The sequence below is a fragment of the Chiloscyllium punctatum genome, chromosome 44, assembly GCF_047496795.1.
Source record: "Chiloscyllium punctatum isolate Juve2018m chromosome 44, sChiPun1.3, whole genome shotgun sequence".
NCBI lineage: Eukaryota > Metazoa > Chordata > Chondrichthyes > Orectolobiformes > Hemiscylliidae > Chiloscyllium > Chiloscyllium punctatum.
Genome location: NC_092782.1, coordinates 22,052,747 through 22,119,975, shown reverse-complemented (window position 1 = coordinate 22,119,975; position 67,229 = coordinate 22,052,747).

Below are 67,229 nucleotides of genomic sequence, written 5' to 3'. Positions count from 1 at the left end.
GGTTCTCTTTTCTCTTCTTTTCTCTTTTCTCTACTTTTCTCTTTTCACTTCTTTTCTCTTTTCTCTTCTTGTTTTCTTTTCTCTTTTCTCTTCTTTACTCTTTTCTCTACGTTTCTCTTTTCTCTTCTCTTTTCTCTTCTCTTTGTTCTTTTCTCGTGTTTTCTCTTTTCTCTTGTTTTCTCTAGTCTCATTCCTCTTCTTTTCTCTTTTTACTTTTGTCATATCTCTTTTTTCTTCAGTCGTCTTTTCACATTTCTCTTTTCACGTCTTTTATCTTTTCACTTTTCTCTTCTTTTGTCAATTCTCTTTCCTCTTCGTTTCTCTTTTCACTTCTTTTCTCTGTCCTCTTTTCGCTTCTTTTCTCTTTTCTCTTTTTGCTTCTTTTCTCTTTTCTCTTTTCACTTTTCTCTTCTTTTTTCTTTTCTCTCCTTTTCTCTTTCCTCTTCTCTTCTATTCTCTTTTCTCTTCTTTTTCCTTTTTTCTTTTCTCTTGTTTTCTCTTTTCTCTTGTTTTCTCTATTCTCTTTCCTCTTCTTTTCTCTTTTCAATTTGTCATTTCTCTTTTCTCATTTCTCTTCATTTATCTTTTCTCTTTTCTCTTCTTTTCTCTTTTCTCTTTCCTCTTCTTTTCTCTTTTCAATTTGTCATTGCTCTTTTCTCATTTCTCTTCATTTATCTTTTCTCTTTTCTCTTCTTTTCTCAATTCTCTTTTCTCTTCAATTATCTTTTCTCTTTTCTCTTATTTTCCCCCTTCTCTTCCTTTCTCCACTGTATTTTCTCTCCTTTGCTCTTTTCGCTTCTTTTCTCATTCTCTTATTTGCTCTTTTCTCTTCTTATCTCTTTTCCCTTCTTTTCTCTTTTCACTTCTTTTCTCCTCTTTTTTCTTTTCTCTTTTCTCTTCTTTACTCTTTTCGCTTCTTTTCTCTTTTTTCTTTCCTCTTCTTTTCTCTTTTCATTTTGTCATTTCTCTTTTCTCTTCATTTATCGGTTCTCTTTTCTCTTCTTTTCTCTTTTCTCTTCTTGTTTTCTTTTCTCTTTTCTCTTCTTTACTCTTTTCTCTACGTTTCTCTTTTCTCTTCTCTTTTCTCTTCTTTTCTCTTTGTTCTTTTCTCGTGTTTTCTCTTTTCTCTTGTTTTCTCTAGTCTCATTCCTCTTCTTTTCTCTTTTTACTTTTGTCATATCTCTTTTTTCTTCTGTCTTCTTTTCACATTTCTCTTTTCACGTCTTTTATCTTTTCACTTTTCTCTTCTTTTCTCAATTCTCTTTCCTCTTCTTTTCTCTTTTCTCTTCTTTTCTCTTTTCTCTTTTCACTTTTCTCTTCTTTTTTCTTTTCTCTCCTTTTCTCTTTCCTCTTCTCTTCTATTCTCTTTTCTCTTCTTTTTCCTTTTTTCTTTTCTCTTGTTTTCTCTTTTCTCTTGTTTTCTCTATTCTCTGTCCACTTCTTTTCTCTTTACACTTTTGTCATTTCTCATTTCTCTTCATTTATCGGTTCTCTTTTCTCTTCTTTTCTCTTTTCTCTTCTTTTCTCTTTTTTCTTTCCTCTTCTTTTCTCTTTTCACTTTTGTCATTTCTCTTTTCTCTTCATTTATCGGTTCTCTTTTCTCTTCTTTTCTCTTTTCTCTTCTTTTCTCTTTTCACTTCTTTTCTCTTTTCTCTTCTTGTTTTCTTTTCTCTTTTCTCTTCTTTACTCTTTTCTCTACGTTTCTCTTTTCTCTTCTCTTTTCTCTTCTCTTAGTTCTTTTCTCGTGTTTTCTCTTTTCTCTTGTTTTCTCTAGTCTCATTCCTCCTCTTTTCTCTTTTTACTTTTGTCATATCTCTTTTTTCTTCATTTATCGGTTCTCTTTTCTCTTCTTTTCTCTTTCCTCTTCTTTTCTCTTTTCAATTTTGTCATTTCTCTTTTCTCCTCTTTTTTCTTTTCTCTTTTCTCTTCTTTACTCTTTTCTCTTCTTTTCTCTTTTTTCTTTCCTCTTCTTTTCTCTTTTCACTTTTGTCATTTCTCTTTTCTCTTCATTTATAGGTTCTCTTTTCTCTTCTTTTCTCTTTTCTCTACTTTTCTCTTTTCACTTCTTTTCTCTTTTCTCTTCTTGTTTTCTTTTCTCTTTTCTCTTCTTTACTCTTTTCTCTACGTTTCTCTTTTCTCTTCTCTTTTCTCTTCTTTTCTCTTTGTTCTTTTCTCGTGTTTTCTCTTTTCTCTTGTTTTCTCTAGTCTCATTCCTCTTCTTTTCTCTTTTTACTTTTGTCATATCTCTTTTTTCTTCTGTCTTCTTTTCACATTTCTCTTTTCACGTCTTTTATCTTTTCACTTTTCTCTTCTTTTCTCAATTCTCTTTCCTCTTCTTTTCTCTTTTCTCTTCTTTTCACTTTTCTCTTTTCACTTTTCTCTTCTTTTTTCTTTTCTCTCCTTTTCTCTTTCCTCTTCTCTTCTATTCTCTTTTCTCTTCTTTTTCCTTTTTTCTTTTCTCTTGTTTTCTCTTTTCTCTTGTTTTCTCTATTCTCTGTCCACTTCTTTTCTCTTTACACTTTTGTCATTTCTCATTTCTCTTCATTTATCGGTTCTCTTTTCTCTTCTTTTCTCTTTTCTCTTCTTTTCTCTTTTTTCTTTCCTCTTCTTTTTTCTTTTCACTTTTGTCATTTCTCTTTTCTCTTCATTTATCGGTTCTCTTTTCTCTTCTTTTCTCTTTTCTCTTCTTTTCTCTTTTCACTTCTTTTCTCTTTTCTCTTCTTGTTTTCTTTGCTCTTTTCTCTTCTTTACTCATTTCTCTACGTTTCTCTTTTCTCTTCTCTTAGTTCTTTTCTCGTGTTTTCTCTTTTCTCTTGTTTTCTCTAGTCTCATTCCTCCTCTTTTCTCTTTTTACTTTTGTCATATCTCTTTTTTCTTCATTTATCGGTTCTCTTTTCTCTTCTTTTCTCTTTCCTCTTCTTTTCTCTTTTCAATTTTGTCATTTCTCTTTTCTCCTCTTTTTTCTTTTCTCTTTTCTCTTCTTTACTCTTTTCTCTTCTTTTCTCTTTTTTCTTTCCTCTTCTTTTCTCTTTTCACTTTTGTCATTTCTCTTTTCTCTTCATTTATAGGTTCTCTTTTCTCTTCTTTTCTCTTTTCTCTACTTTTCTCTTTTCACTTCTTTTCTCTTTTCTCTTCTTGTTTTCTTTTCTCTTTTCTCTTCTTTACTCTTTTCTCTACGTTTCTCTTTTCTCTTCTCTTTTCTCTTCTCTTTGTTCTTTTCTCGTGTTTTCTCTTTTCTCTTGTTTTCTCTAGTCTCATTCCTCTTCTTTTCTCTTTTTACTTTTGTCATATCTCTTTTTTCTTCAGTCTTCTTTTCACATTTCTCTTTTCATGTCTTTTATCTTTTCACTTTTCTCTTCTTTTGTCAATTCTCTTTCCTCTTCGTTTCTCTTTTCACTTCTTTTCTCTGTCCTCTTTTCGCTTCTTTTCTCTTTTCTCTTTTTGCTTCTTTTCTCTTTTCTCTTTTCACTTTTCTCTTCTTTTTTCTTTTCTCTCCTTTTCTCTTTCCTCTTCTCTTCTATTCTCTTTTCTCTTCTTTTTCCTTTTTTCTTTTCTCTTGTTTTCTCTTTTCTCTTGTTTTCTCTATTCTCTTTCCTCTTCTTTTCTCTTTTCAATTTGTCATTTCTCTTTTCTCATTTCTCTTCATTTATCTTTTCTCTTTTCTCTTCTTTTCTCTTTTCTCTTTCCTCTTCTTTTCTCTTTTCAATTTGTCATTTCTCTCTTCTCATTTCTCTTCATTTATCTTTTCTCTTTTCCCTTCTTTTCTCTTTTCACTTCCTTTCTCCTCTTTTTTCTTTTCTCTTTTCTCTTCTTTACTCTTTTCGCTTCTTTTCTCTTTTTTCTTTCCTCTTCTTTTCTCTTTTCATTTTGTCATTTCTCTTTTCTCTTCATTTATCGGTTCTCTTTTCTCTTCTTTTCTCTTTTCTCTTCTTGTTTTCTTTTCTCTTTTCTCTTCTTTACTCTTTTCTCTACGTTTCTCTTTTCTCTTCTCTTTTCTCTTCTTTTCTCTTTGTTCTTTTCTCGTGTTTTCTCTTTTCTCTTGTTTTCTCTAGTCTCATTCCTCTTCTTTTCTCTTTTTACTTTTGTCATATCTCTTTTTTCTTCTGTCTTCTTTTCACATTTCTCTTTTCACGTCTTTTATCTTTTCACTTTTCTCTTCTTTTCTCAATTCTCTTTCCTCTTCTTTTCTCTTTTCTCTTCTTTTCTCTTTTCTGTTTTCACTTTTCTCTTCTTTTTTCTTTTCTCTCCTTTTCTCTTTCCTCTTCTCTTCTATTCTCTTTTCTCTTCTTTTTCCTTTTTTCTTTTCTCTTGTTTTCTCTTTTCTCTTGTTTTCCCTATTCTCTGTCCACTTCTTTTCTCTTTACACTTTTGTCATTTCTCATTTCTCTTCATTTATCGGTTCTCTTTTCTCTTCTTTTCTCTTTTCTCTTCTTTTCTCTTTTTTCTTTCCTCTTCTTTTCTCTTTTCACTTTTGTCATTTCTCTTTTCTCTTCATTTATCGGTTCTCTTTTCTCTTCTTTTCTCTTTTCTCTTCTTTTCTCTTTTCACTTCTTTTCTCTTTTCTCTTCTTGTTTTCTTTGCTCTTTTCTCTTCTTTACTCTTTTCTCTACGTTTCTCTTTTCTCTTCTCTTTTCTCTTCTCTTAGTTCTTTTCTCGTGTTTTCTCTTTTCTCTTGTTTTCTCTAGTCTCATTCCTCCTCTTTTCTCTTTTTACTTTTGTCATATCTCTTTTTTCTTCATTTATCGGTTCTCTTTTCTCTTCTTTTCTCTTTCCTCTTCTTTTCTCTTTTCAATTTTGTCATTTCTCTTTTCTCCTCTTTTTTCTATTCTCTTTTCTCTTCTTTACTCTTTTCTCTTCTTTTCTCTTTTTTCTTTCCTCTTCTTTTCTCTTTTCACTTTTGTCATTTCTCTTTTCTCTTCATTTATAGGTTCTCTTTTCTCTTCTTTTCTCTTTTCTCTACTTTTCTCTTTTCACTTATTTTCTCTTTTCTCTTCTTGTTTTCTTTTCTCTTTTCTCTTCTTTACTCTTTTCTCTACGTTTCTCTTTTCTCTTCTCTTTTCTCTTCTCTTAGTTCTTTTCTCGTGTTTTCTCTTTTCTCTTGTTTTCTCTAGTCTCATTCCTCTTCTTTTCTCTTTTCACTTTTGTCATTTCTCTTTTCTCTTCATTTATCGGTTCTCTTTTCTCTTCTTTTCTCTTTTCTCTTCTTTTCTCTTTTCACTTCTTTTCTCTTTTCTCTTCTTGTTTTCTTTGCTCTTTTCTCTTCTTTACTCTTTTCTCTACGTTTCTCTTTTCTCTTCTCTTTTCTCTTCTCTTAGTTCTTTTCTCGTGTTTTCTCTTTTCTCTTGTTTTCTCTAGTCTCATTCCTCCTCTTTTCTCTTTTTACTTTTGTCATATCTCTTTTTTCTTCATTTATCGGTTCTCTTTTCTCTTCTTTTCTCTTTCCTCTTCTTTTCTCTTTTCAATTTTGTCATTTCTCTTTTCTCCTCTTTTTTCTTTTCTCTTTTCTCTTCTTTACTCTTTTCTCTACTTTTCTCTTTTTTCTTTCCTCTTCTTTTCTCTTTTCACTTTTGTCATTTCTCTTTTCTCTTCATTTATAGGTTCTCTTTTCTCTTCTTTTCTCTTTTCTCTACTTTTCTCTTTTCTCTTATTTTCTCTTTTCTCTTCTTGTTTTCTTTTCTCTTTTCTCTTCTTTACTCTTTTCTCTACGTTTCTCTTTTCTCTTCTCTTTTCTCTTCTCTTTGTTCTTTTCTCGTGTTTTCTCTTTTCTCTTGTTTTCTCTAGTCTCATTCCTCTTCTTTTCTCTTTTTACTTTTGTCATATCTCTTTTTTCTTCAGTCTTCTTTTCACATTTCTCTTTTCACGTCTTTTATCTTTTCACTTTTCTCTTCTTTTGTCAATTCTCTTTCCTCTTCGTTTCTCTTTTCACTTATTTTCTCTGTTCTCTTTTCGCTTCTTTTCTCTTTTCTCTTTTTGCTTCTTTTCTCTTTTCTCTTTTCACTTTTCTCTTCTTTTTTCTTTTCTCTCCTTTTCTCTTTCCTCTTCTCTTCTATTCTCTTTTCTCTTCTTTTTCCTTTTTTCTTTTCTCTTGTTTTCTCTTTTCTCTTGTTTTCTCTATTCTCTTTCCTCTTCTTTTCTCTTTTCAATTTGTCATTTCTCTTTTCTAATTTCTCTTCATTTATCTTTTCTCTTTTCTCTTCTTTTCTCTTTTCTCTTTCCTCTTCTTTTCTCTTTTCAATTTGTCATTTCTCTTTTCTCATTTCTCTTCATTTATCTTTTCTCTTTTCTCTTCTTTTCTCAATTCTCTTTTCTCTTCAATTATCTTTTCTCTTTTCTCTTATTTTCCCCCTTCTCTTCCTTTCTCCACTGTATTTTCTCTCCTTTGCTCTTTTCGCTTCTTTTCTCATTCTCTTATTTGCTCTTTTCTCTTCTGATCTCTTTTCCCTTCTTTTCTCTTTTCACTTCTTTTCTCCTCTTTTTTCTTTTCTCTTTTCTCTTCTTTACTCTTTTCGCTTCTTTTCTCTTTTTTCTTTCCTCTTCTTTTCTCTTTTCATTTTGTCATTTCTCTTTTCTCTTCATTTATCGGTTCTCTTTTCTCTTCTTTTCTCTTTTCTCTTCTTGTTTTCTTTTCTCTTTTCTCTTCTTTACTCTTTTCTCTACGTTTCTCTTTTCTCTTCTCTTTTCTCTTCTCTTTGTTCTTTTCTCGTGTTTTCTCTTTTCTCTTGTTTTCTCTAGTCTCATTCCTCTTCTTTTCTCTTTTTACTTTTGTCATATCTCTTTTTTCTTCAGTCTTCTTTTCACATTTCTCTTTTCATGTCTTTTATCTTTTCACTTTTCTCTTCTTTTCTCAATTCTCTTTCCTCTTCTTTTCTCTTTTCTCTTCTTTTCTCTTTTCTCTTTTCACTTTTCTCTTCTTTTTTCTTTTCTCTCCTTTTCTCTTTCCTCTTCTCTTCTATTCTCTTTTCTCTTCTTTTTCCTTTTTTCTTTTCTCTTGTTTTCTCTTTTCTCTTGTTTTCCCTATTCTCTGTCCACTTCTTTTCTCTTTACACTTTTGTCATTTCTCATTTCTCTTCATTTATCGGTTCTCTTTTCTCTTCTTTTCTCTTTTCTCTTCTTTTCTCTTTTTTCTTTCCTCTTCTTTTCTCTTTTCACTTTTGTCATTTCTCTTTTCTCTTCATTTATCGGTTCTCTTTTCTCTTCTTTTTTCTTTTCTCTTCTATTCTCTTTTCACTTCTTTTCTCTTTTCTCTTCTTGTTTTCTTTGCTCTTTTCTCTTCTTTACTGTTTTCTCTACGTTTCTCTTTTCTCTTCTCTTTTCTCTTCTCTTAGTTCTTTTCTCGTGTTTTCTCTTTTCTCTTGTTTTCTCTAGTCTCATTCCTCCTCTTTTCTCTTTTTACTTTTGTCATATCTCTTTTTTCTTCATTTATCGGTTCTCTTTTCTCTTCTTTTCTCTTTCCTCTTCTTTTCTCTTTTCAATTTTGTCATTTCTCTTTTCTCCTCTTTTTTCTATTCTCTTTTCTCTTCTTTACTCTTTTCTCTTCTTTTCTCTTTTTTCTTTCCTCTTCTTTTCTCTTTTCACTTTTGTCATTTCTCTTTTCTCTTCATTTATAGGTTCTCTTTTCTCTTCTTTTCTCTTTTCTCTACTTTTCTCTTTTCACTTATTTTCTCTTTTCTCTTCTTGTTTTCTTTTCTCTTTTCTCTTCTTTACTCTTTTCTCTACGTTTCTCTTTTCTCTTCTCTTTTCTCTTCTCTTAGTTCTTTTCTCGTGTTTTCTCTTTTCTCTTGTTTTCTCTAGTCTCATTCCTCTTCTTTTCTCTTTTCACTTTTGTCATTTCTCTTTTCTCTTCATTTATCGGTTCTCTTTTCTCTTCTTTTCTCTTTTCTCTTCTTTTCTCTTTTCACTTCTTTTCTCTTTTCTCTTCTTGTTTTCTTTGCTCTTTTCTCTTCTTTACTCTTTTCTCTACGTTTCTCTTTTCTCTTCTCTTTTCTCTTCTCTTAGTTCTTTTCTCGTGTTTTCTCTTTTCTCTTGTTTTCTCTAGTCTCATTCCTCCTCTTTTCTCTTTTTACTTTTGTCATATCTCTTTTTTCTTCATTTATCGGTTCTCTTTTCTCTTCTTTTCTCTTTCCTCTTCTTTTCTCTTTTCAATTTTGTCATTTCTCTTTTCTCCTCTTTTTTCTTTTCTCTTTTCTCTTCTTTACTCTTTTCTCTTCTTTTCTCTTTTTTCTTTCCTCTTCTTTTCTCTTTTCACTTTTGTCATTTCTCTTTTCTCTTCATTTATAGGTTCTCTTTTCTCTTCTTTTCTCTTTTCTCTACTTTTCTCTTTTCACTTCTTTTCTCTTTTCTCTTCTTGTTTTCTTTTCTCTTTTCTCTTCTTTACTCTTTTCTCTACGTTTCTCTTTTCTCTTCTCTTTTCTCTTCTCTTTGTTCTTTTCTCGTGTTTTCTCTTTTCTCTTGTTTTCTCTAGTCTCATTCCTCTTCTTTTCTCTTTTTACTTTTGTCATATCTCTTTTTTCTTCTGTCTTCTTTTCACATTTCTCTTTTCACGTCTTTTATCTTTTCACTTTTCTCTTCTTTTGTCAATTCTCTTTCCTCTTCGTTTCTCTTTTCACTTCTTTTCTCTGTCCTCTTTTCGCTTCTTTTCTCTTTTCTCTTTTTGCTTCTTTTCTCTTTTCTCTTTTCACTTTTCTCTTCTTTTTTCTTTTCTCTCCTTTTCTCTTTCCTCTTCTCTTCTATTCTCTTTTCTCTTCTTTTTCCTTTTTTCTTTTCTCTTGTTTTCTCTTTTCTCTTGTTTTCTCTATTCTCTTTCCTCTTCTTTTCTCTTTTCAATTTGTCATTTCTCTTTTCTCATTTCTCTTCATTTATCTTTTCTCTTTTCTCTTCTTTTCTCTTTTCTCTTTCCTCTTCTTTTCTCTTTTCAATTTGTCATTTCTCTTTTCTCATTTCTCTTCATTTATCTTTTCTCTTTTCTCTTCTTTTCTCAATTCTCTTTTCTCTTCAATTATCTTTTCTCTTTTCTCTTATTTTCCCCCTTCTCTTCCTTTCTCCACTTCATTTTCTCTTCTTTTCTCTTTTCTCATCTTTCCCTTTCTCTTATATTCTACTTTCTCTTTTCTCTTCATTTCTTTTTTCTCTTATTTTCTCTCTTGTAATCTTTTTCTCTTGTCTCATTTCTCCTTTTCTCTCTTCTCTTCACTTTTCTCTTTTCGCTTTCCTCCTTTCTCTTGTTTTCTCTTTTCTCTTCTTTGCTCTTTTCTCTTCTTTTCTCAATGCTCGTTCCTCTTCTTTTCTCTTTTCACTTTTGTCATTCCTCTTTTCTCTCTTGTTTGTTTTCTCATTTCACTTTTCTCTTCTTTTCTCTATTCTCTTCTTTTCTCTTTTGATTTTTTTCTTCTGTTCTCTTTTCTCTCCTTTTCTCTTTCCTCTTTTCTCTTCTATTCTGTTTTCTCTTTTCTCTTTCTCTTATATTCTACTTTCTCTTTTCTCTTCTTTTCTCAATTCTCTTTTCTCTTCTTTCTCTTTTCTCTTCTTTTCTCAATTCTCTTTTCTCCTCATTTCTCTTTTCTCTTTTCTCTTCTTTTCCCCCTTCTCTTCCTTTCTCCACTGCATTTTCTCTTCTTTGCTCTTTTCGCTTCTTTTCTCTGTTCTCTTATTTGCTCTTTTCTCTTTTCTCTTCTTATCTCTTTTCTCTTCTTTTCTCAATTCTCTTTTCTCTTCAATTATCTTTTCTCTTTTCTCTTCTTTTCCCCCTTCTCTTCCTTTCTCCACTGTATTTTCTCTCCTTTGCTCTTTTCGCTTCTTTTCTCTGTTCTCTTATTTGCTCTTTTCTCTTCTTATCTCTTTTCCCTTCTTTTCTCTTTTCACTTCTTTTCTCCTCTTTTTTCTTTTCTCTTTTCTCTTCTTTACTCTTTTCGTTTCTTTTCTCTTTTTTCTTTCCTCTTCTTTTCTCTTTTCACTTTTGTCATTTCTCTTTTCTCTTCATTTATCGGTTCTCTTTTCTCTTCTTTTCTCTTTTCTCTACTTTTCTCTTTTCACTTCTTTTCTCTTTTCTCTTCTTGTTTTCTTTTCTCTTTTCTCTTCTTTACTCTTTTCTCTACGTTTCTCTTTTCTCTTCTCTTTTCTCTTCTTTTCTCTTTGTTCTTTTCTCGTGTTTTCTCTTTTCTCTTGTTTTCTCTAGTCTCATTCCTCTTCTTTTCTCTTTTTACTTTTGTCATATCTCTTTTTTCTTCTGTCTTCTTTTCACATTTCTCTTTTCACGTCTTTTATCTTTTCACTTTTCTCTTCTTTTCTCAATTCTCTTTTCTCTTCAATTATCTTTTCTCTTTTCTCTTCTTTTCCCCCTTCTCTTCCTTTCTCCACTGTATTTTCTCTCCTTTGCTCTTTTCGCTTCTTTTCTCTGTTCTCTTATTTGCTCTTTTCTCTTCTTATCTCTTTTCCCTTCTTTTCTCTTTTCACTTCTTTTCTCCTCTTTTTTCTTTTCTCTTTTCTCTTCTTTACTCTTTTCTCTTCTTTTCTCTTTTTTCTTTCCACTTCTTTTCTCTTTTCATTTTGTCATTTCTCTTTTCTCTTCATTTATCGGTTCTCTTTTCTCTTCTTTTCTCTTTTCTCTTCTTTTCTCTTTTCACTTCTTTTCTATTTTCTCTTCTTGTTTTCTTTTCTCTTTTCTCTTCTTTACTCATTTCTCTACGTTTCTCTTTTCTCTTCTCTTTTCTCTTCTTTTCTCTTTGTTCTTTTCTCGTGTTTTCTCTTTTCTCTTGTTTTCTCTAGTCTCATTCCTCTTCTTTTCTCTTTTTACTTTTGTCATATCTCTTTTTTCTTCTGTCTTCTTTTCACATTTCTCTTTTCACGTCTTTTATCTTTTCACTTTTCTCTTCTTTTCTCAATTCTCTTTCCTCTTCTTTTCTCTTTTCTCTTCTTTTCTCTTTTCTCTTTTCACTTTTCTCTTCTTTTTTCTTTTCTCTCCTTTTCTCTTCCCTCTTCTCTTCTATTCTCTTTTCTCTTCTTTTTCCTTTTTCTCTTCTCTTGTTTTCTCTTTTCTCTTGTTTTCTCTATTCTCTGTCCACTTCTTTTCTCTTTACACTTTTGTCATTTCTCATTTCTCTTCATTTATCGGTTCTCTTTTCTCTTCTTTTCTCATTTCTCTTCTTTTCTCTTTTTTCTTTCCTCTTCTTTTCTCTTTTCAACTTTTGTCATTTCTCTTTTCTCTTCATTTATCGGTTCTCTGTTCTCTTCTTTTCTCTTTTCTCTTCTTTTCTCTTTTCACTTCTTTTCTCTTTTCTCTTCTTGTTTTCATTTCTCTTTTCTCTTCTTTACTCTTTTCTCTACGTTTCTCTTTTCTCTTCTCTTTTCTCTTCTCTTAGTTCTTTTCTCGTGTTTTCTCTTTTCTCTTGTTTTCTCTCGTCTCATTCCTCCTCTTTTCTCTTTTTACTTTTGTCATATCTCTTTTTTCTTCATTTATCGGTTCTCTTTTCTCTTCTTTTCTCTTTTCTCTTCTTTTCTCTTTTCACTTCTTTTCTCTTTTCTCTTCTTTTCTCTTTTTTCTTTCCTCTTCTTTTCTCTTTTCACTTTTGTCATTTCTCTTTTCTCCTCTTTTTTCTTTTCTCTTTTCTCTTCTTTACTCTTTTCTCTTCTTTTCTCTTTTTTCTTTCCTCTTCTTTTCTCTTTTCACTTTTGTCATTTCTCTTTTCTCTTCATTTATAGGTTCTCTTTTCTCTTCTTTTCTCTTTTCTCTACTTTTCCCTTTTCACTTCTTTTCTCTTTTCTCTTCTTGTTTTCTTTTCTCTTTTCTCTTCTTTACTCTTTTCTCTACGTTTCTCTTTTCTCTTCTCTTTTCTCTTCTCTTTGTTCTTTTCTCGTGTTTTCTCTTTTCTCTTGTTTTCTCTAGTCTCATTCCTCTTCTTTTCTCTTTTTACTTTTGTCATATCTCTTTTTTCTTCAGTCTTCTTTTCACATTTCTCTTTTCACGTCTTTTATCTTTTCACTTTTCTCTTCTTTTGTCAATTCTCTTTCCTCTTCGTTTCTCTTTTCACTTCTTTTCTCTGTCCTCTTTTCGCTTCTTTTCTCTTTTCTCTTTTTGCTTCTTTTCTCTTTTCTCTTTTCACTTTTCTCTTCTTTTTTCTTTTCTCTCCTTTTCTCTTTCCTCTTCTCTTCTATTCTCTTTTCTCTTCTTTTTCCTTTTTTCTTTTCTCTTGTTTTCTCTTTTCTCTTGTTTTCTCTATTCTCTTTCCTCTTCTTTTCTCTTTTCAATTTGTCATTTCTCTTTTCTCATTTCTCTTCATTTATCTTTTCTCTTTTCTCTTCTTTTTCTTTTCTCTTTCCTCTTCATTTCCCTTTTCAATTTGTCATTTCTCTTTTCTCATTTCTCTTCATTTATCTTTTCTCTTTTCTCTTCTTTTCTCAATTCTCTTTTCTCTTCAATTATCTTTTCTCTTTTCTCTTATTTTCGCCCTTCTCTTCCTTTCTCCACTTCATTTTCTCTTCTTTTCTCTTTTCTCATCTTTCCCTTTCTCTTATATTCTACTTTCTCTTTTCTCTTCATTTCTTTTTTCTCTTATTTTCTCTCTTGTAATCTTTTTCTCTTGTCTCATTTCTCCTTTTCTCTCTTCTCTTCACTTTTCTCTTTTCTCTTTCCTCTTTTCTCTTGTTTTCACTTTTCTCTTCTTTGCTCTTTTCTCTTCTTTTCTCAATGCTCGTTCCTCTTCTTTTCTCTTTTCACTTTTGTCATTCCTCTTTTCTCTCTTGTTTGTTTTCTCATTTCACTTTTCTCTTCTTTTCTCTATTCTCTTCTTTTCTCTTTTGATTTTTTCTTCTTTTCTCTTTTCTCTCCTTTTCTCTTTCCTCTTTTCTGTTCTATTCTGTTTTCTCTTTTCTCTTTCTCTTATATTCTACTTTCTCTTTTCTCTTCTTTTCTCAATTCTCTTTTCTCTTCTTTCTCTTTTCTCTTCTTTTCTCAATTCTCTTTTCTCCTCATTTCTCTTTTCTCTTTTTTCTTCTTTTCCCCCTTCTCTTCCTTTCTCCCCTGCATTTTCTCTTCTTTGCTCTTTTCGCTTCTTTTCTCTGTTCTCTTATTTGCTCTTTTCTCTTTTCTCTTCTTATCTCTTTTCTCTTCTTTTCTCAATTCTCTTTTCTCTTCAATTATCTTTTCTCTTTTCTCTTCTTTTCCCCCTTCTCTTCCTTTCTCCACTGTATTTTCTCTCCTTTGCTCTTTTCGCTTCTTTTCTCTGTTCTCTTATTTGCTCTTTTCTCTTCTTATCTCTTTTCCCTTCTTATCTCTTTTCACTTCTTTTCTCCTCTTTTTTCTTTTCTCTTTTCTCTTCTTTACTCTTTTCTCTTCTTTTCTCTTTTTTCTTTCCTCTTCTTTTCTCTTTTCATTTTGTCATTTCTCTATTCTCTTCATTTATCGGTTCTCTTTTCTCTTCTTTTCTCTTTTCTCTTCTTGTTTTCTTTTCTCTTTTCTCTTCTTTACTCTTTTCTCTACGTTTCTCTTTTCTCTTCTCTTTTCTCTTCTTTTCTCTTTGTTCTTTTCTCGTGTTTTCTCTTTTCTCTTGTTTTCTCTAGTCTCATTCCTCTTCTTTTCTCTTTTTACTTTTGTCATATCTCTTTTTTCTTCTGTCTTCTTTTCACATTTCTCTTTTCACGTCTTTTATCTTTTCACTTTTCTCTTCTTTTCTCAATTCTCTTTCCTCTTCTTTTCTCTTTTCTCTTCTTTTCTCTTTTCTCTTTTCACTTTTCTCTTCTTTTTTCTTTTCTCTCCTTTTCTCTTTCCTCTCCTCTTCTATTCTCTTTTCTCTTCTTTTTCCTTTTTTCTTTTCTATTGTTTTCTCTTTTCTCTTGTTTTCTCTATTCTCTGTCCACTTCTTTTCTCTTTACACTTTTGTCATTTCTCATTTCTCTTCATTTATCGGTTCTCTTTTCTCTTCTTTTCTCTTTTCTCTTCTTTTCTCATTTTTCTTTCCTCTTCTTTTCTCTTTTCACTTTTGTCATTTCTCTTTTCTCTTCATTTATCGGTTCTCTTTTCTCTTCTTTTCTCTTTTCTCTTCTTTTCTCTTTTCACTTCTTTTCTCTTTTCTCTTCTTGTTTTCTTTTCTCTTTTCTCTTCTTTACTCTTTTCTCTACGTTTCTCTTTTCTCTTCTCTTTTCTCTTCTCTTAGTTCTTTTCTCGTGTTTTCTCTTTTCTCTTGTTTTCTCTAGTCTCATTCCTCCTCTTTTCTCTTTTTACTTTTGTCATATCTCTTTTTTCTTCATTTATCGGTTCTCTTTTCTCTTCTTTTCTCTTTCCTCTTCTTTTCTCTTTTCACTTTTGTCATTTCTCTTTTCTCCTCTTTTTTCTTTTCTCTTTTCTCTTCTTTACTCTTTTCTCTTCTTTTCTTTTTTTTCTTTCCTCTTCTTTTCACTTTTCACTTTTGTCATTTCTCTTTTCTCTTCATTTATAGGTTCTCTTTTCTCTTCTTTTCTCTTTTCTCTACTTTTCTCTTTTCACTTCTTTTCTCTTTTCTCTTCTTGTTTTCTTTTCTCTTTTCTCTTCTTTACTCTTTTCTCTACGTTTCTCTTTTCTCTTCTCTTTTCTCTTCTCTTTGTTCTTTTCTCGTGTTTTCTCTTTTCTCTTGTTTTCTCTAGTCTCATTCCTCTTCTTTTCTCTTTTTACTTTTGTCATATCTCTTTTTTCTTCTGTCTTCTTTTCACATTTCTCTTTTCACGTCTTTTATCTTTTCACTTTTCTCTTCTTTTGTCAATTCTCTTTCCTCTTCGTTTCTCTTTTCACTTCTTTTCTCTGTCCTCTTTTCGCTTCTTTTCTCTTTCCGCTTTTTGCTTCTTTTCTCTTTTCTCTTTTCACTTTTCTCTTCTTTTTTCTTTTCTCTCCTTTTCTCTTTCCTCTTCTCTTCTATTCTCTTTTCTCTTCTTTTTCCTTTTTTCTTTTCTCTTGTTTTCTCTTTTCTCTTGTTTTCTCTATTCTCTTTCCTCTTCTTTTCTCTTTTCAATTTGTCTTTTCTCTTTTCTCATTTCTCTTCATTTATCTTTTCTCTTTTCTCTTCTTTTCTCTTTTCTCTTTCCTCTTCTTTTCTCTTTTCAATTTGTCATTTCTCTTTTCTCATTTCTCTTCATTTATCTTTTCTCTTTTCTCTTCTTTTCTCAATTCTCTTTTCTCTTCAATTATCTTTTCTCTTTTCTCTTATTTTCCCCCTTCTCTTCCTTTCTCCACTTCATTTTCTCTTCTTTTCTCTTTTCTCATCTTTCCCTTTCTCTTATATTCTACTTTCTCTTTTCTCTTCATTTCTTTTTTCTCTTATTTTCTCTCTTGTAATCTTTTTCTCTTGTCTCATTTCTCCTTTTCTCTCTTCTCTTCACTTTTCTCTTTTCGCTTTCCTCCTTTCTCTTGTTTTCTCTTTTCTCTTCTTTGCTCTTTTCTCTTCTTTTCTCAATGCTCGTTCCTCTTCTTTTCTCTTTTCACTTTTGTCATTCCTCTTTTCTCTCTTGTTTGTTTTCTCATTTCACTTTTCTCTTCTTTTCTCTATTCTCTTCTTTTCTCTTTTGATTTTTTCTTCTTTTCTCTTTTCTCTCCTTTTCTCTTTCCTCTTTTCTCTTCTATTCTGTTTTCTCCTTTCTCTATCTCTTATAGTCTACTTTCTCTTTTCTCTTCTTTTCTCAATTCTCTTTTCTCTTCTTTCTCTTTTCTCTTCTTTTCTCCATTCTCTTTTCTCCTCATTTCTCTTTTCTCTTTTCTCTTCTTTTCCCCCTTCTCTTCCTTTCTCCACTGCATCCCCCTTCTTTGCTCTTTTCGCTTCTTTTCTCTGTTCTCTTATTTGCTCTTTTCTCTTTTCTCTTCTTATCTCTTTTCTCTTCTTTTCTCAATTCTCTTTTCTCTTCAATTATCTTTTCTCTTTTCTCTTCTTTTCCCCCTTCTCTTCCTTTCTCCACTGTATTTTCTCTCCTTTGCTCTTTTCGCTTCTTTTCTCCGTTCTCTTATTTGCTCTTTTCTCTTCTTATCTCTTTTCCCTTCTTTTCTCTTTTCACTTCTTTTCTCCTCTTTTTTCTTTTCTCTTTTCTCTTCTTTACTCTTTTCGCTTCTTTTCTCTTTTTTCTTTCCTCTTCTTTTCTCTTTTCACTTTTGTCATTTCTCTTTTCTCTTCATTTATCGGTTCTCTTTTCTCTTCTTTTCTCTTTTCTCTTCTTTTCTCTTTTCACTTCTTTTCTCTTTTCTCTTCTTGTTTTCTTTTCTCTTTTCTCTTCTTTACTCTTTTCTCTACGTTTCACTTTTCTCTTCTCTTTTCTCTTCTTTTCTCTTTGTTCTTTTCTCGTGTTTTCTCTTTTCTCTTGTTTTCTCTAGTCTCATTCCTCTTCTTTTCTCTTTTTACTTTTGTCATATCTCTTTTTTCTTCTGTCTTCTTTTCACATTTCTCTTTTCACGTCTTTTATCTTTTCACTTTTCTCTTCTTTTCTCATTTCTCTTTCCTCTTCGTTTCTCTTTTCACTTCTTTTCTCTGTCCTCTTTTCGCTTCTTTTCTCTTTTCTCTTTTCGCTTCTTTTCTCTTTTCTCTTTTCACTTTTCTCTTCTTTTTTCTTTTCTCTCCTTTTCTCTTTCCTCTTCTCTTCTATTCTCTTTTCTCTTCTTTTTCCTTTTTTCTTTTCTCTTGTTTTCTCTTTTCTCTTATTTTCTCTATTCTCTTTCCTCTTCTTTTCTCTTTTCAATTTGTCATTTCTCTTTTCTCATTTCTCTTCATTTATCTTTTCTCTTTTCTCTTCTTTTCTCAATTCTCTTTTCTCTTTCTGCTTCTTTTCTCTTTTCAATTTGTCATTTCTCTTTTCTCATTTCTCTTCATTTATCTTTTCTCTTTTCTTTTCTTTTCTCAATTCTCTTTTCTCTTCAATTATCTTTTCTCTTTTCTCTTATTTTCCCCCTTCTCTTCCTTTCTCCACTTCATTTTCTCTTTTCTCTTTTCTCATCTTTCCCTTTCTCTTATATTCTACTTTCTCTTTTCTCTTCATTTCTTTTTTCTCTTATTTTCTCTCTTGTAATCTTTTTCTCTTGTCTCATTTCTCCTTTTCTCTCTTCTCTTCACTTTTCTCTTTTCTCTTTCCTCTTTTCTCTTGTTTTCTCTTTTCTCTTCTTTGCTCTTTTCTCTTCTTTTCTCAATGCTCGTTCCTCTTCTTTTCTCTTTTCACTTTTGTCATTCCTCTTTTCTCTCTTGTTTGTTTTCTCATTTCACTTTTCTCTTCTTTTCTCTCTTCTCTTCTTTTCTCTTTTGATTTTTTCTTCTTTTCTCTTTTCTCTCCTTTTCTCTTTCCTCATTTCTCTTCTATTCTGTTTTCTCTTTTCTCTTTCTCTTATATTCTACTTTCTCTTTTCTCTTCTTTTCTCAATTCTCTTTTCTCTTCATTCTCTTTTCTCTTCTTTTCTCAATTCTCTTTTCTCATCATTTCTCTTTTCTCTTTTCTCTTCTTTTCCCCCTTCTCTTCCTTTCTCCACTGCATTTTCTCTTCTTTGCTCTTTTCGCTTCTTTTCTCTGTTCTCTTATTTGCTCTTTTCTCTTTTCTCTTCTTTTCTCAATTCTCTTTTCTCTTCAATTATCTTTTCTCTTTTCTCTTCTTTTCCCCCTTCTCTTCCTTTCTCCACTGTATTTTCTCTCCTTTGCTCTTTTCGCTTCTTTTCTCTGTTCTCTTATTTGCTCTTTTCTCTTCTTATCTCTTTTCCCTTCTTTTCTCTTTTCACTTCTTTTCTCCTCTTTTTTCTTTTCTCTTTTCTCTTCTTTACTCTTTTCGCTTCTTTTCTCTTTTTTCTTTCCTCTTCTTTTCTCTTTTCACTTTTGTCATTTCTCTTTTCTCTTCATTTATCGGTTCTCTTTTCTCTTCTTTTCTCTTTTCTCTTTTTTTCTCTTTTCACTTCTTTTCTCTTTTCTCTTCTTGTTTTCTTTTCTCTTTTCTCTTCTTTACTCTTTTCTCTACGTTTCTCTTTTCTCTTCTCTTTTCTCTTCTTTTCTCTTTGTTCTTTTCTCGTGTTTTCTCTTTTCTCTTGTTTTCTCTAGTCTCATTCCTCTTCTTTTCTCTTTTTACTTTTGTCATATCTCTTTTTTCTTCTGTCTTCTTTTCACATTTCTCTTTTCACGTCTTTTATCTTTTCACTTTTCTCTTCTTTTCTCAATTCTCTTTCCTCTCCGTTTCTCTTTTCACTTCTTTTCTCTGTCCTCTTTTCGCTTCTTTTCTCTTTTCTCTTTTCGCTTCTTTTCTCTTTTCTCTTTTCACTTTTCTCTTCTTTTTTCTTTTCTCTCCTTTTCTCTTTCCTCTTCTCTTCTATTCTCTTTTCTCTTCTTTTTCCTTTTTTCTTTTCTCTTGTTTTCTCTTTTCTCTTGTTTTCTCTATTCTCTTTCCTCTTCTTTTCTCTTTTCAATTTGTCATTTCTCTTTTCTCATTTCTCTTCATTTATCTTTTCTCTTTTCTCTTATTTTCCCCCTTCTCTTCCTTTCTCCACTTCATTTTCTCTTCTTTTCTCTTTTCTCATCTTTCCCTTTCTCTTATATTCTACTTTCTCTTTTCTCTTCATTTCTTTTTTCTCTTATTTTCTCTCTTGTAATCTTTTTCTCTTGTCTCATTTCTCCTTTTCTCTCTTCTCTTCACTTTTCTCTTTTCGCTTTCCTCCTTTCTCTTGTTTTCTCTTTTCTCTTCTTTGCTCTTTTCTCTTCTTTTCTCAATGCTCGTTCCTCTTCTTTTCTCTTTTCACTTTTGTCATTCCTCTTTTCTCTCTTGTTTGTTTTCTCATTTCACTTTTCTCTTCTTTTCTGTATTCTCTTCTTTTCTCTTTTGATTTTTTTCTTCTTTTCTCTTTTCTCTCCTTTTCTCTTTCCTCTTTTCTCTTCTATTCTGTTTTCTCCTTTCTCTTTCTCTTATATTCTACTTTCTCTTTTCTCTTCTTTTCTCAATTCTCTTTTCTCTTCTTTCTCTTTTCTCTTCTTTTCTCAATTCTCTTTTCTCCTCATTTCTCTTTTCTCTTTTCTCTTCTTTTCCCCCTTCTCTTCCTTTCTCCACTGCATTTTCTCTTCTTTGCTCTTTTCGCTTCTTTTCTCTGTTCTCTTATTTGCTCTTTTCTCTTTTCTCTTCTTATCTCTTTTCTCTTCTTTTCTCAATTCTCTTTTCTCTTCAATTATCTTTTCTCTTTTCTCTTCTTTTCCCCCTTCTCTTCCTTTCTCCACTGTATTTTCTCTCCTTTGCTCTTTTCGCTTCTTTTCTCTGTTCTCTTATTTGCTCTTTTCTCTTCTTATCTCTTTTCCCTTCTTTTCTCTTTTCACTTCTTTTCTCCTCTTTTTTCTTTTCTCTTTTCTCTTCTTTACTCTTTTCGTTTCTTTTCTCTTTTTTCTTTCCTCTTCTTTTCTCTTTTCACTTTTGTCATTTCTCTTTTCTCTTCATTTATCGGTTCTCTTTTCTCTTCTTTTCTCTTTTCTCTTCTTTTCTCTTTTCACTTCTTTTCTCTTTTCTCTTCTTTACTCTTTTCTCTACGTTTCTCTTTTCTCTTCTCTTTTCTCTTCTTTTCTCTTTGTTCTTTTCTCGTGTTTTCTCTTTTCTCTTGTTTTCTCTAGTCTCATTCCTCTTCTTTTCTCTTTTTACTTTTGTCATATCTCTTTTTTCTTCTGTCTTCTTTTCACATTTCTCTTTTCACGTCTTTTATCTTTTCACTTTTCTCTTCTTTTCTCAATTCTCTTTTCTCTTCAATTATCTTTTCTCTTTTCTCTTCTTTTCCCCCTTCTCTTCCTTTCTCCACTGTATTTTCTCTCCTTTGCTCTTTTCGCTTCTTTTCTCTGTTCTCTTATTTGCTCTTTTCTCTTCTTATCTCTTTTCCCTTCTTTTCTCTTTTCACTTCTTTTCTCCTCTTTTTTCTTTTCTCTTTTCTCTTCTTTACTCTTTTCTCTTCTTTTCTCTTTTTTCTTTCCTCTTCTTTTCTCTTTTCATTTTGTCATTTCTCTTTTCTCTTCATTTATCGGTTCTCTTTTCTCTTCTTTTCTCTTTTCTCTTCTTTTCTCTTTTCACTTCTTTTCTATTTTCTCTTCTTGTTTTCTTTTCTCTTTTCTCTTCTTTACTCTTTTCTCTACGTTTCTCTTTTCTCTTCTCTTTTCTCTTCTTTTCTCTTTGTTCTTTTCTCGTGTTTTCTCTTTTCTCTTGTTTTCTCTAGTCTCATTCCTCTTCTTTTCTCTTTTTACTTTTGTCATATCTCTTTTTTCTTCTGTCTTCTTTTCACATTTCTCTTTTCACGTCTTTTATCTTTTCACTTTTCTCTTCTTTTCTCAATTCTCTTTCCTCTTCTTTTCTCTTTTCTCTTCTTTTCTCTTTTCTCTTTTCACTTTTCTCTTCTTTTTTCTTTTCTCTCCTTTTCTCTTCCCTCTTCTCTTCTATTCTCTTTTCTCTTCTTTTTCCTTTTTCTCTTCTCGTTTTCTCTTTTCTCTTGTTTTCTCTATTCTCTGTCCACTTCTTTTCTCTTTACACTTTTGTCATTTCTCATTTCTCTTCATTTATCGGTTCTCTTTTCTCTTCTTTTCTCATTTCTCTTCTTTTCTCTTTTTTCTTTCCTCTTCTTTTCTCTTTTCACTTTTGTCATTTCTCTTTTCTCTTCATTTATCGGTTCTCTGTTCTCTTCTTTTCTCTTTTCTCTTCTTTTCTCTTTTCACTTCTTTTCTCTTTTCTCTTCTTGTTTTCATTTCTCTTTTCTCTTCTTTACTCTTTTCTCTACGTTTCTCTTTTCTCTTCTCTTTTCTCTTCTCTTAGTTCTTTTCTCGTGTTTTCTCTTTTCTCTTGTTTTCTCTCGTCTCATTCCTCCTCTTTTCTCTTTTTACTTTTGTCATATCTGTTTTTTCTTCATTTATCGGTTCTCTTTTCTCTTCTTTTCTCTTTTCTCTTCTTTTCTCTTTTCACTTCTTTTCTCTTTTCTCTTCTTTTCTCATTTTTCTTTCCTCTTCTTTTCTCTTTTCACTTTTGTCATTTCTCTTTTCTCCTCTTTTTTCTTTTCTCTTTTCTCTTCTTTACTCTTTTCTCTTCTTTTCTCTTTTTTCTTTCCTCTTCTTTTCTCTTTTCACTTTTGTCATTTCTCTTTTCTCTTCATTTATAGGTTCTCTTTTCTCTTCTTTTCTCTTTTCTCTACTTTTCCCTTTTCACTTCTTTTCTCTTTTCTCTTCTTGTTTTCTTTTCTCTTTTCTCTTCTTTACTCTTTTCTCTACGTTTCTCTTTTCTCTTCTCTTTTCTCTTCTCTTTGTTCTTTTCTCGTGTTTTCTCTTTTCTCTTGTTTTCTCTAGTCTCATTCCTCTTCTTTTCTCTTTTTACTTTTGTCATATCTCTTTTTTCTTCAGTCTTCTTTTCACATTTCTCTTTTCACGTCTTTTATCTTTTCACTTTTCTCTTCTTTTGTCAATTCTCTTTCCTCTTCGTTTCTCTTTTCACTTCTTTTCTCTGTCCTCTTTTCGCTTCTTTTCTCTTTTCTCTTTTTGCTTCTTTTCTCTTTTCTCTTTTCACTTTTCTCTTCTTTTTTCTTTTCTCTCCTTTTCTCTTTCCTCTTCTCTTCTATTCTCTTTTCTCTTCTTTTTCCTTTTTTCTTTTCTCTTGTTTTCTCTTTTCTCTTGTTTTCTCTATTCTCTTTCCTCTTCTTTTCTCTTTTCAATTTGTCATTTCTCTTTTCTCATTTCTCTTCATTTATCTTTTCTCTTTTCTCTTCTTTTTCTTTTCTCTTTCCTCTTCTTTTCCCTTTTCAATTTGTCATTTCTCTTTTCTCATTTCTCTTCATTTATCTTTTCTCTTTTCTCTTCTTTTCTCAATTCTCTTTTCTCTTCAATTATCTTTTCTCTTTTCTCTTATTTTCCCCCTTCTCTTCCTTTCTCCACTTCATTTTCTCTTCTTTTCTCTTTTCTCATCTTTCCCTTTCTCTTATATTCTACTTTCTCTTTTCTCTTCATTTCTTTTTTCTCTTATTTTCTCTCTTGTAATCTTTTTCTCTTGTCTCATTTCTCCTTTTCTCTCTTCTCTTCACTTTTCTCTTTTCGCTTTCCTCCTTTCTCTTGTTTTCTCTTTTCTCTTCTTTGCTCTTTTCTCTTCTTTTCTCAATGCTCGTTCCTCTTCTTTTCTCTTTTCACTTTTGTCATTCCTCTTTTCTCTCTTGTTTGTTTTCTCATTTCACTTTTCTCTTCTTTTCTCTATTCTCTTCTTTTCTCTTTTGATTTTTTCTTCTTTTCTCTTTTCTCTCCTTTTCTCTTTCCTCTTTTCTCTTCTATTCTGTTTTCTCCTTTCTCTTTCTCTTCTCGTCTACTTTCTCTTTTCTCTTCTTTTCTCAATTCTCTTTTCTCTTCTTTCTCTTTTCTCTTCTTTTCTCCATTCTCTTTTCTCCTCATTTCTCTTTTCTCTTTTCTCTTCTTTTCCCCCTTCTCTTCCTTTCTCCACTGCATTTTCTCTTCTTTGCTCTTTTCGCTTCTTTTCTCTTTTTTCTTTCCTCTTCTTTTCTCTTTTCATTTTGTCATTTCTCTTTTCTCTTCATTTATCGGTTCTCTTTTCTCTTCTTTTCTCTTTTCTCTTCTTTTCTCTTTTCACTTCTTTTCTCTTTTCTCTTCTTGTTTTCTTTTCTCTTTTCTCTTCTTTACTCTTTTCTCTACGTTTCTCTTTTCTCTTCTCTTTTCTCTTCTTTTCTCTTTGTTCTTTTCTCGTGTTTTCTCTTTTCTCTTGTTTTCTCTAGTCTCATTCCTCTTCTTTTCTCTTTTTACTTTTGTCATATCTCTTTTTTCTTCTGTCTTCTTTTCACATTTCTCTTTTCACGTCTTTTATCTTTTCACTTTTCTCTTCTTTTCTCAATTCTCTTTCCTCTTCTTTTCTCTTTTCTCTTCTTTTCTCTTTTCTCTTTTCACTTTTCTCTTCTTTTTTCTTTTCTCTCCTTTTCTCTTTCCTCTCCTCTTCTATTCTCTTTTCTCTTCTTTTTCCTTTTTTCTTTTCTATTGTTTTCTCTTTTCTCTTGTTTTCTCTATTCTCTGTCCACTTCTTTTCTCTTTACACTTTTGTCATTTCTCATTTCTCTTCATTTATCGGTTCTCTTTTCTCTTCTTTTCTCTTTTCTCTTCTTTTCTCTTTTTTCTTTCCTCTTCTTTTCTCTTTTCACTTTTGTCATTTCTCTTTTCTCTTCATTTATCGGTTCTCTTTTCTCTTCTTTTCTCTTTTCTCTTCTTTTCTCTTTTCACTTCTTTTCTCTTTTCTCTTCTTGTTTTCTTTTCTCTTTTCTCTTCTTTACTCTTTTCTCTACGTTTCTCTTTTCTCTTCTCTTTTCTCTTCTCTTAGTTCTTTTCTCGTGTTTTCTCTTTTCTCTTGTTTTCTCTAGTCTCATTCCTCCTCTTTTCTCTTTTTACTTGTGTCATATCTCTTTTTTCTTCATTTATCGGTTCTCTTTTCTCTTCTTTTCTCTTTCCTCTTCTTTTCTCTTTTCACTTTTGTCATTTCTCTTTTCTCCTCTTTTTTCTTTTCTCTTTTCTCTTCTTTACTCTTTTCTCTTCTTTTCTCTTTTTTCTTTCCTCTTCTTTTCTCTTTTCACTTTTGTCATTTCTCTTTTCTCTTCATTTATAGGTTCTCTTTTCTCTTCTTTTCTCTTTTCTCTACTTTTCTCTTATCACTTCTTTTCTCTTTTCTCTTCTTGTTTTCTTTTCTCTTTTCTCTTCTTTACTCTTTTCTCTACGTTTCTCTTTTCTCTTCTCTTTTCTCTTCTCTTTGTTCTTTTCTCGTGTTTTCTCTTTTCTCTTGTTTTCTCTAGTCTCATTCCTCTTCTTTTCTCTTTTTACTTTTGTCATATCTCTTTTTTCTTCTGTCTTCTTTTCACATTTCTCTTTTCACGTCTTTTATCTTTTCACTTTTCTCTTCTTTTCTCAATTCTCTTTCCTCTTCGTTTCTCTTTTCACTTCTTTTCTCTGTCCTCTTTTCGCTTCTTTTCTCTTTTCTCTTTTTGCTTCTTTTCTCTTTTCTCTTTTCACTTTTCTCTTCTTTTTTCTTTTCTCTCCTTTTCTCTTTCCTCTTCTCTTCTATTCTCTTTTCTCTTCTTTTTCCTTTTTTCTTTTCTCTTGTTTTCTTTTTTCTCTTGTTTTCTCTATTCTCTTTCCTCTTCTTTTCTCTTTTCAATTTGTCATTTCTCTTTTCTCATTTCTCTTCATTTATCTTTTCTCTTTTCTCTTCTTTTCTCTTTTCTCTTTTCTCTTCAATTATCTTTTCTCTTTTCTCTTATTTTCCCCCTTCTCTTCCTTTCTCCACTGCATTTTCTCTTCTTTGCTCTTTTCGCTTCTTTTCTCTGTTCTCTTATTTGCTCTTTTCTCTTTTCTCTTCTTATCTCTTTTCTCTTCTTTTCTCAATTCTCTTTTCTCTTCAATTATCTTTTCTCTTTTCTCTTCTTTTCCCCCTTCTCTTCCTTTCTCCACTGTATTTTCTCTCCTTTGCTCTTTTCGCTTCTTTTCTCCGTTCTCTTATTTGCTCTTTTCTCTTCTTATCTCTTTTCCCTTCTTTTCTCTTTTCACTTCTTTTCTCCTCTTTTTTCTTTTCTCTTTTCTCTTCTTTACTCTTTTCGCTTCTTTTCTCTTTTTTCTTTCCTCTTCTTTTCTCTTTTCACTTTTGTCATTTCTCTTTTCTCTTCATTTATCGGTTCTCTTTTCTCTTCTTTTCTCTTTTCTCTTCTTTTCTCTTTTCACTTCTTTTCTCTTTTCTCTTCTTGTTTTCTTTTCTCTTTTCTCTTCGTTACTCTTTTCTCTACGTTTCTCTTTTCTCTTCTCTTTTCTCTTCTTTTCTCTTTGTTCTTTTCTCGTGTTTTCTCTTTTCTCTTGTTTTCTCTAGTCTCATTCCTCTTCTTTTCTCTTTTTACTTTTGTCATATCTCTTTTTTCTTCTGTCTTCTTTTCACATTTCTCTTTTCACGTCTTTTATCTTTTCACTTTTCTCTTCTTTTCTCATTTCTCTTTCCTCTTCGTTTCTCTTTTCACTTCTTTTCTCTGTCCTCTTTTCGCTTCTTTTCTCTTTTCTCTTTTCGCTTCTTTTCTCTTTTCTCTTTTCACTTTTCTCTTCTTTTTTCTTTTCTCTCCTTTTCTCTTTCCTCTTCTCTTCTATTCTCTTTTCTCTTCTTTTTCCTTTTTTCTTTTCTCTTGTTTTCTCTTTTCTCTTGTTTTCTCTATTCTCTTTCCTCTTCTTTTCTCTTTTCAATTTGTCATTTCTCTTTTCTCATTTCTCTTCATTTATCTTTTCTCTTTTCTCTTCTTTTCTCTTTTCTCTTTCTGCTTCTTTTCTCTTTTCAATTTGTCATTTCTCTTTTCTCATTTCTCTTCATTTATCTTTTCTCTTTTCGTTTCTTTTCTCAATTCTCTTTTCTCTTCAATTATCTTTTCTCTTTTCTCTTATTTTCCCCCTTCTCTTCCTTTCTCCACTTCATTTTCTCTTTTCTCTTTTCTCATCTTTCCCTTTCTCTTATATTCTACTTTCTCTTTTCTCTTCATTTCTTTTTTCTCTTATTTTCTCTCTTGTAATCTTTTTCTCTTGTCTCATTTCTCCTTTTCTCTCTTCTCTTCACTTTTCTCTTTTCTCTTTCCTCTTTTCTCTTGTTTTCTCTTTTCTCTTCTTTGCTCTTTTCTCTTCTTTTCTCAATGCTCGTTCCTCTTCTTTTCTCTTTTCACTTTTGTCATTCCTCTTTTCTCTCTTGTTTGTTTTCTCATTTCACTTTTCTCTTCTTTTCTCTCTTCTCTTCTTTTCTCTTTTGATTTTTTCTTCTTTTCTCTTTTCTCTCCTTTTCTCTTTCCTCATTTCTCTTCTATTCTGTTTTCTCTTTTCTCTTTCTCTTATATTCTACTTTCTCTTTTCTCTTCTTTTCTCAATTCTCTTTTCTCTTCATTCTCTTTTCTCTTCTTTTCTCAATTCTCTTTTCTCATCATTTCTCTTTTCTCTTTTCTCTTCTTTTCCCCCTTCTCTTCCTTTCTCCCCTGCATTTTCTCTTCTTTGCTCTTTTCGCTTCTTTTCTCTGTTCTCTTATTTGCTCTTTTCTCTTTTCTCTTCTTATCTCTTTTCTCTTCTTTTCTCAATTCTCTTTTCTCTTCAATTATCTTTTCTCTTTTCTCTTCTTTTCCCCCTTCTCTTCCTTTCTCCACTGTATTTTCTCTCCTTTGCTCTTTTCGCTTCTTTTCTCTGTTCTCTTATTTGCTCTTTTCTCTTTTCTCTTCTTATCTCTTTTCTCTTCTTTTCTCAATTCTCTTTTCTCTTCAATTATCTTTTCTCTTTTCTCTTCTTTTCCCCCTTCTCTTCCTTTCTCCACTGTATTTTCTCTCCTTTGCTCTTTTCGCTTCTTTTCTCTGTTGTCTTCTTTGCTCTTTTCTCTTCTTATCTCTTTTCGCTTCTTTTCTCTTTTTTCTTTCCTCTTCTTTTCTCTTTTCATTTTGTCATTTCTCTTTTCTCTTCATTTATCGGTTCACTTTTCTCTTCTTTTCTCTTTTCTCTTCTTGTTTTCTTTTCTCTTTTCTCTTCTTTACTCTTTTCTCTACGTTTCTCTTTTCTCTTCTCTTTTCTCTTCTTTTCTTTTAGTTCTTTTCTCGTGTTTTCTCTTTTCTCTTGTTTTCTCTAGTCTCATTCCTCTTCTTTTCTCTTTTTACTTTTGTCATATCTCTTTTTTCTTCTGTCTTCTTTTCACATTTCTCTTTTCACGTCTTTTATCTTTTCACTTTTCTCTTCTTTTCTCAATTCTCTTTCCTCTTCTCTTCTCTTTTCTCTTCTTTTCTCTTTTCTCTTTTCACTTTTCTCTTCTTTTTTCTTTTCTCTCCTTTTCTCTTTCCTCACCTCTTCTATTCTCTTTTCTCTTCTTTTTCCTTTTTTCTTTTCTCTTGTTTTCTCTTTTCTCTTGTTTTCTCTATTCTCTGTCCACTTCTTTTCTCTTTACACTTTTGTCATTTCTCATTTCTCTTCATTTATCGGTTCTCTTTTCTCTTCTTTTCTCTTTTCTCTTCTTTTCTCTTTTTTCTTTCCTCTTCTTTTCTCTTTTCACTTTTGTCATTTCTCTTTTCTCTTCAATTATCGGTTCTCTTTTCTCTTCTTTTCTCTTTTCTCTTCTTTTCTCTTTTCACTTCTTTTCTCTTTTCTCTTCTTGTTTTCTTTTCTCTTTTCTCTTCTTTACTCTTTTCTCTACGTTTCTCTTTTCTCTTCTCTTTTCTCTTCTCTTTGTTCTTTTCTCGTGTTTTCTCTTTTCTCTTGTTTTCTCTAGTCTCATTCCTCTTCTTTTCTCTTTTTACTTTTGTCATATCTCTTTTTTCTTCTGTCTTCTTTTCACATTTCTCTTTTCACGTCTTTTATCTTTTCACTTTTCTCTTCTTTTCTCAATTCTCTTTCCTCTTCGTTTCTCTTTTCACTTCTTTTCTCTGTCCTCTTTTCGCTTCTTTTCTCTTTTCTCTTTTTGCTTCTTTTCTCTTTTCTCTTTTCACTTTTCTCTTCTTTTTTCTTTTCTCTCCTTTTCTCTTTCCTCTTCTCTTCTATTCTCTTTTCTCTTCTTTTTCCTTTTTTCTTTTCTCTTGTTTTCTCTTTTCTCTTGTTTTCTCTATTCTCTTTCCTCTTCTTTTCTCTTTTCAATTTGTCATTTCTCTTTTCTCATTTCTCTTCATTTATCTTTTCTCTTTTCTCTTCTTTTCTCTTTTCTCTTTCCTCTTCTTTTCTCTTTTCAATTTGTCATTTCTCTTTTCTCATTTCTCTTCATTTATCTTTTCTCTTTTCTCTTCTTTTCTCAATTCTCTTTTCTCTTCAATTATCTTTTCTCTTTTCTCTTATTTTCCCCCTTCTCTTCCTTTCTCCACTTCATTTTCTCTTCTTTTCTCTTTTCTCATCTTTCCCTTTCTCTTATATTCTACTTTCTCTTTTCTCTTCATTTCTTTTTTCTCTTATTTTCTCTCTTGTCATCTTTTTCTGTTGTCTCATTTCTCCTTTTCTCTCTTCTCTTCACTTTTCTCTTTTCGCTTTCCTCCTTTCTCTTGTTTTCTCTTTTCTCTTCTTTGCTCTTTTCTCTTCTTTTCTCAATGCTCGTTCCTCTTCTTTTCTCTTTTCACTTTTGTCATTCCTCTTTTCTCTCTTGTTTGTTTTCTCATTTCACTTTTCTCTTCTTTTCTCTATTCTCTTCTTTTCTCTTTTGATTTTTTCTTCTTTTCTCTTTTCTCTCCTTTTCTCTTTCCTCTTTTCTCTTCTATTCTGTTTTCTCCTTTCTCTTTCTCTTATAGTCTACTTTCTCTTTTCTCTTCTTTTCTCAATTCTCTTTTCTCTTCTTTCTCTTTTCTCTTCTTTTCTCCATTCTCTTTTCTCCTCATTTCTCTTTTCTCTTTTCTCTTCTTTTCCCCCTTCTCTTCCTTTCTCCACTGCATTTTCTCTTCTTTGCTCTTTTCGCTTCTTTTCTCTGTTCTCTTATTTGCTCTTTTCTCTTTTCTCTTCTTATCTCTTTTCTCTACTTTTCTCAATTCTCTTTTCTCTTCAATTATCTTTTCTCTTTTCTCTTCTTTTCCCCCTTCTCTTCCTTTCTCCACTGTATTTTCTCTCCTTTGCTCTTTTCGCTTCTTTTCTCCGTTCTCTTATTTGCTCTTTTCTCTTCTTATCTCTTTTCCCTTCTTTTCTCTTTTCACTTCTTTTCTCCTCTTTTTTCTTTTCTCTTTTCTCTTCTTTACTCTTTTCGCTTCTTTTCTCTTTTTTCTTTCCTCTTCTTTTCTGTTTTCACTTTTGTCATTTCTCTTTTCTCTTCATTTATCGGTTCACTTTTCTCTTCTTTTCTCTTTTCTCTTCTTTTCTCTTTTCACTTCTTTTCTCTTTTCTCTTCTTGTTTTCTTTTCTCTTTTCTCTTCTTTACTCTTTTCTCTACGTTTCACTTTTCTCTTCTCTTTTCTCTTCTTTTCTCTTTGTTCTTTTCTCGTGTTTTCTCTTTTCTCTTGTTTTCTCTAGTCTCATTCCTCTTCTTTTCTCTTTTTACTTTTGTCATATCTCTTTTTTCTTCTGTCTTCTTTTCACATTTCTCTTTTCACGTCTTTTATCTTTTCACTTTTCTCTTCTTTTCTCATTTCTCTTTCCTCTTCGTTTCTCTTTTCACTTCTTTTCTCTGTCCTCTTTTCGCTTCTTTTCTCTTTTCTCTTTTCGCTTCTTTTCTCTTTTCTCTTTTCACTTTTCTCTTCTTTTTTCTTTTCTCTCCTTTTCTCTTTCCTCTTCTCTTCTATTCTCTTTTCTCTTCTTTTTCCTTTTTTCTTTTCTCTTGTTTTCTCTTTTCTCTTGTTTTCTCTATTCTCTTTCCTCTTCTTTTCTCTTTTCAATTTGTCATTTCTCTTTTCTCATTTCTCTTCATTTATCTTTTCTCTTTTCTCTTCTTTTCTCTTTTCTCTTTCTGCTTCTTTTCTCTTTTCAATTTGTCATTTCTCTTTTCTCATTTCTCTTCATTTATCTTTTCTCTTTTCTTTTCTTTTCTCAATTCTCTTTTCTCTTCAATTATCTTTTCTCTTTTCTCTTATTTTCCCCCTTCTCTTCCTTTCTCCACTTCATTTTCTCTTTTCTCTTTTCTCATCTTTCCCTTTCTCTTATATTCTACTTTCTCTTTTCTCTTCATTTCTTTTTTCTCTTATTTTCTCTCTTGTAATCTTTTTCTCTTGTCTCATTTCTCCTTTTCTCTCTTCTCTTCACTTTTCTCTTTTCTCTTTCCTCTTTTCTCTTGTTTTCTCTTTTCTCTTCTTTGCTCTTTTCTCTTCTTTTCTCAATGCTCGTTCCTCTTCTTTTCTCTTTTCACTTTTGTCATTCCTCTTTTCTCTCTTGTTTGTTTTCTCATTTCACTTTTCTCTTCTTTTCTCTCTTCTCTTCTTTTCTCTTTTGATTTTTTCTTCTTTTCTCTTTTCTCTCCTTTTCTCTTTCCTCATTTCTCTTCTATTCTGTTTTCTGTTTTCTCTTTCTCTTATATTCTACTTTCTCTTTTCTCTTCTTTTCTCAATTCTCTTTTCTCTTCATTCTCTTTTCTCTTCTTTTCTCAATTCTCTTTTCTCATCATTTCTCTTTTCTCTTTTCTCTTCTTTTCCCCCTTCTCTTCCTTTCTCCACTGCATTTTCTCTTCTTTGCTCTTTTCGCTTCTTTTCTCTGTTCTCTTATTTGCTCTTTTCTCTTTTCTCTTCTTTTCTCAATTCTCTTTTCTCTTCAATTATCTTTTCTCTTTTCTCTTCTTTTCCCCCTTCTCTTCCTTTCTCCACTGTATTTTCTCTCCTTTGCTCTTTTCGCTTCTTTTCTCTGTTCTCTTATTTGCTCTTTTCTCTTCTTATCTCTTTTCCCTTCTTTTCTCTTTTCACTTCTTTTCTCCTCTTTTTTCTTTTCTCTTTTCTCTTCTTTACTCTTTTCGCTTCTTTTCTCTTTTTTCTTTCCTCTTCTTTTCTCTTTTCACTTTTGTCATTTCTCTTTTCTCTTCATTTATCGGTTCTCTTTTCTCTTCTTTTCTCTTTTCTCTTCTTTTCTCTTTTCACTTCTTTTCTCTTTTCTCTTCTTGTTTTCTTTTCTCTTTTCTCTTCTTTACTCTTTTCTCTACGTTTCTCTTTTCTCTTCTCTTTTCTCTTCTCTTTGTTCTTTTCTCGTGTTTTCTCTTTTCTCTTGTTTTCTCTAGTCTCATTCCTCTTCTTTTCTCTTTTTACTTTTGTCATATCTCTTTTTTCTTCTGTCTTCTTTTCACATTTCTCTTTTCACGTCTTTTATCTTTTCACTTTTCTCTTCTTTCCTCAATTCTCTTTCCTCTTCGTTTCTCTTTTCACTTCTTTTCTCTGTCCTCTTTTCGCTTCTTTTCTCTTTTCTCTTTTTGCTTCTTTTCTCTTTTCTCTTTTCACTTTTCTCTTCTTTTGTCTTTTCTCTCCTTTTCTCTTTCCTCTTCTCTTCTATTCTCTTTTCTCTTCTTTTTCCTTTTTTCTTTTCTCTTGTTTTCTCTTTTCTCTTGTTTTCTCTATTCTCTTTCCTCTTCTTTTCTCTTTTCAATTTGTCATTTCTCTTTTCTCATTTCTCTTCATTTATCTTTTCTCTTTTCTCTTCTTTTCTCTTTTCTCTTTCCTCTTCTTTTCTCTTTTCAATTTGTCATTTCTCTTTTCTCATTTCTCTTCATTTATCTTTTCTCTTTTCTCTTCTTTTCTCAATTCTCTTTTCTCTTCAATTATCTTTTCTCTTTTCTCTTATTTTCCCCCTTCTCTTCCTTTCTCCACTTCATTTTCTCTTCTTTTCTCTTTTCTCATCTTTCCCTTTCTCTTATATTCTACTTTCTCTTTTCTCTTCATTTCTTTTTTCTCTTATTTTCTCTCTTGTAATCTTTTTCTCTTGTCTCATTTCTCCTTTTCTCTCTTCTCTTCACTTTTCTCTTTTCGCTTTCCTCCTTTCTCTTGTTTTCTCTTTTCTCTTCTTTGCTCTTTTCTCTTCTTTTCTCAATGCTCGTTCCTCTTCTTTTCTCTTTTCACTTTTGTCATTCCTCTTTTCTCTCTTGTTTGTTTTCTCATTTCACTTTTCTCTTCTTTTCTCTATTCTCTTCTTTTCTCTTTTGATTTTTTCTTCTTTTCTCTTTTCTCTCCTTTTCTCTTTCCTCTTTTCTCTTCTATTCTGTTTTCTCCTTTCTCTTTCTCTTATAGTCTACTTTCTCTTTTCTCTTCTTTTCTCAATTCTCTTTTCTCTTCTTTCTCTTTTCTCTTCTTTTCTCCATTCTCTTTTCTCCTCATTTCTCTTTTCTCTTTTCTCTTCTTTTCCCCCTTCTCTTCCTTTCTCCACTGCATTTTCTCTTCTTTGCTCTTTTCGCTTCTTTTCTCTGTTCTCTTATTTGCTCTTTTCTCTTTTCTCTTCTTATCTCTTTTCTCTTCTTTTCTCAATTCTCTTTTCTCTTCAATTATCTTTTCTCTTTTCTCTTCTTTTCCCCCTTCTCTTCCTTTCTCCACTGTATTTTCTCTCCTTTGCTCTTTTCGCTTCTTTTCTCCGTTCTCTTATTTGCTCTTTTCTCTTCTTATCTCTTTTCCCTTCTTTTCTCTTTTCACTTCTTTTCTCCTCTTTTTTCTTTTCTCTTTTCTCTTCTTTACTCTTTTCGCTTCTTTTCTCTTTTTTCTTTCCTCTTCTTTTCTGTTTTCACTTTTGACATTTCTCTTTTCTCTTCATTTATCGGTTCACTTTTCTCTTCTTTTCTCTTTTCTCTTCTTTTCTCTTTTCACTTCTTTTCTCTTTTCTCTTCTTGTTTTCTTTTCTCTTTTCTCTTCTTTACTCTTTTCTCTACGTTTCACTTTTCTCTTCTCTTTTCTCTTCTTTTCTCTTTGTTCTTTTCTCGTGTTTTCTCTTTTCTCTTGTTTTCTCTAGTCTCATTCCTCTTCTTTTCTCTTTTTACTTTTGTCATATCTCTTTTTTCTTCTGTCTTCTTTTCACATTTCTCTTTTCACGTCTTTTATCTTTTCACTTTTCTCTTCTTTTCTCATTTCTCTTTCCTCTTCGTTTCTCTTTTCACTTCTTTTCTCTGTCCTCTTTTCGCTTCTTTTCTCTTTTCTCTTTTCGCTTCTTTTCTCTTTTCTCTTTTCACTTTTCTCTTCTTTTTTCTTTTCTCTCCTTTTCTCTTTCCTCTTCTCTTCTATTCTCTTTTCTCTTCTTTTTCCTTTTTTCTTTTCTCTTGTTTTCTCTTTTCTCTTGTTTTCTCTATTCTCTTTCCTCTTCTTTTCTCTTTTCAATTTGTCATTTCTCTTTTCTCATTTCTCTTCATTTATCTTTTCTCTTTTCTCTTCTTTTCTCTTTTCTCTTTCTGCTTCTTTTCTCTTTTCAATTTGTCATTTCTCTTTTCTCATTTCTCTTCATTTATCTTTTCTCTTTTCTTTTCTTTTCTCAATTCTCTTTTCTCTTCAATTATCTTTTCTCTTTTCTCTTATTTTCCCCCTTCTCTTCCTTTCTCCACTTCATTTTCTCTTTTCTCTTTTCTCATCTTTCCCTTTCTCTTATATTCTACTTTCTCTTTTCTCTTCATTTCTTTTTTCTCTTATTTTCTCTCTTGTAATCTTTTTCTCTTGTCTCATTTCTCCTTTTCTCTCTTCTCTTCACTTTTCTCTTTTCTCTTTCCTCTTTTCTCTTGTTTTCTCTTTTCTCTTCTTTGCTCTTTTCTCTTCTTTTCTCAATGCTCGTTCCTCTTCTTTTCTCTTTTCACTTTTGTCATTCCTCTTTTCTCTCTTGTTTGTTTTCTCATTTCACTTTTCTCTTCTTTTCTCTCTTCTCTTCTTTTCTCTTTTGATTTTTTCTTCTTTTCTCTTTTCTCTCCTTTTCTCTTTCCTCATTTCTCTTCTATTCTGTTTTCTCTTTTCTCTTTCTCTTATATTCTACTTTCTCTTTTCTCTTCTTTTCTCAATTCTCTTTTCTCTTCATTCTCTTTTCTCTTCTTTTCTCAATTCTCTTTTCTCATCATTTCTCTTTTCTCTTTTCTCTTCTTTTCCCCCTTCTCTTCCTTTCTCCACTGCATTTTCTCTTCTTTGCTCTTTTCGCTTCTTTTCTCTGTTCTCTTATTTGCTCTTTTCTCTTTTCTCTTCTTTTCTCAATTCTCTTTTCTCTTCAATTATCTTTTCTCTTTTCTCTTCTTTTCCCCCTTCTCTTCCTTTCTCCACTGTATTTTCTCTCCTTTGCTCTTTTCGCTTCTTTTCTCTGTTCTCTTATTTGCTCTTTTCTCTTCTTATCTCTTTTCCCTTCTTTTCTCTTTTCACTTCTTTTCTCCTCTTTTTTCTTTTCTCTTTTCTCTTCTTTACTCTTTTCGCTTCTTTTCTCTTTTTTCTTTCCTCTTCTTTTCTCTTTTCACTTTTGTCATTTCTCTTTTCTCTTCATTTATCGGTTCTCTTTTCTCTTCTTTTCTCTTTTCTCTTCTTTTCTCTTTTCACTTCTTTTCTCTTTTCTCTTCTTGTTTTCTTTTCTCTTTTCTCTTCTTTACTCTTTTCTCTACGTTTCTCTTTTCTCTTCTCTTTTCTCTTCTTTTCTCTTTGTTCTTTTCTCGTGTTTTCTCTTTTCTCTTGTTTTCTCTAGTCTCATTCCTCTTCTTTTCTCTTTTTACTTTTGTCATATCTCTTTTTTCTTCTGTCTTCTTTTCACATTTCTCTTTTCACGTCTTTTATCTTTTCACTTTTCTCTTCTTTTCTCATTTCTCTTTCCTCTTCGTTTCTCTTTTCACTTCTTTTCTCTGTCCTCTTTTCGCTTCTTTTCTCTTTTCTCTTTTCGCTTCTTTTCTCTTTTCTCTTTTCACTTTTCTCTTCTTTTTTCTTTTCTCTCCTTTTCTCTTTCCTCTTCTCTTCTATTCTCTTTTCTCTTCTTTTTCCTTTTTTCTTTTCTCTTGTTTTCTCTTTTCTCTTGTTTTCTCTATTCTCTTTCCTCTTCTTTTCTCTTTTCAATTTGTCATTTCTCTTTTCTCATTTCTCTTCATTTATCTTTTCTCTTTTCTCTTCTTTTCTCTTTTCTCTTTCTGCTTCTTTTCTCTTTTCAATTTGTCATTTCTCTTTTCTCATTTCTCTTCATTTATCTTTTCTCTTTTCTTTTCTTTTCTCAATTCTCTTTTCTCTTCAATTATCTTTTCTCTTTTCTCTTATTTTCCCCCTTCTCTTCCTTTCTCCACTTCATTTTCTCTTTTCTCTTTTCTCATCTTTCCCTTTCTCTTATATTCTACTTTCTCTTTTCTCTTCATTTCTTTTTTCTCTTATTTTCTCTCTTGTAATCTTTTTCTCTTGTCTCATTTCTCCTTTTCTCTCTTCTCTTCACTTTTCTCTTTTCTCTTTCCTCTTTTCTCTTGTTTTCTCTTTTCTCTTCTTTGCTCTTTTCTCTTCTTTTCTCAATGCTCGTTCCTCTTCTTTTCTCTTTTCACTTTTGTCATTCCTCTTTTCTCTCTTGTTTGTTTTCTCATTTCACTTTTCTCCTCTTTTCTCTATTCTCTTCTTTTCTCTTTTGATTTTTTCTTCTTTTCTCTTTTCTCTCCTTTTCTCTTTCCTCTTTTCTCTTCTATTCTGTTTTCTCTTTTCTCTTTCTCTTATATTCTACTTTCTCTTTTCTCTTCTTTTCTCAATTCTCTTTTCTCTTCTTTCTCTTTTCTCTTCTTTTCTCAATTCTCTTTTCTCCTCATTTCTCTTTTCTCTTTTTTCTTCTTTTCCCCCTTCTCTTCCTTTCTCCACTGCATTTTCTCTTCTATGCTCTTTTCGCTTCTTTTCTCTGTTCTCTTATTTGCTCTTTTCTCTTTTCTCTTCTTATCTCTTTTCTCTTCTTTTCTCTTTTCACTTTTGTCATTTCTCTTTTCTCTTTTGTCTTGTTTTCTCATTTCTCTTATCTCTTCTTTTCTCTTTTCTCTTCTCTTCTCTTTTCTTTTTTCGTCCTTTCTATTTTCTCTCCATTTCTCTTTCCTCTTTTCTCTTGTATTCTGTTTTCTCTTTTTCTCTTTCCTCTTTTCTCTTGTATTCTGTTTTCTCTTATTTTCTCTTTCTCTTATATTCTACTTTCTCTTTTCTCTTCTTTTCTCTCTTGTAATCTTTTTCTCTTGTCGCATTTCTCGTTTTCTATTTTCGCTTCACTTTTCTCTTTTCTCTTTCCTCTTTTCTCTTGTTTTCTCTTTTCTCTTCTTTTCTCTATTCTCTTCTTTTCTCTTTTCACTGCTGTTCTCTTTTCTCTTCTTGTTTTCTTTTCTCTTTTCTCTTCTTTACTCTTTTCTCTACATTTCTCTTTTCTCCTCTCTTCTCTTTTCTCTTCTTTTCTCTTCTTTCTTTTCTCTTGTTTTCTCTTTTCTCTTGTTTTCTCTAGTCACTTTCCTCTTCTTTTCTCTTTTTACTTTTGTCATTTCTCTTTTTTTTATGTCTTGTTTTCTCATTTCTCTTTTCTCATCTTTTATCTTTTCTCTTTTCTCTTCTTTTATCAATTCTCTTTCCTCTTCTTTTCTCTTTTCTCTTTTCACTTTTCTCTTCTTTTTTCTTTTCTCTCCTTTTCTCTTTCCTCTTCTCTTCTATTCTCTTTTCTCTTCTTTTTCCTTTTTTCTTTTCTCTTGTTTTCTCTCTTCTCTGTCCACTTCTTTTCTCTTTTCACTTTTGTCATTTCTCTTTTCTCTTCTTTTATCAATTCTCTTTCCTCTTCTTTTCTCTTTTCTCTTCTTTTCTCTTTTCTCTTTTAACTTTTCTCTTCTTTTTTCTTTTCTCTCCTTTTCTCTTTCCTCTTCTCTTCTATTCTCTTTTCTCTTCATTTTCCTTTTTTCTTTTCTCTTGTTTTCTCTTTTCTCTTGTTTTCTCTATTCTCTGTCCTCTTCTTTTCTCTTTTCAATTTGTCATTTCTCTTTTCTCATTTCTCTTCATTTATTAGATTAGATTAGATTAGATTAGATTACTTACAGTGTGGAATCAGGCCCTTCGGCCCAACAAGTCCACACCGCCCCGCCGAAGCGTAACCCACCCATACCCCTACATCTACATTTACATTTGCCCCTTACCTAACACTATGGGCAATTTAGCATGGCCAGTTCACCTGACCTGCACATCTTTGGACTGTGGGAGGAAACCGGAGCACCCGGAGGAAACCCACGCAGACACGGGGAGAACGTGCAAACTCCACACAGTCAATTTTTTCTCAATTCTCTTTTCTCTTCAATTCTCTTTTCTCTTTTCTCTTATTTTCCCCCTTCTCTTCCTTTCTCCACTGCATTTTCTCTTCTTTGCTCTTTTCACTTCTTTTCTCTGTTCTCTTATTTTCTCTTTTCTCTTCTTTTCTCTTTTCTCATCTTTTCTCTTTCTCTTATATTCTACTTTCTCTTTTCTCTTCATTTCTTTTTTCTCTTATTTTCTCTCTTGTAATCTTTTTCTCTTGTCTCATTTCTCGTTTTCTCTCTTCTCTTCACTTTTCTCTTTTCTCCTTCCTCTTTTCTCTTGTTTTCTCTTTTCTCTTCTTTGCTCTTTTCCCTTCTTTGCTCTTTTTTCTAATTTGCTCTTCATTTCACTTTTCTCTTTTCTCTTCTTTTCTCTTTTCTCTTCTTTCTCAATGCTCGTTCCTCTTCTTTTCTCTTTTCACTTTTGTCATTCCTCTTTTCTCTTTTGTTTGTTTTCTCATTTCTCTTTTCTCTTCTTTTCTCTTTTGATTTTTTCTTCTTTTCTCTTTTCTCTCCTTTTCTCTTTCCTCTTTTCTCTTCTATTCTGTTCTCTCTTTTCTTTTTCTCTTATATTCTACATTCTCTTTTCTCAATTCTCTTTTCTCTTCTTTCTCTTTTCTCTTCTTTTCTCAATTCTCTTTTCTCTTCTTTTCTCTTTTCTCTTTTCTCTTCTTTTCCCCCTTCTCTTCCTTTCTCCACTGTATTTTCTCTTCTTTGCTCTTTTCGCTTCTTTTCTCTGTTCTCTTATTTGCTCTTTTCTCTTCTTATCTCTTTTTCCTTCTTTTCTCTTTTCACTTCTTTTCTCCTCTTTTTTCTTTTCTCTTTTCTGTTCTTTACTCTATTCTCTTCTTTTCTCTTTTTTCTTTCCTCTTCTTTTCTCTTTTCACTTTTGTCATTTCTCTTTTCTCTTCATTTATCGGTTCTCTTTTCTCTTCTTTTCTCTTTTCTCTTCTTTTCTCTTTTCGCTTCTTTTCTCTTTTCTCTTCTTGTTTTCTTTTCTCTTTTCTCTTCTTTACTCTTTTCTCTACGTTTCTCTTTTCTCTTCTCTTTTCTCTTCTCTTTGTTCTTTTCTCGTGTTTTCTCTTTTCTCTTGTTTTCTCTAGTCTCATTCCTCTTCTTTTCTCTTTTTACTTTTGTCATATCTCTTTTTTCTTCTGTCTTCTTTTCACATTTCTCTTTTCACGTCTTTTATCTTTTCACTTTTCTCTTCTTTTCTCAATTCTCTTTCCTCTTCGTTTCTCTTTTCACTTCTTTTCTCTGTCCTCTTTTCGCTTCTTTTCTCTGTTCTCTTTTCGCTTCTTTTCTCTTTTCTCTTTTCACTTTTCTCTTCTTTTATCTTTTCTCTCCTTTTCTCTTTCCTCTTCTCTTCTATTCTCTTTTCTCTTCTTTTTCCTTTTTTCTTTTCTCTTGTTTTCTCTTTTCTCTTGTTTTCTCTATTCTCTTTCCTCTTCTTTTCTCTTTTCAATTTGTCATTTCTCTTTTCTCATTTCTCTTCATTTATCTTTTCTCTTTTCTCTTCTTTTCTCTTTTCTCTTTCCTCTTCTTTTCTCTTTTCAATTTGTCATTTCTCTTTTCTCATTTCTCTTCATTTATCTTTTCTCTTTTCACTTCTTTTCTCAATTCTCTTTTCTCTTCAATTATCTTTTCTCTTTTCTCTTATTTTCCCCCTTCTCTTCCTTTCTCCACTTCATTTTCTCTTCTTTTCTCTTTTCTCATCTTTCCCTTTCTCTTATATTCTACTTTCTCTTTTCTCTTCATTTCTTTTTTCTCTTATTTTCTCTCTTGTAATCTTTTTCTCTTGTCTCATTTCTCCTTTTCTCTCTTCTCTTCACTTTTCTCTTTTCGCTTTCCTCCTTTTTCTTGTTTTCTCTTTTCTCTTCTTTGCTCTTTTCTCTTCTTTTCTTAATGCTCGTTCCTCTTCTTTTCTCTTTTCACTTTTGTCATTCCTCTTTTCTCTCTTGTTTGTTTTCTCATTTCACTTTTCTCTTCTTTTCTCTATTCTCTTCTTTTCTCTTTTGATTTTTTCTTCTTTTCTCTTTTCTCTCCTTTTCTCTTTCCTCTTTTCTCTTCTATTCTGTTTTCTCCTTTCTCTTTCTCTTATATTCTACTTTCTCTTTTCTCTTCTTTTCTCAATTCTCTTTTCTCTTCTTTCTCTTTTCTCTTCTTTTCTCAATTCTCTTTTCTCCTCATTTCTCTTTTCTCTTTTCTCTTCTTTTCCCCCTTCTCTTCCTTTCTCCCCTGCATTTTCTCTTCTTTGCTCTTTTCGCTTCTTTTCTCTGTTCTCTTATTTGCTCTTTTCTCTTTTCTCTTCTTATCTCTTTTCTCTTCTTTTCTCAATTCTCTTTTCTCTTCAATTATCTTTTCTCTTTTCTCTTCTTTTCCCCCTTCTCTTCCTTTCTCCACTGTATTTTCTCTCCTTTGCTCTTTTCGCTTCTTTTCTCCGTTCTCTTATTTGCTCTTTTGTCTTCTTACCTCTTTTCCCTTCTTTTCTCTTTTCACTTCTTTTCTCCTCTTTTTTCTTTTCTCTTTTCTCTTCTTTACTCTTTTCGCTTCTTTTCTCTTTTTTCTTTCCTCTTCTTTTCTCTTTTCACTTTTGTCATTTCTCTTTTCTCTTCATTTATCGGTTCTCTTTTCTCTTCTTTTCTCTTTTCTCTTCTTTTCTCTTTTCACTTCTTTTCTCTTTTCTCTTCTTGTTTTCTTTTCTCTTTTCTCTTCTTTACTCTTTTCTCTACGTTTCACTTTTCTCTTCTCTTTTCTCTTCTTTTCTCTTTGTTCTTTTCTCGTGTTTTCTCTTTTCTCTTGTTTTCTCTAGTCTCATTCCTCTTCTTTTCTCTTTTTACTTTTGTCATATCTCTTTTTTCTTCTGTCTCCTTTTCACATTTCTCTTTTCACGTCTTTTATCTTTTCACTTTTCTCTTCTTTTCTCATTTCTCTTTCCTCTTCGTTTCTCTTTTCACTTCTTTTCTCTGTCCTCTTTTCGCTTCTTTTCTCTTTTCTCTTTTCGCTTCTTTTCTCTTTTCTCTTTTCACTTTTCTCTTCTTTTTTCTTTTCTCTCCTTTTCTCTTTCCTCTTCTCTTCTATTCTCTTTTCTCTTCTTTTTCCTTTTTTCTTTTCTCTTGTTTTCTCTTTTCTCTTGTTTTCTCTATTCTCTTTCCTCTTCTTTTCTCTTTTCAATTTGTCATTTCTCTTTTCTCATTTCTCTTCATTTATCTTTTCTCTTTTCTCTTCTTTTCTCTTTTCTCTTTCCGCTTCTTTTCTCTTTTCAATTTGTCATTTCTCTTTTCTCATTTCTCTTCATTTATCTTTTCTCTTTTCTCTTCTTTTCTCTTTTCTCTTTCCGCTTCTTTTCTCTTTTCAATTTGTCATTTCTCTTTTCTCATTTCTCTTCAATTATCTTTTCTCTTTTCTCTTATTTTCCCCCTTCTCTTCCTTTCTCCACTTCATTTTCTCTTTTCTCTTTTCTCATCTTTCAGTTTCTCTTATATTCTACTTTCTCTTTTCTCTTCATTTCTTTTTTCTCTTATTTTCTCTCTTGTAATCTTTTTCTCTTGTCTCATTTCTCCTTTTCTCTCTTCTCTTCACTTTTCTCTTTTCTCTTTCCTCTTTTCTCTTGTTTTCTCTTTTCTCTTCTTTGCTCTTTTCTCTTCTTTTCTCAATGCTCGTTCCTCTTCTTTTCTCTTTTCACTTTTGTCATTCCTCTTTTCTCTCTTGTTTGTTTTCTCATTTCACTTTTCTCTTCTTTTCTCTCTTCTCTTCTTTTCTCTTTTGATTTTTTCTTCTTTTCTCTTTTCTCTCCTTTTCTCTTTCCTCTTTTCTCTTCTATTCTGTTTTCTCTTTTCTCTTTCTCTTATATTCTACTTTCTCTTTTCTCTTCTTTTCTCAATTCTCTTTTCTCTTCTTTCTCTTTTCTCTTCTTTTCTCAATTCTCTTTTCTCCTCATTTCTCTTTTCTCTTTTCTCTTCTTTTCCCCCTTCTCTTCCTTTCTCCACTGCATTTTCTCTTCTTTGCTCTTTTCGCTTCTTTTCTCTGTTCTCTTATTTGCTCTTTTCTCTTTTCTCTTCTTTTCTCAATTCTCTTTTCTCTTCAATTATCTTTTCTCTTTTCTCTTCTTTTCCCCGTTCTCTTCCTTTCTCCACTGTATTTTCTCTCCTTTGCTCTTTTCGCTTCTTTTCTCTGTTCTCTTATTTGCTCTTTTCTCTTCTTATCTCTTTTCCCTTCTTTTCTCTTTTCACTTCTTTTCTCCTCTTTTTTCTTTTCTCTTTTCTCTTCTTTACTCTTTTCGCTTCTTTTCTCTTTTTTCTTTCCTCTTCTTTTCTCTTTTCACTTTCGTCATTTCTCTTTTCTCTTCATTTATCGGTTCTCTTTTCTCTTCTTTTCTCTTTTCTCTTCTTTTCTCTTTTCACTTCTTTTCTCTTTTTTCTTCTTGTTTTCTTTTCTCTTTTCTCTTCTTTACTCTTTTCTCTACGTTTCTCTTTTCTCTTCTCTTTTCTCTTCTTTTCTCTTTGTTCTTTTCTCGTGTTTTCTCTTTTCTCTTGTTTTCTCTAGTCTCATTCCTCTTCTTTTCTCTTTTTACTTTTGTCACATCTCTTTTTTCTTCTGTCTTTTTTTTTCACATTTCTCTTTTCACGTCTTTTATCTTTTCACTTTTCTCTTCTTTTCTCATTTCTCTTTCCTCTTCGTTTCTCTTTTCACTTCTTTTCTCTGTCCTCTTTTCGCTTCTTTTCTCTTTTCTCTTTTTGCTTCTTTTCTCTTTTCTCTTTTCACTTTTCTCTTCTTTTTTCTTTTCTCTCCTTTTCTCTTTCCTCTTCTCTTCTATTCTCTTTTCTCTTCTTTTTCCTTTTTTCTTTTCTCTTGTTTTCTCTTTTCTCTTGTTTTCTCTATTCTCTTTCCTCTTCTTTTCTCTTTTCAATTTGTCATTTCTCTTTTCTCATTTCTCTTCATTTATCTTTTCTCTTTTCTCTTCTTTTCTCTTTTCTCTTTCCGCTTCTTTTCTCTTTTCAATTTGTCATTTCTCTTTTCTCATTTCTCTTCATTTATCTTTTCTCTTTTCTCTTCTTTTCTCAATTCTCTTTTCTCTTCAATTATCTTTTCTCTTTTCTCTTATTTTCCCCCTTCTCTTCCTTTCTCCACTTCATTTTCTCTTTTCTCTTTTCTCATCTTTCCCTTTCTCATATATTCTACTTTCTCTTTTCTCTTCATTTCTTTTTTCCTCTTATTTTCTCTCTTGTAATCTTTTTATCTTGTCTCATTTCTCCTTTTCTCTCTTCTCTTCACTTTTCTCTTTTCTCTTTCCTCTTTTCTCTTGTTTTCTCTTTTCTCTTCTTTGCTCTTTTCTCTTCTTTTCTCAATGCTCGTTCCTCTTCTTTTCTCTTTTCACTTTTGTCATTCCTCTTTTCTCTCTTGTTTGTTTTCTCATTTCACTTTTCTCTTCTTTTCTCTATTCTCTTCTTTTCTCTTTTGATTTTTTCTTCTTTTCTCTTTTCTCTCCTTTTCTCTTTCCTCTTTTCTCTTCTATTCTGTTTTCTCCTTTCTCTTTCTCTTATATTCTACTTTCTCTTTTCTCTTCTTTTCTCAATTCTCTTTTCTCTTCTTTCTCTTTTCTCTTCTTTTCTCAATTCTCTTTTCTCCTCATTTCTCTTTTCTCTTTTCTCTTCTTTTCCCCCTTCTCTTCCTTTCTCCACTGCATTTTCTCTTCTTTGCTCTTTTCGCTTCTTTTCTCTGTTCTCTTATTTGCTCTTTTCTCTTTTCTCTTCTTATCTCTTTTCTCTTCTTTTCTCAATTCTCTTTTCTCTTCAATTATCTTTTCTCTTTTCTCTTCTTTTCCCCCTTCTCTTCCTTTCTCCACTGTATTTTCTCTCCTTTGCTCTTTTCGCTTCTTTTCTCCGTTCTCTTATTTGCTCTTTTGTCTTCTTACCTCTTTTCCCTTCTTTTCTCTTTTCACTTCTTTTCTCCTCTTTTTTCTTTTCTCTTTTCTCTTCTTTACTCTTTTCGCTTCTTTTCTCTTTTTTCTTTCCTCTTCTTTTCTCTTTTCACTTTTGTCATTTCTCTTTTCTCTTCATTTATCGGTTCTCTTTTCTCTTCTTTTCTCTTTTCTCTTCTTTTCTCTTTTCACTTCTTTTCTCTTTTCTCTTCTTGTTTTCTTTTCTCTTTTCTCTTCTTTACTCTTTTCTCTACGTTTCACTTTTCTCTTCTCTTTTCTCTTCTTTTCTCTTTGTTCTTTTCTCGTGTTTTCTCTTTTCTCTTGTTTTCTCTAGTCTCATTCCTCTTCTTTTCTCTTTTTACTTTTGTCATATCTCTTTTTTCTTTTGTCTTATTTTCACATTTCTCTTTTCACGTCTTTTATCTTTTCACTTTTCTCTTCTTTTCTCAATTCTCTTTCCTCTTCGTTTCTCTTTTCAATTCTTTTCTCTGTCCTCTTTTCGCTTCTTTTCTCTTTTCTCTTTTCGCTTCTTTTCTATTTTCTCTTTTCACTTTTCTCTTCTTTTTTCTTTTCTCTCCTTTTCTCTTTCCTCTTCTCTTCTATTCTCTTTTCTCTTCTTTTTCCTTTTTTCTTTTCTCTTGTTTTCTCTTTTCTCTTGTTTTCTCTATTCTCTTTCCTCTTCTTTTCTCTTTTCAATTTGTCATTTCTCTTTTCTCATTTCTCTTCATTTATCTTTTCTCTATTCTCTTCTTATCTCTTTTCTCTTTTCTCTTCTTTCTCTTTTCTCTTCTTTTCTCAATTCTCTTTGCTCTTTTCACTTCTTTTCTCTGTTCTCTTATTTTTTCTTTTCTCTTCAATTCTCTTTTCTCTTTTCTCTTATTTTCCCCCTTCTCTTCCTTTCTCCACTTCATTTTCTCTTCTTTTCTCTTTTCTCATCTTTTCTCTTTCTCTTATATTCTACTTTCTCTTTTCTCTTCATTTCTTTTTTCTGTTATTTTCTCTCTTGTAATCTTTTTCTGTTGTATCATTTCTCGTTTTCTCTCTTCTCTTCACTTTTCTCTTTTCTCTTTCCTCTTTTCTCTTGTTTTCTCTTTTCACTTATTTTCTCTTTTCTCTTCTTTTCTCTTTTTTCTTTTCTCTTGTTTTCTCTTTTGTCTTGTTTTCTCTATTCTCTTTCCTCTTAGTTTCTCTTGTCACTTTTGTCATTTCTCTTTTCTCTTCATTTATCGGTTCTCTTTTCTCTTCTATTCTCTTTTCTCTTGTTTTCTCTTTTCACTGCTTTTCTCTTCTTTTCTCTTTTCTCTTCTTATTTCTTTTCCCTTCTTTTCTCTTTTTTCTTTTCTCTTGTTTTCTCTTTTGTCTTGTTTTCTCTATTCTCTTTCCTCTTAGATTCTCTTTTCACGGTTGTCATTTCTCTTTTCTCTTCATTTATCGGTTCTCTTTTCTCTTCTATTCTCTTTTCTCTTGTTTTCTCTTTTCACTGCTTTTCTCTTCTTTTCTCTTTTCTCTTCTTATCTCTTTTCCCTTCTTTTCTCTTTTCACTTCTTTTCCCTTCTTTTTTCTTTTCTCTTTTCACTTCTTTACTCTTTTCTCTGCGTTTCTCTTTTCACTTCTTTTCTCTTTTCTCTTCTTTTCTCTTTTTTCTTTTCTCTTGTTTTCTCTTTTGTCTTGTTTTCTCTATTCTCTTTCCTCTTAGATTCTCTTTTCACGGTTGTCATTTCTCTTTTCTCTTCATTTATCGGTCCTGTTTTCTCTTCTTTTCTCTTTTCTCTTCTTGTTTTCTTTTCTCTTTCCTCTTCTTTACTCATTTCTCTACGTTTCTCTTTTCTCTTCTCTTCTCTTTTCTCTTCTTTTCTCTTTTTTCTTTTCTTGTGTTTTCTCTTTTCTCTTGTTTTCTCAGGTCTCATTCCTCTTCTTTTCTCTTTTTACTTTTGTCATTTCTCTTTTTTTTCTGTCTTGTTTTCTCATTTCTCTTTTCTCATCTTTTATCTTTTCTCTTTTCTCTTCTTTTATGAATTCTCTTTCCTCTTCTTTTCTCTTTTCTCTTCTTTTCTCTTTTCTCTTTTCACTTTTCTCTTCTTTTTTCTTTTCTCTCCTTTTCTCTTTCCTCTTCTCTTCTATTCTCTTTTCTCTTCTTTTTCCTTTTTTCTTTTCTCTTGTTTTCTCTTTTCTCTTGTTTTCTCTATTCTCTGTCCTCTTTTTTTCTCTTTTCAATTTGTCATTTCTCTTTTCTCATTTCTCTTCATTTATTAGATTAGATTAGATTAGATTAGATTACTTACAGTGTGGAAACAGGCCCTTCGGCCCAACAAGTCCACACCGCCCTGCCGAAGCGTAACCCACCCATACCCCTACATCTACATTTACATTTACCCCTTACCTAACACTATGGGCAATTTAGCATGGCCAATTCACCTGACCTGCACATCTTTGGACTGTGGGAGGAAACCGGAGCACCCGGAGGAAACCCACGCAGACACGGGGAGAACGTGCAAACTCCACACAGTCAATTTTTTCTGAATTCTCTTTTCTCTTCAATTCTCTTTTCTCTTTTCTCTTATTTTCCCCCTTCTCTTCCTTTCTCCACTGCATTTTCTCTTCTTTGCTCTTTTCACTTCTTTTCTCTGTTCTCTTATTTGCTCTTTTCTCTTCTTATCTCTTTTCCCTTCTTTTCTCTTTTCACTTCGTTTCTCCTCTTTTTTCTTTTCTCTTTTCTCTTCTTATCTCTTTTCTCTTTTCTCTTCTTTCTCTTTTCTCTTCTTTTCTCAATTCTCTTTGCTCTTTTCACTTCTTTTCTCTGTTCTCTTATTTTTTCTTTTCTCTTCAATTCTCTTTTCTCTTATTTTCCCCCTTCTCTTCCTTTCTCCACTTCATTTTCTCTTCTTTTCTCTTTTCTCATCTTTTCTCTTTCTCTTATATTCTACTTTCTCTTTTCTCTTCATTTCTTTTTTCTGTTATTTTCTCTCTTGTAATCTTTTTCTGTTGTATCATTTCTCGTTTTCTCTCTTCTCTTCACTTTTCTCTTTTCTCTTTCCTCTTTTCTCTTGTTTTCTCTTTTCACTTATTTTCTCTTTTCTCTTCTTTTCTCTTTTTTCTTTTCTCTTGTTTTCTCTTTTGTCTTGTTTTCTCTATTCTCTTTCCTCTTAGTTTCTCTTGTCACTTTTGTCATTTCTCTTTTCTCTTCATTTATCAGTTCTCTTTTCTCTTCTATTCTCTTTTCTCTTGTTTTCTCTTTTCACTGCTTTTTTCTTCTTTTCTCTTTTCTCTTCTTATCTCTTTTCCCTTCTTTTCTCTTTTCACTTCTTTTCCCTTCTTTTTTCTTTTCTCTTTTCACTTCTTTACTCTTTTCTCTGCGTTTCTCTTTTCACTTCTTTTCTCTTTTCTCTTCTTTTCTCTTTTTTCTTTTCTCTTGTTTTCTCTTTTGTCTTGTTTTCTCTATTCTCTTTCCTCTTAGTTTCTCTTTTCACGTTTGTCATTTCTCTTTTCTCTTCTTTTATTGGTCCTGTTTTCTCTTCTTTTCTCTTTTCTCTTCTTGTTTTCTTTTCTCTTTTCTCTTCTTTACTCATTTCTCTACGTTTCTCTTTTCTCTTCTCTTCTCTTTTCTCTTCTTTTCTCTTTTTTCTTTTCTCGTGTTTTCTCTTTTCTCTTGTTTTCTCAGGTCTCATTCCTCTTCTTTTCACTTTTTACTTTTGTCATATCTCTTTTTTCTTCTGTCTTATTTTCTCATTTCTCTTTTCTCGTCTTTTATCTTTTCTCTTTTCTCTTCTTTTCTCATTTCACTTCTTTTCTCTTTTCTCATCTTTTCTCTTTTCTCATCTTTTCTGTTTCTCTTGTATTCTACTTTCTCTTTTCTCTTCTTTTCTTTTTTCTCTTCTTTTCTCTCTTGTAATCTTTTTCTCTTGTCTCATTTCTCGTTTTCTATTTTCGCTTCACTTTTCTCTTTTCTCTTTCCTCTTTTCTCTTGTTTTCTCTTTTCTCTTCTTTTCTCTTTACACTTCTTTTCTCTTTTCTCTTCTTGCTTTCTTTTCTCTGTTCTCTTCTTTACTCTTTTCTCTACATTTCTCTTTTCTCCTCTCTTCTCTTTTCTCTTTTTTCTTTTCTCTTGTTTTCTCTTTTTACTTTTGTCATTTCTCTTTTTTTTCTGTCTTGTTTTCTCATTTCTCTTTTCTCATCTTTTATCTTTTCTCTTTTCTCTTCTTTTATCAATTATCTTTCCTCTTCTTTTCTCTTTTCTCTTCTTTTCTCTTTTCACTTCTTTTCTCCTCTTGTTTTCTTTTCTCTTTTCTCTTCTTTACTCTTTTCTCTACGTTTCTCTTTTCTCTTCTCTTCTCTTTTCTCTTCTTTTCACTTTTTTCTTTTCTCGGGTTTTCTCTATTCTCTTGTTTTCTCTAGTCAATTTCCTGTTCTTTTCTCTTTTTACTTTTGTCATATCTCCTTTTTCTTCTGTCTTGTCTTCTCAATTCTCTTTTCTCGTCTTTTATCTTTTCTCTTTTCTCTTTTTTTCTCAATTCTCTTTCCTCTTCTTTTCTCTTTTCACTTCTTTTCTCTTTCCTCTTTTCACTTCTTTTCTCTTTTCTCTTTTCACTTTTCTCTTCTTTTTTCTTTTCATTCCTTTTCTCTTTCCTCTTCTCTTCTATTCTCTTTTCTCTTCTTATTCGTTTTTTCTTTTCCCTTGTTTTCTCTTTTCTCTTGTTTTCTCTATTCTCTTTCCTCTTCTTTTCTCTTTACAATTTGTCATTCCTCGTTTCTCATTTCTCTTCATTTATCTTTTCTCTTTTCTCTTCTTTTCTCTGTTCTCTTATTTTCTCTTTTCTCTTCTTTTCTCTTTTCTCATCTTTTCTCTTTCTCTTATATTCTACTTTCTCTTTTCTCTTCTTTTCTTTTTTCTCTTCTTTTCTCTCTTGTAATCTTTTTCTCTTGTCTCATTTCTCGTTTTCTTTTTTCTCTTCACTTTTCTCTTTCCTCTTTTCTCTTGTTTTCTCTTTTCTCTTCTCTTTTCTCTGCGTTTCTCTTTTCACTTCTTTTCTCTTTTCTCTTCTTCTCTCTTTTTTCTTTTCTCTTGTTTTCTCTTTTGTCTTGTTTTCTCTATTCTCTTTCCTCTTAGTTTCTCTTGTCACTTTTGTCATTTCTCTTTTCTCTTCATTTATCGGTTCTCTTTTCTCTTCTCTTCTCTTTTCTCTTCTATTCTCTTTTCTCTTGTTTTCTCTTTTCACTGCTTTTCTCTTCTTTTCTCTTTTCTTTTCTTATCTCTTTTCCCTTCTTTTCTCTTTTCACTTCTTTTCCCTTCTTTTTTCTTTTCTCTTTTCACTTCTTTACTCTTTTCTCTGCGTTTCTCTTTTCACTTCTTTTCTCTTTTCACTTCTTTTCCCTTCTTTTTCTTTTCTCTTTTCACTTCTTTACTCTTTTCTCTGCGTTTCTCTTTTCACTTCTTTTCTCTTTTCTCTTCTTTTCTCTTTTCACTTCTTTTCTCTTTTCTCTTCTTGCTTTCTTTTCTCTGTTCTCTTCTTTACTCTTTTCTCTACATTTCTCTTTTCTCTTCTCTTCTCTTTTCTCTTCTTTTCTCTTTTTTCTTTTCTCTTGTTTTCTCTTTTCTCTTGTTTTCTCTAGTCACTTTCCACTCTTTTCTCTTTTTACTTTTGTCATTTCTCTTTTTTTTCTGTCTTGTTTTCTCATTTCTCTTTTCTCATCTTTTATCTTTTCTCTTTTCTCTTCTTTTATCAATTCTCTTTCCTCTTCTTTTCTCTTTTCTCTCCTTTTCTCTTTCCTCTTCTCTTCTATTCTCTTTTCTCTTCTTTTTCCTTTTTTTCTTTTCTCTTGATTCCTCTTTTCTCTTGTTTTCTCTTTTCTCATCTATTCTCTTTTCTCTGCGTTTGTCTTTTCACTTCTTTTCTCTTTTCTCTTCTTTTCTCTTTTTTCTTTTGTCTTGTTTTCTCTTTTGTCTTGTTTTCTCTATTCTCTTTCCTCTTAGTTTCTCTTGTCACTTTTGTCATTTCTCTTTTCTCTTCATTTATCGGTTATCTTTTCTCTTCTCTTCTCTTTTCTCTTCTATTCTCTTTTCTCTTGTTTTCTCTTTTCACTGCTTTTCTCTTCTTTTCTCTTTTCTCTTCTTATCTCTTTTCCCTTCTTTTCTCTTTTCACTTCTTTTCCCTTCTTTTTTCTTTTCTCTTTTCACTTCTTTACTCTTTTCTCTGCGTTTCTCTTTTCACTTCTTTTCTCTTTTCTCTTCTTTTCTCTTTTCACTTCTTTTCTCTTTTCTCTTCTTGCTTTCTTTTCTCTGTTCTCTTCTTTACTCTTTTCTCTACATTTCTCTTTTCTCCTCTCTTCTCTTTTCTCTTCCTTTCACTTTTTTCTTTTCTCTTGTTTTCTCTTTTCTCTTGTTTTCTCTAGTCACTTACCTCTTCTTTTCTCTTTTTACTTTTGTCATTTCTCTTTTTTTTCTGTCTTGTTTTCTCATTTCTCTTTTCTCATCTTTTATCTTTTCTGTTTTCTCTTCTTTTATCAATTCTCTTTCCTCTTCTTTTCTCTTTTCTCTTCTTTTCTCTTTTCTCTTTTCACTTTTCTCTTCTTTTTTCTTTTCTCTCCTTTTCTCTTTCCTCTTCTCTTCTATTCTCTTTTCTCTTCTTTTTCCTTTTTTTCTTTTCTCTTGTTTTCTCTTTTCTCTTGTTTTCTCTATTCTCTGTCCTCTTCTTTTCTCTTTTCAATTTGTCATTTCTCTTTTCTCATTTCTCTTCATTTATTAGATTAGATTAGATTCGATTAGATTACTTACAGTGTGGAAACAGGCCCTTCGGCCCAACAAGTCCACACCGCCCCGCCGAAGCGTAACCCACCCATACCCCTACATCTACATTTACATTTACCCCTTACCTAACACTATGGGCAATTTAGCATGGCCAATTCACCTGACCTGCACATCTTTGGACTGTTGGAGGAAACCGGAGCACCCGGAGGAAACCCACGCAGACACGGGGAGAACGTGCAAACTCCACACAGTCAATCTTTTCTCAATTCTCTTTTCTCTTCAATTCTCTTTTCTCTTTTCTCTTATTTTCCCCCTTCTCTTCCTTTCTCCACTGCATTTTCTCTTCTTTGCTCTTTTCACTTCTTTTCTCTTTTCTCTTCTTTTCTCTTTTCTCTTGTTTTCTCTTTTCTCATCTTTTCTCTTTCTCTTATATTCTACTTTCTCTTTTCTCTTCATTTCTTTTTTCTCTTCTTTTCTCTCTTGTAATCTTTTTCTCTTGTCTCATTTCTCGTTTTCTCTCTTCTCTTCACTTTTCTCTTTTCTCTTTCCTCTTTTCTCTTGTTTTCTCTTTTCTCTTCTTTGCTCTTTTCCATTCTTTGCTCTTTTTTCTAATTTCCTCTTCATTTCACTTTTCTCTTTTCTCTTCTTTTCTCTTTTCTCTTCTTTTCTCAATGCTCGTTTCTCTTCTTTTCTCTTTTCACTTTTTTCATTCCTCTTTTCTCTTTTGTTTGTTTTCTCATTTCTCTTTTCTCTTCTTTTCCCTTTTCTCTTCTTTTCTCTTTTGATTTTTTCTTCTTTTCTCTTTTCTCACCTTTTCTCTTTCCTCTTTTCTCTTCTATTCTGTTTTCTCTTTTCTCTTTCTCTTATATTCTACATTCTCTTTTCTCTTCTTTTCTCTTTTCTCTTTTCTCTTCTTTCTCTTTTCTCTTCTTTTCTCAATTCTCTTTTCTCTTCTTTTCTCTTTTCTCTTTTCTCTTCTTTTCCCCCTTCTCTTCCTTTCTCCATTGTATTTTCTCTTCTTTGCTCTTTTTGCTTCTTTTCTCTGTTCTCTTATTTGCTCTTTTCTCTTTTCTCTTCTTATCTCTTTTCTCTTCTTTTCTCAATTCTCTTTCCTCTTCTTTTCTCTTTTCACTTTTGTCATTTCTCTTTTCTCTTTTGTCTTGTTTTCTCATTTCTCTTTTCTCTTCTTTTATCTTTTCTCTTATCTCTTCTTTTCTCTTTTCTCTTCTCTTTTCTTTTTTCGTCTTTTCTATTTTCTCCCCTTTTCTCTTTCATCTTTTCTCTTCTATTCTGTTTTCTCTCCTTTTCTCTTTCCTCTTGTATTCTGTTTTCTCTTATTTTCTCTTTCTCTTATATTCTACTTTCTCTTTTCTCTTCTTTTCTCTTCTTTTCTCTTTTCTCATCTTTTCTCTTTCTCTTATAATCTACTTTCTCTTTTCTCTAATTTTCTCTTTTCTCTGCTTTTCTCTCTTGTAATCTTTTTCTCTTGTCGCATTTCTTGTTTTCTATTTTCGCTTCACTTTTCTCTTTTCTCTTTCCTCTTTTCTTTGGTTTTCTCTTTTCTCTTCTTTTCTCTATTCTCTTCTTTTCTCTTTTCACTGCTGTTCTCTTTTCTCTTCTTGTTTTCTCTTCTCTTTTCTCTTCTTTACTCTTTTCTCTACATTTCTCTATTCTCTTCTCTTCTCTTTTCTCTTCTTTTCTCTTTTTTCTATTCTCTTGTTTTCTCTTTTCTCTTGTTTTCTCAGGTCTCATTCCCCTTCTTTTCTCTTTTTACTTTTGTCATATCTCTTTTTACTTCTGTCTTGTTTTCTCACTTCTCTTTTCTCATCTTTTATCTTTTATCTTTTCTCTTCTTTTCTCAATTCTCTTTCCACTTCTTTTCTCTTTTTTCTTCTTTTCTCTTTTCACTTCTTTTCTCTTTTCTCTTCTTGTGTTCTTTTCTCTTTTCTCTTCTTTACTCTTTTCTCTACGTTTCTCTTTTCTCTTCTCTTCTCTTTTCTTTTCTCTTTTTTCTTTTCTCGGGTTTTCTCTTTTCTCTTGTTTTCTCTAGTCTCATTCCTCTTGTTTTCTCTTTTTACTTTTATCATATCTCCTTTTTGTTCTGTCTTGTTTTCTCATTTCTCTTTTCTCGTCTTTTATCTTTTCTCTTTTCTCTTCTTTTCTCAATTCTCTTTCCACTTCTTTTCTCTTTTCACTTCTTTACTCTTTCTTCTTTTCGCTTCTTTTCTCTTTTCACTTTTCTCTTCTTTTTTACTTTTCTCTCCTTTTCTCTTTCCTCTTCTCTTCTATTCTCTTTTCTCTTCTTTTTCCTTTTGTGTTTCCTCTTGTTTTCTCTTTTCAATTTGTCATTCCTCTTTTCTCTTTTGTTTGTTTTCTCATTTCTCTTTTCTCTTCTTTTCTCTTTTCTCTTCTTTTCTCTTTTGATTTTTTCTTCTTTTCTCTTTTCTCTCCTTTTCTCTTTTCTCTTTTCTCTTCTATTCTGTTTTCTCTTTTCTCTTTCTCTTATATTCTACATTCTCTTTTCTCTTCTTTTCTCTTTTCTCTTTTCTCTTCTTTCTCTTTTCTCTTCTTTTCTCAATTCTCTTTTCTCTTCTTTTCTCTTTTCTCTTTTCTCTTCTTTTCCTCCTTCTCTTCCTTTCTCCATTGTATTTTCTCTTCTTTGCTCTTTTTGCTTCTTTTTTCTGTTCTCTTATTTGCTCTTTTCTCTTTTCTCTTCTTATCTCTTTTCTCTTCTTTTCTCAATTCTCTTTCCTCTTCTTTTCTCTTTTCACTTTTGTCATTTCTCTTTTCTCTTTTGTCTTGTTTTCTCATTTCTCTTTTCTCTTCTTTTATCTTTTCTCTTATCTCTTCTTTTCTCTTTTCTCTTCTCTTTTCTTTTTTCGTCTTTTCTATTTTCTCCCCTTTTCTCTTTCCTCTTTTCTCTTCTATTCTGTTTTCTCTTATTTTCTCTTTCTCTTATATTCTACTTTCTCTTTTCTCTTCTTTTCTCTTTTCTCTTCTTTTCTCTTTTCTCATCTTTTCTCTTTCTCTTATATTCTACTTTCTCTTTTCTCTAATTTTCTCTTTTCTCTTCTTTTCTCTCTTGTAATCTTTTTCTCTTGTCGCATTTCTTGTTTTCTATTTTCGCTTCACTTTTCTCTTTTCTCTTTCCTCTTTTCTTTGGTTTTCTCTTTTCTCTTCTTTTCTCTATTCTCTTCTTTTCTCTTTTCACTGCTGTTCTCTTTTCTCTTCTTGTTTTCTTTTCTCTTTTCTCTTCTTTACTCTTTTCTCTACATTTCTCTATTCTCTTCTCTTCTCTTTTCTCTTCTTTTCTCTTTTTTCTATTCTCTTGTTTTCTCTTTTCTCTTGTTTTCCCAGGTCTCATTCCCCTTCTTTTCTCTTTTTACTTTTGTCATATCTCTTTTTACTTCTGTCTTGTTTTCTCACTTCTCTTTTCTCATCTTTTATCTTTTATCTTTTCTCTTCTTTTCTCAATTCTCTTTCCACTTCTTTTCTCTTTTCTCTTCTTTTCTCTTTTCACTTCTTTTCTCTTTTCACTTCTTGTGTTCTTTTCTCTTTTCTCTTCTTTCCTCTTTTCTCTACGTTTCTCTTTTCTCTTCTCTTCTCTTTTCTTTTCTCTTTTTTCTTTTCTCGGGTTTTCTCTTTTCTCTTGTTTTCGCTAGTCTCATTCCTCTTGTTTTCTCTTTTTACTTTTATCATATCTCCTTTTTGTTCTGTCTTGTTTTCTCATTTCTCTTTTCTCGTCTTTTATCTTTTCTCTTTTCTCTTCTTTTCTCAATTCTCTTTCCACTTCTTTTCTCTTTTCACTTCTTTACTCTTTCTTCTTTTCGCTTCTTTTCCCTTTTCACTTTTCTCTTCTTTTTTCTTTTCTCTCCTTTTCTCTTTCCTCTTCTCTTCTATTCTCTTTTCTCTTCTTTTTCCTTTTTTCTTTCCTCTTGTTTTCTCTTTTCAATTTGTCATTTCTCTTTTCTCATTTCTCTTCTCTTCTCTTTTCTCTTTTCTCTTCTTTTCTCTTTTCACTGCTTTTCTCTTTTCTATTCTTTTCTCTTTTCTCTTCTTTTCACAATTCTCTTTCCTCTTCTGTTCTCTTTTCACTTTTGTCATTTCTCTTTACTCTTTTGTCTTTTTTTCTCATTTCTCTTTTCTCTTCTTTTCTCTTTTCTTTTTTTTTCTACTTTTCTCTTTTCTCTCCTTTTCTCTTTCCTCTTTTCTCTTCTATTCTGTTTTCTCTTCTTTTCTCTTTCTCTTTTATTCTACTTTCTCATTTCTCTTCTTTTCTCTCTTTTAATCTTTTTCTCTTGTCTCATTTCTCATTTTCTCTTTTCTCTTCTTTTCTGATTTCACTTCACTTCTCTTTTCTCTTCTATTCTCTTTTCACTGCTTTTCTCTTTTCTCTTCTTTTCTCTTTCTCTTTTATTCTACTTTCTCATTTCTCTTCTTTTCTCTCTTTTAATCTTTTTCTCTTGTCTCATTTCTCATTTTCTCTTTTCTCTTCTTTTCTGATTTCACTTCACTTCTCTTTTCTCTTCTATTCTCTTGTCTCTTCTTTTCTCTTTTCACTGCTTTTCTCTTTTCTCTGCGTTTCTCTTTTCACTTCTTTTCTCTTTTCTCTTCTTTTCTCTTTTTTCTTTTCTCTTGTTTTCTCTTTTGTCTTGTTTTCTCTATTCTCTTTCCTCTTAGTTTCTCTTTTCCCTTTTGTCATTTCTCTTTTCTCTTCATTTATCGGTTCTCTTTTCTCTTCTATTCTCTTTTCTCTTCTTTTTCCTTTTTTCTTTTCTCTTATTTTCTCTTTTCTCTTGTTTTCTCAATTCTCTTTCCTCTTCTTTTCTCTTTTCAATTTGTCATTTCTCTGTTCTCACTTCTCTTCATTTATCTCTTCTCATTTCTCTTCTTTTCTCTTTTCTCTTCTTTTCTCATTTCTCTTCTATCTCTTTTCTCTTCTTTTCTCTTTTCACATCTTTTCTCTTTCTCTTATATTCTACTTTCTCTTTTCTCTTCTTTTCTTTTTTCTCTTCTTTTCTCTCTTGTATTCTTTTTCTCTTGTCTCATTTCTCGTTTTCTATTTTCTCTTTCCTCTTTTCTCTTGTTTTCTCTTTTCTCTTCTATTCTCTTTTCTCTTCTTTTCTTTTTTCTCTTCTTTTCTCTCTTGTAATCTTTTTCTCCTGTCTCATTTCTCGTTTTCTATTTTCTCTTCACTTTTCTCTTTTCTCTCTCCTCTTTTCTCTTGTTTTCTCTTTTCTCTTCTATTCTCTTTTCTCTTCTTTTCTCTTTTCACTGCTTTTGTCTTCTTTTCTCTTTTCTCTTCTTATCTCTTTTCACTTCTTTTCTCTTTTCACTTCTTTTCTCTTCTTTTTTCTTTTCTCTTTTCTCTTCTTTACTCTTTTCTCTGCGTTTCTCTTTTCACTTCTTTTCTCTTTTCTCTTCTTTTCTCTTTTTTCTTTTCTCTTGTTTTCTCTTTGGTCTTGTTTTCTCTATTCTCTTTCCTCTTAGTTTCTCTTGTCACTTTTGTCATTTCTCTTTTCTCTTCATTTATCGGTTCTCTTTTCTCTTTCCTCTTTTCTCTCGTTTCTCTTTTCACTGCTTTTCTCTTCTTTTCTCTTTTCTCTTCTTATCTCTTTTCCCTTCTTTTCTCTTTTCACTTCTTTTCTCTTCTTTTTTCTTTTCTCTTTTCTCTTCTTTACTCTTTTCTCTGCATTTCTCTTTTCACTTCTTTTCTCTTCTTTTCTCTTTTTTCTTTCCTCTTGTTTTCTCTTTTGTCTTGTTTTCTCTATTCTCTTTCCTCTTAGTTTCTCTTTTCACTTTTGTCATTTCTCTTTTCTCATCATTTATCAGTTCTCTTTTCTCTTCTTTTCTCTTTTCTCTTCTTGTTTTCTTTTCTCTTTTCTCTTCTTTACTCATTTCTCTACGTTTCTCTTTTCTCTTCTCTTCTCTTTTCTCTTATTTTCTCTTTTTTCTTTTCTCGTGTTTTCTCTTTTCTCTTGTTTTCTCAGGTCTCATTCCCCTTCTTTTCTCTTTTTACTTTTGTCATATCTCTTTTTACTTCTGTCTTGTTTTCTCATTTCTGTTTTCTCGTCTTTTATCTTTTCTCTTTTCTCTTCTTTTCTCATTTCTCTTCTTTTCTCTTTTCTCATCTTTTCTCTTTCTCTTATATTCTACTTTCTCTTTTCTCTTCTTTTCTCTTTTCTCTTTTCTCTTCTTTCTCTTTTCTCTTCTTTTCTCAATTCTCTTTTCTCTTCAATTCTCTTTTCTCTTTTCTCTTATTTTCCCCCTTCTCTTCTTTTCTCCACTTCATTTTCTCTTCTTTTCTCTTTTCTCATCTTTTCTCTTTCTCTTATATTCTACTTTCTCTTTTCTCTGCTTTTCTTTTTTCTCTTCTTTTCTCTTGTCTCATTTCTCGTTTTCTCTCTTCTCTTCACTTTTCTCTTTTCTCTTTCCTCTTTTCTCTTGTTTTCTCTTTTCGCTTCTTTGCTCTTTTCCCTTCTTTGCTCTTTTTTCTAATTTGCTCTTCATTTCACTTTTCTCTTTTCTCTTCTTTTCTCAATGCTCGTTCCTCTTCTTTTCTCTTTTTACTTTTGTCATTCCTCTTTTCTCTTTTGTTTGTTATCTCATTTCTCTTTTCTCTTCTTTTCTCTTTTCTCTTCTTTTCTCTTTTGATTTTTTTTCTTTTCTCTTTTCTCTCCTTTTCTCTTTCTTCTTTTCTCTTCTATTCTCTTTTCTCTTTTCTCTTTCTCTTATATTCTACTTTCTCTTTTCTCTTCTTTTCTCAATTCTCTTTCCACTTCTTTTCTCTTTTCACTTCTTTACTCGTTCCTCTTTTCGCTTCTTTTCTCTTTTCTCTTTTCACTTTTCTCTTCTTTTTTCTTTTCTCTCCTTTTCTCTTTCCTCTTCTCTTCTATTCTCTTTTCTCTTCTTTTTCCTTTTTTCTTTTCTCTTGTTTTCTCTTTTCTCTTGTTTTCTCTATTCGCTTTCCTCTTCTTTTCTCTTTTCAATTTGTCATTTCTCTTTTCTCATTTCTCTTCATTTATCTTTTCTCTTTTCTCTTCTTTTCTCTTTTCTCTTTTCTCTTCTTTCTCTTTTCTCTTCTTTTCTCAATTCTCTTTTCTCTTCAATTCTCTTTTCTCGTTTCTCTTATTTTCCACCTTCTCTTCCTTTCTCCACTGCATTTTCTCTTCTTTGCTCTTTTCGCATCTTTTCTCTGTTCTCTTCTTTTCTCTTTTCTCTTCTTTTCTCTTTTCTCATCTTTTCTCTTTCTCTTATATTCTACTTTCTCTTTTCTCTTCAATTCTTTTTTCTCTTATTTTCTCTCTTGTAATCTTTTTCTCTTGTTTCATTTCTCGTTTTCTCTCTTCTCTTCACTTTTCTCTTTTCTCTTTCCTCTTTTCTCTTGTTTTCTCTTTTCTCTTCTTTGCTCTTATCCCTTCTTTGCTCTTTTTTCTAATTTGCTCTTCATTTCTTTTTTCTCTTTTCTCTTCTTTTCTCTTTTCTCTTCTTTTCTCAATGCTCGTTCCTCTTCTTTTCTCTTTTCACTTTTGTCATTCCTGTTTTCACTTTTGTTTGTTTTCTCATTTCTCTTTTCTCTTCTTTTCTCTTTTCTCTTCTTTTCTCTTTTGATTTTTTTCCTCTTTCCTCTTTTCTCTTCTATTCTGTTTTCTCTTATTTTCTCTTTCTCTTATATTCTACTTTCTCTTTTCTCTTCTTTTGTCTTTTCTCTTATTTTCTCTTTTCTCATCTTTTCTCTTTCTCTTATATTCTACTTTCTCTTTTCTCTACTTTTCTCTTTTCTCTTCTTTTCTCTCTTGTAATCTTTTTCTCTTGTCGCATTTCTTGTTTTCTATTATCGCTTCACTTTTCTCTTTTCTCTTTCCTCTTTTCTCTTGTTTTCTCTTTTCTCCTCTTTTCTCTATTCTCTTCTTTTCTCTTTTCACTGCTGTTCTCTTTTCTCTTCTTGTTTTCTTTTCTCTTTTCTCTTCTTTACTCTTTTCTCTACATTTCTCTATTCTCTTCTCTTCTCTTTTCTCTTCTTTTCTCTTTTTTCTTTTCTCTTGTTTTCTCTTTTGTCTTGTTTTCTCTATTCTCTTTCCTCTTAGTTTCTCTTTTCCCTTTTGTCATTTCTCTTTTCTCTTCATTTATCGGTTCTCTTTTCTCTTCTATTCTCTTTTCTCTTCTTTTTCCTTTTTTCTTTTCTCTTATTTTCTCTTTTCTCTTGTTTTCTCAATTCTCTTTCCTCTTCTTTTCTCTTTTCAATTTGTCATTTCTCTGTTCTCACTTCTCTTCATTTATCTCTTCTCATTTCTCTTCTTTTCTCTTTTCTCTTCTTTTCTCATTTCTCTTCTATCTCTTTTCTCTTCTTTTCTCTTTTCACATCTTTTCTCTTTCTCTTATATTCTACTTTCTCTTTTCTCTTCTTTTCTTTTTTCTCTTCTTTTCTCTCTTGTATTCTTTTTCTCTTGTCTCATTTCTCGTTTTCTATTTTCTCTTTCCTCTTTTCTCTTGTTTTCTCTTTTCTCTTCTATTCTCTTTTCTCTTCTTTTCTTTTTTCTCTTCTTTTCTCTCTTGTAATCTTTTTCTCCTGTCTCATTTCTCGTTTTCTATTTTCTCTTCACTTTTCTCTTTTCTCTCTCCTCTTTTCTCTTGTTTTCTCTTTTCTCTTCTATTCTCTTTTCTCTTCTTTTCTCTTTTCACTGCTTTTGTCTTCTTTTCTCTTTTCTCTTCTTATCTCTTTTCACTTCTTTTCTCTTTTCACTTCTTTTCTCTTCTTTTTTCTTTTCTCTTTTCTCTTCTTTACTCTTTTCTCTGCGTTTCTCTTTTCACTTCTTTTCTCTTTTCTCTTCTTTTCTCTTTTTTCTTTTCTCTTGTTTTCTCTTTGGTCTTGTTTTCTCTATTCTCTTTCCTCTTAGTTTCTCTTGTCACTTTTGTCATTTCTCTTTTCTCTTCATTTATCGGTTCTCTTTTCTCATCTATTCTCTTTTCTCTCGTTTCTCTTTTCACTGCTTTTCTCTTCTTTTCTCTTTTCTCTTCTTATCTCTTTTCCCTTCTTTTCTCTTTTCACTTCTTTTCTCTTCTTTTTTCTTTTCTCTTTTCTCTTCTTTACTCTTTTCTCTGCATTTCTCTTTTCACTTCTTTTCTCTTCTTTTCTCTTTTTTCTTTCCTCTTGTTTTCTCTTTTGTCTTGTTTTCTCTATTCTCTTTCCTCTTAGTTTCTCTTTTCACTTTTGTCATTTCTCTTTTCTCATCATTTATCAGTTCTCTTTTCTCTTCTTTTCTCTTTTCTCTTCTTGTTTTCTTTTCTCTTTTCTCTTCTTTACTCATTTCTCTACGTTTCTCTTTTCTCTTCTCTTCTCTTTTCTCTTATTTTCTCTTTTTTCTTTTCTCGTGTTTTCTCTTTTCTCTTGTTTTCTCAGGTCTCATTCCCCTTCTTTTCTCTTTTTACTTTTGTCATATCTCTTTTTACTTCTGTCTTGTTTTCTCATTTCTGTTTTCTCGTCTTTTATCTTTTCTCTTTTCTCTTCTTTTCTCATTTCTCTTCTTTTCTCTTTTCTCATCTTTTCTCTTTCTCTTATATTCTACTTTCTCTTTTCTCTTCTTTTCTCTTTTCTCTTTTCTCTTCTTTCTCTTTTCTCTTCTTTTCTCAATTCTCTTTTCTCTTCAATTCTCTTTTCTCTTTTCTCTTATTTTCCCCCTTCTCTTCTTTTCTCCACTTCATTTTCTCTTCTTTTCTCTTTTCTCATCTTTTCTCTTTCTCTTATATTCTACTTTCTCTTTTCTCTGCTTTTCTTTTTTCTCTTCTTTTCTCTTGTCTCATTTCTCGTTTTCTCTCTTCTCTTCACTTTTCTCTTTTCTCTTTCCTCTTTTCTCTTGTTTTCTCTTTTCGCTTCTTTGCTCTTTTCCCTTCTTTGCTCTTTTTTCTAATTTGCTCTTCATTTCACTTTTCTCTTTTCTCTTCTTTTCTCAATGCTCGTTCCTCTTCTTTTCTCTTTTTACTTTTGTCATTCCTCTTTTCTCTTTTGTTTGTTATCTCATTTCTCTTTTCTCTTCTTTTCTCTTTTCTCTTCTTTTCTCTTTTGATTTTTTTTCTTTTCTCTTTTCTCTCCTTTTCTCTTTCTTCTTTTCTCTTCTATTCTCTTTTCTCTTTTCTCTTTCTCTTATATTCTACTTTCTCTTTTCTCTTCTTTTCTCAATTCTCTTTCCACTTCTTTTCTCTTTTCACTTCTTTACTCGTTCCTCTTTTCGCTTCTTTTCTCTTTTCTCTTTTCACTTTTCTCTTCTTTTTTCTTTTCTCTCCTTTTCTCTTTCCTCTTCTCTTCTATTCTCTTTTCTCTTCTTTTTCCTTTTTTCTTTTCTCTTGTTTTCTCTTTTCTCTTGTTTTCTCTATTCGCTTTCCTCTTCTTTTCTCTTTTCAATTTGTCATTTCTCTTTTCTCATTTCTCTTCATTTATCTTTTCTCTTTTCTCTTCTTTTCTCTTTTCTCTTTTCTCTTCTTTCTCTTTTCTCTTCTTTTCTCAATTCTCTTTTCTCTTCAATTCTCTTTTCTCGTTTCTCTTATTTTCCACCTTCTCTTCCTTTCTCCACTGCATTTTCTCTTCTTTGCTCTTTTCGCATCTTTTCTCTGTTCTCTTCTTTTCTCTTTTCTCTTCTTTTCTCTTTTCTCATCTTTTCTCTTTCTCTTATATTCTACTTTCTCTTTTCTCTTCAATTCTTTTTTCTCTTATTTTCTCTCTTGTAATCTTTTTCTCTTGTTTCATTTCTCGTTTTCTCTCTTCTCTTCACTTTTCTCTTTTCTCTTTCCTCTTTTCTCTTGTTTTCTCTTTTCTCTTCTTTGCTCTTATCCCTTCTTTGCTCTTTTTTCTAATTTGCTCTTCATTTCTTTTTTCTCTTTTCTCTTCTTTTCTCTTTTCTCTTCTTTTCTCAATGCTCGTTCCTCTTCTTTTCTCTTTTCACTTTTGTCATTCCTGTTTTCACTTTTGTTTGTTTTCTCATTTCTCTTTTCTCTTCTTTTCTCTTTTCTCTTCTTTTCTCTTTTGATTTTTTTCCTCTTTCCTCTTTTCTCTTCTATTCTGTTTTCTCTTATTTTCTCTTTCTCTTATATTCTACTTTCTCTTTTCTCTTCTTTTGTCTTTTCTCTTATTTTCTCTTTTCTCATCTTTTCTCTTTCTCTTATATTCTACTTTCTCTTTTCTCTACTTTTCTCTTTTCTCTTCTTTTCTCTCTTGTAATCTTTTTCTCTTGTCGCATTTCTTGTTTTCTATTATCGCTTCACTTTTCTCTTTTCTCTTTCCTCTTTTCTCTTGTTTTCTCTTTTCTCCTCTTTTCTCTATTCTCTTCTTTTCTCTTTTCACTGCTGTTCTCTTTTCTCTTCTTGTTTTCTTTTCTCTTTTCTCTTCTTTACTCTTTTCTCTACATTTCTCTATTCTCTTCTCTTCTCTTTTCTCTTCTTTTCTCTTTTTTCTTTTCTCTTGTTTTCTCTTTTGTCTTGTTTTCTCTATTCTCTTTCCTCTTAGTTTCTCTTTTCCCTTTTGTCATTTCTCTTTTCTCTTCATTTATCGGTTCTCTTTTCTCTTCTATTCTCTTTTCTCTTCTTTTTCCTTTTTTCTTTTCTCTTATTTTCTCTTTTCTCTTGTTTTCTCAATTCTCTTTCCTCTTCTTTTCTCTTTTCAATTTGTCATTTCTCTGTTCTCACTTCTCTTCATTTATCTCTTCTCATTTCTCTTCTTTTCTCTTTTCTCTTCTTTTCTCATTTCTCTTCTATCTCTTTTCTCTTCTTTTCTCTTTTCACATCTTTTCTCTTTCTCTTATATTCTACTTTCTCTTTTCTCTTCTTTTCTTTTTTCTCTTCTTTTCTCTCTTGTATTCTTTTTCTCTTGTCTCATTTCTCGTTTTCTATTTTCTCTTTCCTCTTTTCTCTTGTTTTCTCTTTTCTCTTCTATTCTCTTTTCTCTTCTTTTCTTTTTTCTCTTCTTTTCTCTCTTGTAATCTTTTTCTCCTGTCTCATTTCTCGTTTTCTATTTTCTCTTCACTTTTCTCTTTTCTCTCTCCTCTTTTCTCTTGTTTTCTCTTTTCTCTTCTATTCTCTTTTCTCTTCTTTTCTCTTTTCACTGCTTTTGTCTTCTTTTCTCTTTTCTCTTCTTATCTCTTTTCACTTCTTTTCTCTTTTCACTTCTTTTCTCTTCTTTTTTCTTTTCTCTTTTCTCTTCTTTACTCTTTTCTCTGCGTTTCTCTTTTCACTTCTTTTCTCTTTTCTCTTCTTTTCTCTTTTTTCTTTTCTCTTGTTTTCTCTTTGGTCTTGTTTTCTCTATTCTCTTTCCTCTTAGTTTCTCTTGTCACTTTTGTCATTTCTCTTTTCTCTTCATTTATCGGTTCTCTTTTCTCATCTATTCTCTTTTCTCTCGTTTCTCTTTTCACTGCTTTTCTCTTCTTTTCTCTTTTCTCTTCTTATCTCTTTTCCCTTCTTTTCTCTTTTCACTTCTTTTCTCTTCTTTTTTCTTTTCTCTTTTCTCTTCTTTACTCTTTTCTCTGCATTTCTCTTTTCACTTCTTTTCTCTTCTTTTCTCTTTTTTCTTTCCTCTTGTTTTCTCTTTTGTCTTGTTTTCTCTATTCTCTTTCCTCTTAGTTTCTCTTTTCACTTTTGTCATTTCTCTTTTCTCATCATTTATCGGTTCTCTTTTCTCTTCTTTTCTCTTTTCTCTTCTTGTTTTCTTTTCTCTTTTCTCTTCTTTACTCATTTCTCTACGTTTCTCTTTTCTCTTCTCTTCTCTTTTCTCTTATTTTCTCTTTTTTCTTTTCTCGTGTTTTCTCTTTTCTCTTGTTTTCTCAGGTCTCATTCCCCTTCTTTTCTCTTTTTACTTTTGTCATATCTCTTTTTACTTCTGTCTTGTTTTCTCATTTCTGTTTTCTCGTCTTTTATCTTTTCTCTTTTCTCTTCTTTTCTCATTTCTCTTCTTTTCTCTTTTCTCATCTTTTCTCTTTCTCTTATATTCTACTTTCTCTTTTCTCTTCTTTTCTCTTTTCTCTTTTCTCTTCTTTCTCTTTTCTCTTCTTTTCTCAATTCTCTTTTCTCTTCAATTCTCTTTTCTCTTTTCTCTTATTTTCCCCCTTCTCTTCTTTTCTCCACTTCATTTTCTCTTCTTTTCTCTTTTCTCATCTTTTCTCTTTCTCTTATATTCTACTTTCTCTTTTCTCTGCTTTTCTTTTTTCTCTTCTTTTCTCTTGTCTCATTTCTCGTTTTCTCTCTTCTCTTCACTTTTCTCTTTTCTCTTTCCTCTTTTCTCTTGTTTTCTCTTTTCGCTTCTTTGCTCTTTTCCCTTCTTTGCTCTTTTTTCTAATTTGCTCTTCATTTCACTTTTCTCTTTTCTCTTCTTTTCTCAATGCTCGTTCCTCTTCTTTTCTCTTTTTACTTTTGTCATTCCTCTTTTCTCTTTTGTTTGTTATCTCATTTCTCTTTTCTCTTCTTTTCTCTTTTCTCTTCTTTTCTCTTTTGATTTTTTTTCTTTTCTCTTTTCTCTCCTTTTCTCTTTCTTCTTTTCTCTTCTATTCTCTTTTCTCTTTTCTCTTTCTCTTATATTCTACTTTCTCTTTTCTCTTCTTTTCTCTTTTCTCTTTTCTCTTCTTTCTCTTTTCTCTTCTTTTCTCAATTCTCTTTTCTCCTCATTTCTCTTTTCTCTTTTCTCTTCTTTTCCCCCTTCTCTTCCTTTCTCCACTGCATTTTCTCTTCTTTGCTCTTTTCGCTTCTTTTCTCTGTTCTCTTATTTGCTCTTTTCTCTTTTCTCTTCTTATCTCTTTTCTCTTCTTTTCTCAATTCTCTTTCCTCTTCTTTTCTCTTTTCACTTTTGTCATTTCTCTTTTCTCTTTTGTCTTGTTTTCTCATTTCTCTTTTCTCTTCTTTTATCTTTTCTCTTATCTCTTCTTTTCTCTTTTCTCTTCTCTTCTCTTTTCTTTTTTCGTCTTTTGTATTTTCTCTCCTTTTCTCTTTCCTCTTTCCTATTCTGTTTTCTCTCCTTTTCTCTTTCCTCTTTTCTCATGTATTCTGTTTTCTCTTATTTTCTCTTTCTCTTACATTCTATTTTCTCTTTTCTCTTCTTTTCTCTTTTCTCTTCTTTTCTCTTTTTTCATCTTTTCTCTTTCTCTTATAATCTACTTTCTCTTTTCTCTAAATTTCTCTTTTCTCTTCTTTTCTCTCTTGTAATCTTTTTCTCTTGTCGCATTTTTCGTTTTCTATTTTCACTTCACATTTTCTCTTTTCTCTTTCCTCTTTTCTCTTGTTTTCTCTTTTCTCTTCTTTTCTCTAGTCACTTTCCTCTTCTTTTCTCTTTTTCTCACTTGTTTTCTCACTTCTCTTTTCTCATCTTTTATCTTTTCTCTTTTCTCTTCTTTTCTCAATTCTCTTTCCACTTCTTTCCTCTTTTCTCTTGTTTTCTCTTTTCTCTTCTTTGCTCTTATCCCTTCTTTGCTCTTTTTTCTAATTTGCTCTTCATTTCATTTTTCTCTTTTCTCTTCTTTTCTCTTTTCTCTTCTTTTCTCAATGCTCGTTCCTCTTCTTTTCTCTTTTCACTTTTGTCATTCCTCTTTTCACTTTTGTTTGTTTTCTCATTTCTCTTTTCTCTTCTTTTCTCTTTTCACTGCTTTTCTCTTTTCTCTTCTTGTTTTCTTTTCTCTTTTCTCTTCTTTATTCTTTTCTCTACGTTTCTCTTTTCTCTTCTCATTTCTCATCTTTTCTCTGTTCTTTTCTCGTGTTTTCTCTTTTCTCTTGTTTTCTCTAGTCTCATTCCTCTTGTTTTCTCTTTTTACTTTTGTCATATCTCCTTTTTCTTCTGTCTTGTTTTCTCATTTCTCTTTTATCGTCTTTTATCTTTTCTCTTTTCTCTTCTTTTCTCAATTCTCTTTCCACTTCTTTTCTCTTTTCACTTCTTTACTCGTTCCTCTTTTCGCTTCTTTTCTCGTTTCTCTTTTCACTTTTCTCTTCTTTTTTCTTTTCTCTCCTTTTCTCTTTCCTCTTCTCTTCTATTCTCTTTTCTCTTCTTTTTTCTTTTTTCTTTTCTCTTGTTTTCTCTTTTCTCTTGTTTTCTCTATTCTCTTTCCTCTTCTTTTCTCTTTTCAATTTGTCATTTCTCTTTTCTCATTTCTCTTCATTTATCTTTTCTCTTTTCTCTTTTCTCTTCTTTCTCTTTTCTCTTCTTTTCTCAATTCTCTTTTCTCTTCAATTCTCTTTTCTCTTTTCTCTTATTTTCCCCCTTCTCTTCTTTTCTCCACTTCATTTTCTCTTCTTTTCTCTTTTCTCATCTTTTCTCTTTCTCTTATATTCTACTTTCTCTTTTCTCTGCTTTTCTTTTTTCTCTTCTTTTCTCTTGTCTCATTTCTCGTTTTCTCTCTTCTCTTCACTTTTCTCTTTTCTCTTTCCTCTTTTCTCTTGTTTTCTCTTTTCGTTTCTTTGCTCTTTTCCCTTCTTTGCTCTTTTTTCTAATTTGCTCTTCATTTCACTTTTCTCTTTTCTCTTCTTTTCTCAATGCTCGTTCCTCTTCTTTTCTCTTTTTACTTTTGTCATTCCTCTTTTCTCTTTTGTTTGTTATCTCATTTCTCTTTTCTCTTCTTTTCTCTTTTCTCTTCTTTTCTCTTTTGATTTTTTTTCTTTTCTCTTTTCTCTCCTTTTCTCTTTCTTCTTTTCTCTTCTATTCTCTTTTCTCTTTTCTCTTTCTCTTATATTCTACTTTCTCTTTTCTCTTCTTTTCTCTTTTCTCTTTTCTCTTCTTTCTCTTTTCTCTTCTTTTCTCAATTCTCTTTTCTCCTCATTTCTCTTTTCTCTTTTCTCTTCTTTTCCCCCTTCTCTTCCTTTCTCCACTGCATTTTCTCTTCTTTGCTCTTTTCGCTTCTTTTCTCTGTTCTCTTATTTGCTCTTTTCTCTTTTCTCTTCTTATCTCTTTTCTCTTCTTTTCTCAATTCTCTTTCCTCTTCTTTTCTCTTTTCACTTTTGTCATTTCTCTTTTCTCTTTTGTCTTGTTTTCTCATTTCTCTTTTCTCTTCTTTTATCTTTTCTCTTATCTCTTCTTTTCTCTTTTCTCTTCTCTTCTCTTTTCTTTTTTCGTCTTTTGTATTTTCTCTCCTTTTCTCTTTCCTCTTTCCTATTCTGTTTTCTCTCCTTTTCTCTTTCCTCTTTTCTCATGTATTCTGTTTTCTCTTATTTTCTCTTTCTCTTACATTCTATTTTCTCTTTTCTCTTCTTTTCTCTTTTCTCTTCTTTTCTCTTTTTTCATCTTTTCTCTTTCTCTTATAATCTACTTTCTCTTTTCTCTAAATTTCTCTTTTCTCTTCTTTTCTCTCTTGTAATCTTTTTCTCTTGTCGCATTTTTCGTTTTCTATTTTCACTTCACATTTTCTCTTTTCTCTTTCCTCTTTTCTCTTGTTTTCTCTTTTCTCCTCTTTTCTCTAGTCACTTTCCTCTTCTTTTCTCTTTTTCTCACTTGTTTTCTCACTTCTCTTTTCTCATCTTTTATCTTTTCTCTTTTCTCTTCTTTTCTCAATTCTCTTTCCACTTCTTTCCTCTTTTCTCTTGTTTTCTCTTTTCTCTTCTTTGCTCTTATCCCTTCTTTGCTCTTTTTTCTAATTTGCTCTTCATTTCATTTTTCTCTTTTCTCTTCTTTTCTCTTTTCTCTTCTTTTCTCAATGCTCGTTCCTCTTCTTTTCTCTTTTCACTTTTGTCATTCCTCTTTTCACTTGTGTTTGTTTTCTCATTTCTCTTTTCTCTTCTTTTCTCTTTTCACTGCTTTTCTCTTTTCTCTTCTTGTTTTCTTTTCTCTTTTCTCTTCTTTATTCTTTTCTCTACGTTTCTCTTTTCTCTTCTCATTTCTCATCTTTTCTCTGTTCTTTTCTCGTGTTTTCTCTTTTCTCTTGTTTTCTCTAGTCTCATTCCTCTTGTTTTCTCTTTTTACTTTTGTCATATCTCCTTTTTCTTCTGTCTTGTTTTCTCATTTCTCTTTTATCGTCTTTTATCTTTTCTCTTTTCTCTTCTTTTCTCAATTCTCTTTCCACTTCTTTTCTCTTTTCACTTCTTTACTCGTTCCTCTTTTCGCTTCTTTTCTCGTTTCTCTTTTCACTTTTCTCTTCTTTTTTCTTTTCTCTCCTTTTCTCTTTCCTCTTCTCTTCTATTCTCTTTTCTCTTCTTTTTTCTTTTTTCTTTTCTCTTGTTTTCTCTTTTCTCTTGTTTTCTCTATTCTCTTTCCTCTTCTTTTCTCTTTTCAATTTGTCATTTCTCTTTTCTCATTTCTCTTCATTTATCTTTTCTCTTTTCTCTTTTCTCTTCTTTCTCTTTTCTCTTCTTTTCTCAATTCTCTTTTCTCTTCAATTCTCTTTTCTCGTTTCTCTTATTTTCCACCTTCTCTTCCTTTCTCCACTGCATTTTCTCTTCTTTGCTCTTTTCGCATCTTTTCTCTGTTCTCTTCTTTTCTCTTTTCTCTTCTTTTCTCTTTTCTCATCTTTTCTCTTTCTCTTATATTCTACTTTCTCTTTTCTCTTCAATTCTTTTTTCTCTTATTTTCTCTCTTGTAATCTTTTTCTCTTGTTTCATTTCTCGTTTTCTCTCTTCTCTTCACTTTTCTCTTTTCTCTTTCCTCTTTTCTCTTGTTTTCTCTTTTCTCTTCTTTGCTCTTATCCCTTGTTTGCTCTTTTTTCTAATTTGCTCTTCATTTCTTTTTTCTCTTTTCTCTTCTTTTCTCTTTTCTCTTCTTTTCTCAATGTTCGTTCCTCTTCTTTTCTCTTTTCACTTTTGTCATTCCTGTTTTCACTTTTGTTTGTTTTCTCATTTCTCTTTTCTCTTCTTTTCTCTTTTCTCTTCTTTTCTCTTTTGATTTTTTTCAACTTTTCTCTTTTCTCTCCTTTTCTCTTTCCTCTTTTCTCTTCTATTCTTTTTTCTCTTATTTTCTCTTTCTCTTATATTCTACTTTCTCTTTTCTCTTCTTTTGTCTTTTCTCTTATTTTCTCTTTTCTCTCCTTTTCTCTTTCC